At 40.0% G+C, this 72,089-nt stretch overlaps 2 protein-coding genes across 2 annotated transcripts in view; both read left to right on the forward strand.

Moving 5' to 3' along the window:
- The first annotated feature begins 1,461 nt into the window (after window positions 1-1,461).
- On the forward strand, window positions 1,462-29,574 carry pgm1 (phosphoglucomutase 1). Its single transcript, XM_061883693.1, has 11 exons — window positions 1,462-1,816; window positions 18,389-18,551; window positions 18,664-18,807; window positions 18,945-19,070; window positions 19,251-19,441; window positions 21,224-21,378; window positions 21,469-21,584; window positions 21,684-21,819; window positions 25,542-25,725; window positions 25,892-26,026; window positions 29,072-29,574. The coding sequence occupies exons 1-11, from the start codon at window positions 1,571-1,573 to the stop codon at window positions 29,159-29,161; spliced, it is 1,686 nt and encodes a 561-aa protein (XP_061739677.1). The 5' UTR covers window positions 1,462-1,570; the 3' UTR covers window positions 29,162-29,574.
- Window positions 29,575-62,045: 32,471 nt separating this feature from the next.
- ror1 (receptor tyrosine kinase-like orphan receptor 1) overlaps window positions 62,046-72,089 on the forward strand; it is a 358,626-nt gene continuing 348,582 nt past the window's right edge. Inside the window, exon 1 of the mRNA XM_061883694.1 lies at window positions 62,046-62,407. Within this exon, the coding sequence (XP_061739678.1) occupies window positions 62,311-62,407 (97 nt within the window). The 5' untranslated portion in view covers window positions 62,046-62,310. The remainder of the gene's footprint in view (window positions 62,408-72,089) is intronic.

Genomic DNA, 72,089 nt, shown 5'->3' on the forward strand with positions numbered 1-72,089 from the left:
ATAATCTTTGTCTCTTAAAAGTGTTCAAGATGTTCATCTATTGTTCTGTGTACTTTGTGAATACCTATAGTTTGAACAGTCCCTTAAACTGAATCATATTGCTGCTCTGTTTGATTTCTTTGCTTAATCAATTCCATTATTTAATTCCACATCCTGATTTACTGAAGGTCTTAAGTGTTGTACGTGCGCGCAAATGTTTTGAATACATTTTTTCGCTAAGATTATATTTCTCCTCTTTTGTTGAGAAGAAATTTACAATATTGGGTAGCAGGTTATAGTTTGCTTTGTGTATAATTTTAGCTGTTTGCAAATGTACTATGTCGTGGAATTTCAGTATTTTTGTATTTAATAAATAAAGGGTTTGAATCAAACCCTGTGTTTTTGCATTTTTATGTTGTTACATTAATCGCATCATTGTGAAGCCATGGTTATTATTACATATGATACAGAATCAACAAACATAATTAAACTGGAAATATCATTTGAACAGAAATTTGATAAAATTGCTATGGTATGAAAAGGGGTAGGATTAAATAAGCTCTGCTTCTTCCTACTCCTTTTCGGACGTGCTGTAATGAAACAACTGGAATTGTGAGATGCACTACATCAGGGGTAGGGAACCTATGGCTTTCGAGCCAGATGTGGCTCTTTTAATGACTGCATCTGGCTCTCAGATAAATCTTATCTGACATTGCTTAACACCATAAGTAATGATTCCGTTGGTAATTACGGTGTTAAAAATAAAGTTCAAAATATATGATTTTTTTCACCCCGAGGTGCTTGGCTATTGTAGATTCACTCTTCCCAGTCTGGTGCAGGTCTACAATTCTTTTCCTGGTGTCCTTCGACAGCTCTTTGGTCTTGGCCATAGTGGAGTTTGGAGTCTGACTGTTAATGGACAGGTGTCTTTCATACAGATAACTGAGTTCAAACAAGTGCCATTTATACAGGTAATGAGTGGAGGACGGAAGAGCTTCTTAAAGAAAAAGTTACAGGTCTGTGAGAGCCAGAGATCTTTCTTGTTTGAAGTGACCAAATACTTATTTTCCACCATAATTTATAAATAAATTCTTTAAAATTCCTACAATGTGAATTGCTGGATTTTTTTTTCACATTCTGCCTCTCACAGTTGAAGTGTACCTATGATGAAAATTACAGACCTCTATCATAATTTTAAGAGAGAGAACTTGCACAATCGGTGGCTGACTAAATACTTTTTTTCCCCACTGGACATCGTATCGTATGCATGTTCGAAATAAACTGACACTGAACTGAACTGAATATTAACAAGTGTCGTCTTGTATCAGGATGAGTATGGTATTTTTGACATGTAATTTGTTTTTAAAAACAAATCAGTATTATTAAAATCCTGACTGAACATGACAAATATGGGAGTACTAATTGCGCAGAGCAGGCTTTAACGTGCCCTTTAAACCGAGGAGGTGGGTCCGCCAGGGGGGCGTCGTCGTCCAATCTAGTCCTCGGCTGGCAGCCCTGCTCCCCGCACTGCAGACCCGTCCACGCCGCGGATACACACAGGACTTTTACTGTCGTGCTATTTTTGTCAAACATGGTGAAAGTAACGACGGTGAAGACCCAGGCCTACCCGGACCAGAAGCCCGGAACAAGCGGCCTGAGGAAGAGGGTTACCGTGTTCCAGCAGAAGCAGCACTACACGGAGAACTTCATCCAGAGCATAATCGCCGTCATCCCGCCTGCCGAGCGCCAGGCAGCCTCTCTGGTGGTGGGAGGTGACGGCAGGTTCTTCATGAGCGACGCCATTCAGCTCATTGTTCAAATCGCCGCCGCCAACGGGGTCAGTATTGAACACACAAGCACTTTGTTTCCCCCTTTTTGGAGAAGCTAATGTTAGCTTCCGGCTATCGATCTTAGCTAGCACTCATTTGGCGCCTGTTTTCAATCAATTATTTCACCTGTCATTGCGTAGTACCCGGATGTACCGCAGGTATCCCATGGCAATTCAGTATACCGTATTTCCTTGAATTGCCGCCCGGGGCGCTAATTAATTTAAAACCTCTTCTCACTCCTGCACTTACCAAAGGCATGCTGTAAAAGTAAGCATGTGCTAACTATTTTAAAACCTCCTCTCACTCCGGCACCCGAAACCCACTACTACCGACCACGCAGTCTGATAGTTTATATATCAATGATGAAATATTAACATTGCAACACATGCCAATACGGCCTTTTTAGTACTAAATTGCAATTTAAAATTTCCCGGGAGTTTTTTCTTGAAAACGTCGCGTAATGATGACGTGTACGCTTGACGTCACGGACTGTTAGGAAGTATGAGCGCTGAAGACACACACACAACTAAAAGTCGTCTGCTTTAACAGCATAATTACACAATATTTTGGAGATCTGTGTTGCTGAATATTTTGCAATTTGTTCAATTAATATTGGAGAAGTCAAAGTAGAAAGATGGAGTTGGGAAGCTTTAGCCTTTAGCCACACAAACACACGGTGATTCCTTGTTTAAAATTCCCGGAGGTGAAAATTTACTATGGATCAGAGCGCGGTCAAGCGAACATGGATCCAGACCAAATGTAAAAGTAAGCATGTGCTAATTATTTTAAAACCTCCTCTCACTCCGGCACCCGAAACCCACTACTACCCACAACGCAGTCTAATAGTTTATAAATCAATGATGAAATATTAACATTGCAACACATGCCAATACGGCCTTTTTAGTTGACTAAATTGCAATTTTAAATATCTCGGGAGTTTTTCTTGAAAACGTCGCGTAATGATGACGTGTACGCTTGACGCCACGGACTGTTAGGAAGTATGAGCGCTGAAGACACACACACAACTAAAAGTCGTCTGCTTTAACAGCATAATTACACAATATTTTGGAGATCTGTGTTGCTGAATATTTTGCAATTTGTTCAATTAATATTGGAGAAGTCAAAGTAGAAAGATGGAGTTGGGAAGCTTTAGCCTTTAGCCACACAAACACACGGTGATTCCTTGTTTAAAATTCCCGGAGGTGAAAATTTACTATGGATCAGAGCGCGGTCAAGCGAACATGGATCCAGACCAAATGTAAAAGTAAGCATGTGCTAATTATTTTAAAACCTCCTCTCACTCCGGCACCCGAAACCCACTACTACCCACAACGCAGTCTAATAGTTTATAAATCAATGATGAAATATTAACATTGCAACACATGCCAATACGGCCTTTTTAGTTGACTAAATTGCAATTTTAAATATCTCGGGAGTTTTTCTTGAAAACGTCGCGTAATGATGACGTGTACGCTTGACGCCACGGACTGTTAGGAAGTATGAGCGCTGAAGACACACACAGAGCTAAAAGTCGTCTGCTTTAACAGCATAATTACACAATATTTTGGAGATCTGTGTTGCTGAATATTTTGCAATTTGTTCAATTAATATTGGAGAAGTCAAAGTAGAAAGATGGAGTTGGGAAGCTTTAGCCTTTAGCCACACAAACACACGGTGATTCCTTGTTTAAAATTCCCGGAGGTGAAAATTTACTATGGATCAGAGCGCGGTCAAGCGAACATGGATCCAGACCAAATGTCAACCAGCAGGTTTCGGTGAGAAAATTGTGGTTAAAAAGTCGCTTCTTACCGGAGATCAGCTGAGCTTGTGCCGTCCATGAAGCTGCCGTTGACTTCCCTGAGATGTTTTTAGACACATTTACTAGGATAATTCTGGGAAATCCCTTATCTTTCTATTGTGTTGCTAGTGTTTTGGTGAGATTAAATAGTACCTGATAGTCGGAGGTGTGTCTTGAGGCCAGTGTCTCAGGGGGAGTTGACGGCAGCTATGGACGGCACAAGCTCAGCTGATCTCCGGTAAGAATCGACTTTTTACCACAATTTTTTCACCGAAACCTGCTGGTTGACATCCCATCGTGATTCATGTTCGCTTGACCGCGCTCTGATCCATAGTAAAGTTTCACCTCCAGGAATTTTAAACAAGGAATCACGGTGTGTTTGTGTGGCTAAAGGCTAAAGCTTCCCAACTCCATCTTTCTACTTTGACTTCTCCAATATTAATTGAACAAATTGCAAAAGATTCAGCAACACAGATCTCCAAAATACTGTGTAATTATGCAATTAAAGCAGACGACTTTGAGCTGTGTGTGTGCGCATCGATCATATTTCCTTTAGCTGTGTGTGTGTCTTCAGCGCTCATACTTCCTAACTGTCTGTGACGTCAAGCGTACACATCATCATTACACGATGTTTTCAAGACGAAACACCCGGGAGATCTAAAATTGCAATTTAGTAAACTAAAAAGGCCGTATTGGCATGTGTTGCAATGTTAATATTTCATCATTGATATATAAACTATTAGACTGCGTGGTCAGTAGTAGTGGGTTTCAGTAGGCCTTTAAATCCTACTGAATAGCTCTTAATCTTCTTCCCTTTATGTGTTTTCAAATTACCGGTATTGAAATCAGCCTCCTCCATTTTGAAAATGATGACAGGGGAAGTGTCACTCGTGACGTCCCGAGTTTGACCAGGCGGTAATACTAAGCATGCGCTAATTATTTTGGGAAGCGAGTTTGACCCGGCAGTAATTCAAGGCAGGCGCATACTATATGCCCTGCGGCAATTCAAGGAAATACGGTAAATACTCGTAAGCCACTTACACCAGGGGTGTCCAAGATGCGGCCCGGGGGCCATTTGCGGCCCGCGGGTTATTTTTTACCAGTCCCACTGCACATTTTAAGAATACAATTGAAAAAAAATGAAAAACATAAAAAGTGGTATAAAAGAGCAAACAGGTGAAATGTAACAAGAAATTGTTGCAATGCTTACTCTTATAACACAAACCTGCCGTGCAGGCTGTTTCTTTCTTTATAAAATAATAATGAATCAAAATCAATGTCATTTTGAATTATTGACCTATTCAAGGCTCCGATTACGTCACATTAAATATTTCACTTTGAAATATTTTGGGGGGAAAATATTGCATATTTTGTGTTTTGCCATATAAAAAAGTGAGCTGTTTTTTTAAAAGAAGGGCCCAAAACATCCATCCGTCTTCTGCTTATCCGAGGTCGGTTCGCGGGGGCAGCAGCATAAGTAGGGAAGCCAAGACTTCCCTCTCCCCAGCCACTTCGTCTAGCTCTTCCCGGGGGATCCCGAGGCGTTCCCAGGCCAGCCGGGAGACGTAGTCTTCCCAACGTGTCCTGGGTCTTCCCCGTGGCCTCCTACCGGTTGGACGTGCCTGAAACACCTCCCTAGGGAGGCGTTTGGGTGGTATCCTCACCACATGCCCGAACCACCTCATCTGGCTCCTCTCCATGTGGAGGAGCAGCGGCTTTACTTTGAGTTCCTCCCGGATGACAGAGCTTCTCACCCTATCTCTAAGGGAGAGCCCCGCCACCCGGCGGAGGAAACTCATTTCGGCCACTTCTACCCGTGATCCTGTCCTTTCAGTCTTGAACCAAAGCTCATGACTATAGGTGAGGATGAGAACATAGATCGACCGGTAAATTGAGAGCTTTGCCTTCCGGCTCAGCTCCTTCTTCACCACAACGGATCGGTACAACGTCCTCATTACTGAAGACGCCGCACCGATCCGCCTGTCGATCTCACGATCCTAAAACAAACAAACAAAACATAAACAACAATAAAACTCAAAATTGACGGATATATCTGAAGTTGATCTCGAGATTATTGTGCTAAAAGTAAACAGTAAAAAAAATGTATTTATTTTTTAACACTTCAATGAGCAGGACAATTTTGGATCCCCAATTATTTTAGTGTGATTTGTTTGTGTCATTGCTCAAAAAAATAACAATGAATCAAAATCCAAAATTAAGGCTGCAATTATTATATAATCTCAAATATTCCACCTAAAAACGTTATTGGGTGAAAATATTACATATTTTGTGTTTAAAAAAAAAAAAATCCCTAATGTTGATTTAGAGATTTAAAACTTGAATAATAATAAAAATAATAATACTGAATAATGACACATTTATAATATTTTTTTTGACCAAAACCCTTTGGGGTTCCCGGGATCATAACTGAGTGGAGGCCAAAATGTATATTTTTTTTATACATATATTGTATTGGTTTTTAAAATAAAAATTATGAAAATGGCCCCTGCTAGCTTTGATTTTTCAGTGTGCGGCTCTCAGTGGAAAAAGTTTGGACACCCCTGACCTACACTCATTCACTAAAAACCTTTATTAACCTATTAAATTCATAATCCAAGGAGTCTCTGTGTGAATGTGAATAGGTCTAGAAAATGTGTGGAAGTTTGTTCAAAGATGGCCATTGCAGCCTAAATGGCCTCTGGTGACCTCGTGTTACACCGCTGGACCTTTGACCTTTACACATTTATCATCCTCATCATTTTTGTTTATTCCTTTCATGAAAATGCATATATACAAGCCACGTACAGTTCACACTTTCATAGTTTTTTTGTTTCTTCTACATTTCCATGATAAAATAGAATAGAATGGACCTTATTGTCATTATATTTGCATACAACAAGCATGGTGGGACAGGGGTTAGTGCGTCTGCCTCACAATACAAAGGTCCTGAGTAGTCCTGGGTTCAATACCGGGCTCGGGATCTTTCTGTGTGGACTCTGCATGTTCTCCCCGTGACTGCGTGGGTCGCCTCCGGGTACTCCGGCTTCCTCCTATCTCCAAAGACATGCACCTGGGGATAGGTTGATTGGAAACACTAAAATTGGCCCTAATGTTTGAAAGTGAGTGTGAATGTTGTCTGTCTATCTGTGTTGGCCCTGCGATGAGGTGGCGACTTGTCCAAGGTGTACCCCGCCTTCCGCCTGATTGTAGCTGAGATAGGCACCAGCATCCCCCGCCACCCCGAAAGGGAGAAGTGGTAGAAAATGGATGGATGGATTGACTTTATTGTCATTATATTTGCATATAACAAGATTAAGGACTCCAACTTAAGGTGCGGTATTGGGAACAAATAAGTGATAAAAATAAATGACACAAGAAGTAATAAAGATAAAACTGAGAATTGAAATAAATAGACTGCTATCCAATAAAAATAATAAGCAATCCTATACAATATACAAAATACTGTGATGAGGTGGCGACTTGTCCAGGGTGTACGCCGCTTTCTACCTGAATGCAGCTGAGATAGGCCACGAGTGCCCCCCGTTACCCCAAAGGGAATAAGCGGTAGAAAATGGATGGACTATACAAAATACTGTACAATATACAGAAAAAGACAAGAGTACCGGAGTGATAACAATCAGTGTCAGATGTATTGCACTCGAAGGGTAATATTGCAAAGTATGGTATTAGGGTAGGGTATTAGAGATGTCCGATAATATCGGACTGCCGATAAGATTGGCTGATAAATGCTTTAAAATGTAAATCAGAAATAATCGGTTTCATAATTATCGTCGTCGGTTCCAAAAAGTAAAATTTGTGACTATTTAAAAAGCCGCCGTGTACACAGACGTAGAGAGAAGTACTGAGTGGCAATGAACTTTAAAGAATCTTCCTTTGCATGCCGGCCCTATCATATCCACGGCTTTTCACTTTCACAAATTAATGCATGCATACTTGGTCAACAGCCATACAGGTCACAGTGAGGGTGGCCGTATAAACAACTTTAACACTGTTACAAATATGCGCCACACTGTGAACCCACACCAACCAAAATGACAAACGCATTTCGGGAGAACATCCGTACCATAACACAACAGAAAAAATACCCAGAATCCCTTGCAGCGCTAACTCGTCCGAGACTACAATATACACCCTTCAACCCCTCCACTAACCCCGCCCACCTCAACTTCCTCATAGTCTCTCTCAGGGAGAACATGTCCCAAATTCCAAGCTGCTGTTTTGAGGCATGTTAAAAAAATAAATGCACTTTGTGACTTCAATAATAAATATGGCAGTGCCATGTTGGCATGTTTTTCCATAACTTGAGTTGATTTATTTTGGAAAACCTTGTTACATTGTGTAATGCATCCAGCCGGGGCATCACAACAAAATTAGGCATAATACTGTCTTAATTCCACGACTGTTCATATATCGGTACCTGTTGATATCGTATCGGTAATTAAGAGTTGGACAATATCGGATATTGCTAAAAAATCCATTATCGGACATCCAGGATATTGTATAGGGGTGAATTATTTATTATAAGTTTGAGTCCAAGATGGTGACAGCTCTGGGAAAGAAGTTGTCTCTGAGCCTGTTTGTTCTGGCTCCGATGCACCTGTATCGCCTGCCCGATGGTAGCAGGTTGAACAGGTGGAAGCCAGGGTGTGTGCTGTCCTTGGTGATGATCAGAAAGGAGCAGATGGAAGAATAATATTCTTATATTTATCTGCCCCCTTTTTTTAAGACAAATTATTTTAGATTACTTTGTCATTGTTCCCGCCAACAACACCTGAACTTCAACATACTTTTTAATTTTCTTTTAAGCATTTTCACGATGACACGTCCAATCCAAATCAAAAAACAGTTTGATATAATGCCAGTCATCTCTTTTTGTAACTCTTTTTAAATTCAAAAATAATCTTGCAACTTTTTAAGTCTTTCTTTAGAGAATTCCATGTTTTCACACCAGCAACAGACAAGCACATTTCAGATTTGTTTGCGCTCTTGAATGTTTAAAGTCATACGGCCTCCTGTGATTCTCATCTTCTGACGCGAACACAAATAACTTTTGTAAGTTCTTTGGAAGAACTTTATTTCTAGCTTTGAACATCACTGATAGAGTATGCAATTCTACAATGTCTTTTAGATTTAATAATCCTGACTTAATGAAGAGTGGATTTGTGTGGTCTCTATATCCATCCATCCATCCATTTCCTGCCGCTTGTCCCTTTCGGAGTCGCGGGGGGTGCTGGAGCCTATCTCCGCTGCATTCGGGCGGAAGGCGGGTTACACCCTGGACAAGTTGCCACTTCATTGCAGGGCCAACACAGATAGACAAACAACATTCATACTCACATTAACACTAGGAAAATAATACAAATTGCTCTTTTCTGTAAAAGAAATAAAAGTAGTATGTTGCTGTATTATGTATTTCCCCATATTTTTGCACAATAATTGAAATAGGTGCAATGGTTGAGCATTATGACATTCTCATTGTATCATACGGGTAATGGTATTTAACCTTGTTCAAAATAAATACGCTTTTGGATACATTATTTTCACATCCAATATATGAGGTTTCCTTGTCAACTTTTCATCTAAGATGACTCCAAAAAATCTGACATCCGACGACACCTCAATTTCCACCTTGTTCATGGATTAACTAACTTCTACCTTTCTTTTATTACTGAATACCATACATTTAACATTTTCCGAATTTAAAGATCATTTATTTACATGCCAGACCATCAATACGTTTTGCTATGTGTTCCTCAACAAGTTCAGTCTGCTTGTTTTTTGTTTTTTTTATGTTTTGCGAGCCAGTAAAAACAAGTTAAGGGTGGTTATATAAAGCTTTTTTGGCAACATACAAGAGCCAGGGTGCAGGGACAGTTGTTGGCCAGCAGGGGGCATAGTGCAGGACGTGCCTTTAGTCACGTTCCCCTGTTGTGTGCTGCAATTTGAGAGATGCCACCAAATAATAAAGAATCCTACAGTTTGGGTTGCTTGGCGCTTCCAATAAACAATCTCTAAGGTAAATAGTTGTTCATATATATTTATCAATTTAGTTATGTCATTTATATGTCTATAGTTGCAGTTGTTCTCATTGTAACTTAACAATATGGCTATGCCCCCAAAAAAGTGAATAAGATTGTCATTGTGCAATCATCCATCCATTTTCCGCTTGCCCCTTACGGCAGTGGTCCCCAACCTTTTTTGCACCACGGACCGGTTTAATGTATTCATTATTTTCAAGGCCCGGCTTTCCATTCGTGTCAGTTAAACTACAGCAAAAATAAGTGCATGAAAAATACAACTCCCTATAACGCTGAATTAGTGGGAGCCCTCGGCTTGTTTCTTTTCAATGAGATGCAGATGGAAATCAGCTTTTGGCTACAATCCGTCACATTTATACTTGCTATGTTCATTGATGTGCATTGTATCATGTCACAAAATTATAATGAATGGCAACTTCCTATCATGATTTTTATTGTACATCTATAAACAAGCTTATTAGTGTGTTTAGTGGGACAGGTGAAAGTTAAGTTGGAGAAAATGCATAAAACAGACAACATTCACACTCACATTGACACACTAGGGCCAATTTAGTGCGCAGCAGCATTTTTAAGGTGCTTAAAAGTAAAAAAAAAAAAAAAAAGATAAAATGCTAACCTACAGTATTAGACAACTTTTTTAAAAGCGTCAAAACAATCCAGGTGCAGGTGAACCAATCCTGCATGGAGGAATAGTCGTATAAGCCTGCTTATTGTTGGAGTACACACGAGTAGAACATTCTATACACAGTATTGTATTAATTTGGATCATTTGTACTTTAAGCAAGCTTTTGTAAAGTCCCCAACAAAAACACAGTGTGTATTCTCTTGTCAGAGAGGAAGGTGAGATGGCAGCATTAGCAGTAAGTAGTATGTGATAATAAGTGGGCAAAGTTGCACAAATGAATATTGCAAGCCCACTGTTGACACTGGTGATATTTAGAAATAAGTGAGTAGGGAAATTGCATAGATTTACACCTGCAAAACGACTCTAAAAGCGTCCACCACTGGACACACACTTCTTTAGGTACATCACTACACGTGGTCCTGTGGTTCAGTGCTTCTCCTAGCTCGGTTGGTAGAGTGGCCGTGTCAGCAACTTGAGGGTTGCAGGTTCGATTCCCACTTGTGTCATCCTAGTTACTGCCGTTGTGTCCTTGGGCAAGACACTTTACCCACCTGCTCCCAGTGCCACCCACACTGGTTTAAATGTAACTTAGATATTGGGTGTCACTATGTAAAGTGCTTTGAGTCACTTGAGAAAAGCGCTATATAAATATAATTCACTTCACTTCTCAAATATTTTCTGTTAGGCCCCCCTAGGAAGAAGAAAATATTTAGCGCCCCCCATCCCCACTCTCCACCATGACTAAAAATAGTATATTTTGTCAATAAATTTGCTATGACAATACCTTTGCATAACATTGTACGATTATCAAAAATAAAGGAAACAACACACCAGTCTTTCCTCGTCCCCCAACGTGGTTACAGTGAAGCCAAGTGCAACAGTGAAGTGTAGGGCTGGGCGATATATCGATATATATCGCGGGTTTGTCTCTGTTAGATATAGAAAATGACTATATCATAATATTCGAGTATAAGTTCTCACGCAGTTGCTTTTGGCTGCTGGCATTACACTTCAGGCTCTTCTCACTCTTTCCTGTCTTTCCTTCTGACAGACAAGCATGGCACACATTCTTTCATGCGTCACATACATGTCCGCCCTCGCAGAGCAGAGAGATAGCATACTGGGCTACGTTGACTGCTAACGTAGCCGTACGAGAGAAAAATGGTTCGGATCTGGTAACAAATAAAGGAAGACTTAATTCCCAATGAAAACAGCAGGGGGTCCATCGTCTGTCGGTGGTTTGGCTTCAAGTGGGAATATGTCGAACAGACAACCGTAATAAGTCAAGCATGCAGTACAAGCGTTGCTATAAAAAGTAGTATTACTGCTAATATGTAGCATCATTTGAAAAGTCACTCGCTAGAGAATGAAGAGAATTTCATAACTGTAGTAACCTACCACATAGTGAAGGACAAATACTATTTTATTTCCTATTATGCAGCTCATTTTTGTTTGACACTTAAAATGTCTGACAATCTTGCACTTTATGTTTTGGAAATGACTTGAATGTTTGTGCCACTGCTTAATAACTTTAATAAATACGCTTTTGGTCAATTGACTTAGTTATGATTTCCTTCTCTGCATGAAAGTTTAAAAGTAGCATATATTAATGCAGTATGAATAAGAATGTTTTAATGTAGTCACATAGAATCATCATACTGCTGTGGTTATATGCATCAAGTGTTCATTCAAGGCCGAGGCAAAATGTCGTAATATATATCGTATATCGCGATATGGCCTAAAAATATCGCGATATTAAAAAAAAAAAAGGCAATATCGCCCAGCTCTACAGTGAAGCCAAGACTACTCTGGTTGAAGTTTGCATTGGTGGAGACCTATATGTGTTTTGAATATTTTGGTTACCTCATCAAGCTCTCAGTATGATGTTAAGTTAAAAACTACTCTACTACAAACTGTATAAAAAATATTGAATTAAAACAATACCCCCATGAAGGCCTAAAAACTTTTTTTTTTGCGACATTTTTTAGTACAATGCTTGTATTGCATGTCATCAGATTGTGCAGATCAACCACTGATGAGTATTGGTCGATTTTCTTAAGAAAGTATGTGATTGCCGTTGCCAATTTAAGTCTTTTAATGCCGATCACAAACATTGCTCATCTCTGGCTGACTCTATTTTTAGTCCCCGGCCTGACAAGCAACTAGCAGCTCATTATGTTTCGCCATACACAGTGTGGAGACACTCCCCTAAGATAATAATAATCACCTCTATTGCGGCAAATAAACTCTTAGTATATTTCAGTATCATTATCACGTGAGGCTAAACATGTTAAAACCTAATCCAGGAGCAGTGATGCTAATACCTAAGCTAAACAACACCAAGAGATAAGTGCTTAGTAAAGTCTTAAGAAGTGGAGATGAAACCACGTTATTGCAGAAAGAAAGTTGATTTAAACAATAGAATAAAAAGTAGAGTAATAAGTGTCTAGTGAATATTTTGTGTAGTATAATAATAATATCCATCCATCCATTTCTACCGCTTATTCCCTTTTGGGCTCACGGGGGGCGCTGGCGCCTATTTCAGCTACAATCGGGCGGAAGGCGGGGTACACCCTGGACAAGTCGCCACCTCATCTCAAAGCGCTCTCAGAGAAGTGGGAATCCATCATTCATTCACTCCTGGTGGTGGTAAGCTACATCTGTAGCCACAGCTGCCCTGGGGTAGACTGACGGAAGCGTGGCTGCCAGTTTGCGCCTACGGCCCCTCCGACCACCACCTATCATTCATTCACCAGTGTGAGCGGCACCGGGGGCAAGGGTGAAGTGTCCTGCTCAAAGACACAACGGCAGCGATTTGGGTGTCAATAGGCGGGGAGCGAACCTGCAACCCTCAGGTTACTGGCAAACCCACTACGCCATACCGCCCCTGTCCATATACAACTTTATGTGATAAAAGAAAATTAAGTAGTTTAAATATTGTTTTTATTTAGTAAAACTGTCAAAACCACTCACCGTAAATACGTTGAAATATTTATAGTTAATACATGGGATTGGCGGCATATGGTCTAAAATCTATATCACAATAAAAAAAAATTGCAGCCTCCTTTGATAACTGTATATTACTTGGTATATAAATATTAATAGAACCATTTCAGATCGAATTACAAAAAATTTGGCTGAATTTATTACGTAATATCCGGTTTCATCATTTTTTCAAAACTTTTATTAATCTACTTGCTCATTTACTGTTAATAGTTGGTTACTTTCTGATGCACCATGGTTCTATCTACACTTCTGTTAAAATATACTAAATGCTTTATTTTGTTGTTTGGCTACTTTACATTAGTTTTGGCCGATACTACAAATGTGGGTATCGAGCCAATATCAAGTAGTTTAAGGGGCAGTATTGGCCATACCAATTCTGATATTGATACTTGAAATTGTTATTGTACATTTTTATTGCAATTATAATCAGACAAAAACACAGGATGGCGGTGTAGCAATATCAATTAAATAAAGTATTTAAGGTACCACTAGAGGGGAAAAACAAGTTGCTCCCATATTGACACTATTATCATATACTGTATACAGTATCTGATTTATGACACCAAAAGACTGCCAAAGTTTGCGAATAAATAAACACGTTTAAAATAGCACCAATCTCACAAGATTCCCGATCCACTTTGAGGGTTAATGAAGAAGCCAGTCACGTGATCAGTGACGTAGCGTTGAGAACCACAGATCCCTTCCCCATAGGGTTGACAACTCCCTGAAAACAGAATGAGTCACCTTTCAGGGTGGGTCGGCCTAATTTTTTTTTAGCCTATTTTTTTTTTTATGTGTGAAAGGAGTCTTTGAGATCTTTCTGTGTGGAGTTTGCATGTTCTCCCCATGACTGCATGGGTTCCCTCCGGGTACTCATGACTCCAAAGACATGCACCTGCGGATAGGTTAATTGGCAACATTAAATTGGCCCTAGTTTGTGAAAGTTTTCTGTCTTTCTGTGTTGGCCCTGCGATGAAGTGGCAACTTGTCCAGGGGGTACCCCGCCTTCCGCCTGAATGTAGCTGCGATAGGCTACAGCGACCCTGAAAGAGACAAGCGGTAGAAATGGATGGATGGAGCCTTCTACTATCCACAATGACTAATTGGAGACAACTGGACTCTTCTTGCTTAAAATGCTTCAGAGTTGCTTCCATTCAACCTTTGTGGATTATATGACTGACAATTCACACATATATTTTTATGCTATTTTACTCCAACCAGAATTTTACTGGATGCACATGTTTTGGATTAATACGAATACATTGGAAACAAACTGTATAATAATAATTGTATCGTGAAAATAGCTAAATTAGCAAAATAATGTTTTTTGACTGAAATATAATTATTTCCTGCTTAACTTAAAGGCCTACTGAAATGAGATTTTCTTATTTAAACGGGGATAGCAGGTCCATTCTATGTGTCATACTTGATCATTTCGCGATATTTCCATATTTTTGCTGAAAGGATTTAGTAGAGAACATCCACAATAAAGTTTGCAACTTTTGGTTGCTAACAGAAAAGCCCTGCCTCTACCGAAAGTCGCAGACGATGACGTCACCCGTTGATGGCTCCTCACATATTCACATTGTTTTTAATGGGAGCCTCCAACAAAAAGAGCTATTCGGACAGAGAAAACGACAATTTCCCCATTAGTTTGAGCAAGGATGAAAGATTCGTGTTTGAGGATATTGATAGCGACGGACTAGAAAAAAAAAAACGCGATTGCATTGGGACAGATTCAGATGTTTTTAGACACATTTACTAGGATAATTCCGGGAAATCACTTATCTTTCTATTGTGTTGCTAGTGTTTTAGTGAGTTTAACAGTACCTGATAGTCGAAGGTGTGTGTCCACGGGTGTGTTGACGCCAGTGTCTCAGGGAAGTCGACGGCAGCTTTATGGACGGCGCAAGCTCAGCTGATCTCCGGTAAGAAGCAACTTTTTACAACAATTTTTTCACCAAAAACCTGCTGGTTGACATTCGGTCGGGATCCATGTTCGCTTGACCGCTGTGATCCATAGTAATGTTTCACCTCTGAGAATTTTAAACAAGGAATCACCGTGTGTTTGTGTGGCTAAAGGCTAAAGCTTCCCAACTCCATCTTTCTACTTTGACTTCTCCAATATTAATTGAACAAATTGAAAAGATTCAGCAACACAGGTCTTCAAAATACTGTGTAATTATGCGGTTAAAGCGACGACTTTTAGCTGTGTGTGTGTGCAGCGCTCATATTTCCTAACAGTCCGTGACGTCACACGTACACGTCATCATTACGCAATGTTTTCAAGAAGAAACTCCCGGGAAATTAAAAATTTCAATTTAGTAAACTAAAAGGCTGTATTGGCATGTGTTGCAATGTTAATATTTCATCATTGATATATCAGACTGCGTGGTGGGTAGTAGTGGGTTTCAGTAGGCCTTTAACAGAATACAAACACATTTTTTAACAGAAGTGTGTCCATCTTAAATTAAAACAGAATAGATTGAGTGTGCAATTTTATATAGAGCAGATCTCCTACTTTCATCACTATGAGAACCACTCTGACAAAAGAACTAGAATAGAATAGAATGGACTTTATTGTCATTATATTTGCATATAACGAGATTAAGGACTCTAATTTAAGGTGCGGTAGTAGGAACAAATATGGGATAAAAATAAATTACACAAGAGGTAATAAAGATAAAACTAAAAATTGAAAGGTGAGATATTTGTGTTATAGTGATGACTGGCAACATTTCAATATTGTTTTATTGTTGAAGGATTCTCCACTCGGTGTGGCTAATGTCTTTATGCTGTGTTGTGTAATTTGTCATTAAATAAAAGCATCACACACACACTCGTAGCTCATTAAAGTGGAATAAATGACACGACACTAAGAGTTTAAGCCACATACCTCTCTTTGCCTACCGAAGGGTACAAACTGAATGTGTAATGTCCTCATTGCTCTATTGCTCTATCACTGAGGGGGAGAGTGCTAAACGGATGCAGCTTTATTGTTACACTGCAGCATCAGCAGCATTCCTAGGTGCTGCACATACAAACTAGCCATCATACAAAATAATAAAACAAACAATTACTGTACAATTTTCACTCTCATGGATGCTGATTAATGGGACGTTCACATAATTCCGTTTAGATGAAGATTCAATTGCAATCCTCACGAAGGGTTAAAAGAAAGTCGCCGCAATTCTTTCTTGTTTTGCCATCTCGGGGATACCAGCCAACCAGCCTCTCGGTCCATGGTCACATTAGTCTACTTACCAGGTGAGAGACACATGAAATGTAGTCTAGCATTATCTTTTAGCAAGTGTGAGACAGAGCAAAAGGACCTGCCGGTGTGTCAACAATAGCATCTTAAACCAGCATTATGTCATTGCTATCAATGAGCTGCTAAAATAGGCCGTCTGTGTTAGCACTTATAATAACTATCGCTCATATTTGGTCAATTTTCAAGTCGCAGCATGTATGTGGAGTATAGTGGGCGGGTTCTTGAGGTTCTTAGAGAGTATAACGACCACAACAGAGGACCCTTGATCCATTGTTAAATATTTATTTAAGATTTCGAATTCATTAGAAAAAGCCAAACATATGTGTTCTTGACTTACTTAAGGATTGTGAATGATAAACACATCTTTTTTCAATTTTTACAAATTTCCAGTATAATATGGTCAGACTGCAGCAATGTAGAATCTATGGAAATTGTCAAAGATAATCCGAGTGGAATATTTAAAATGGCTGACTGAATTTGTGTCATTTTGTGATGTTTAGATGTATTTTCACATACTTTGCAGATTGTAAATACAATTGGATATGGTTTATTGGGTATGAAACACAATTAAGCATATAAAGTCAGCTTGTTTTTCCACTTGACCTGTACTTTTAAATAATTTCCAACTATTGGCTTTGGTTTTTGCTTTTAAGGCAGAGCATTTCATTTTTGATAACAAAAGACATTGATCCAACCATTGTATTATCAAATATATATTCATATTATATTTGGTATTGTTACTGTCAGTATTTGTATTGATCTACCCACCTTTTTTTACATGCAAGCTCACTTATCTTTCTACAGTGTGAGGTGTAGGATGTTTTAACTATTCCTTGTCCTCCAAGTATGATAGTACAAACTTAGTTTATTTGCTACCTTGGAGTCATGGATTGCTGACTGAGAAGCAGCTTTGGAAAATGGTAAATGGTCTGTACTTATATAACGCTTTACTATACCTGGAATGATACCCAAAGCGCTTTACATGATACGTCACATTCAACCATTCACACACTGATGGCGGAAGCTGCCATGCAAGGCGCTAACCACGACCCATCAGAAGCAAGGGTTCCGTGTCTTGCCCAAGGACTCAGCAGCCGTACCTAGGATGGCAGAAGCTGGGATCGAACCTGGAACCCTGGAGTTGCTATTTGAGCCACGCGTCCCGCAACCCTTGCACTGTGGCAATAGCTAGAACGTGTCTTCAACATGCATTATCATGATATACCTACTCAGTGGTTTAGTGGTTAGTGTCCGCCCTGAGATCGGTAGGTTGTGAGTTCAAACCCCGGCCGAGTCATACCAAAGACTATTAAAAAAATGGGACCCATTGCCAATTCCACATCAAGGGTTGGAATTGGGGGTTAAATCACCATAAATGATTAAAGGGCGCGGCACCGCTGCTGCCCACTGCTCCCCTCACCTCCCGGGGGTGATCAAGGGGACAGAGGATGCAGAGGACAAATTTCGCCACACCTAGTGTGTGTGTGACAATCATTGGTACTTTAACTTTTTAATATAACGACAGTATTGAAGGCTCGATTGTTAGCCAATTTTATTTATAATTTATACCGTATTTCGTCTATATCGCGCAACCTTATGCGATCTGTCTTTGTATCGGCCGATCTTACTCATGGATGATTGGAATTGGCAACATAAAACCCATCTATTTGCAGTAAATAACTATTACTTATGTTTATAATCAATGATTAAGTAGATTACTTAATCAAATACTATTTGTTTTTCATTTTTAAATACACCAATTTTATTTATATGTTTTAAATTAAATTATTTTGTGGTATTCTGATGTGACTCCTCCTACAGATCGGTCACCTGGTGATTGGCCACAATGGCATCATGTCCACCCCAGCTGTGTCCTGTGTGATCCGCAAGATAAAGGCAGTGGGCGGGATCATCCTCACAGCCAGCCACAACCCGGGTGGTCCTAATGGGGACTTTGGCATCAAGTACAACATCTCCAGTGGAGGTGAATAAAGCGCTCGCAGCACTGTGACCTCCGCTGTACTAGCCCACGTCATGTTGTGCAAATGTTCCCTTTTACTGTAAAAGACTTTGCTAAACTGCTACACTGTCTTTAGGACCTGCTCCAGAGGGCATTACAAACAAAATATATGAGATCAGCAAAGGGCTACAGGAGTATCACATCTGCCCCGAACTCAAAGTGGACGTATCAAAGATTGGCAAGCAGACCTTTGATGTGGACAACTTCAAGCCTTTTACGGGTATGTTGAAGGGTGCCATTGGAAGGGCTCGGTGGACCACAAAAATACGATATAGGAGACTGTGAACTTCTAAGCTGCATTATGGTCCTAATTGTCTTTAAAGCCATATTTTATGTTTCCCTCATGATTTGTCACAGTGGAGGTCGTAGGATCGGTAGATGCCTACGCTGAAATGCTGAGGAGTATCTTTGACTTCCCTGCTCTGAAGGAGCTTCTCTCTGGAGCCAATCACATCAACATCCGTCTGGACGCAATGCATGGAGGTACAACACAGCGCAGATGTTTTAATTAAATGTTTTTACTCAGCTCTTGATTGAGCAGATGTTGACCAGCGTACATTTTATTTTCACACAATACATTTAAAAGCATTACTTAAGTGGGTTTTAGTCTTTGCACGGCCCCTCTACCACCCCTTTTCTAATGGCAACCTCTCTATTTTTCAGTGGTTGGTCCATATGTGAAGAAGATTGTGTGTGAGGAGCTCGGTTCTCCCGCCAACTCCGCAGCCAACTGTGTCCCGAAGGAGGACTTCGGCGGGCACCACCCTGACCCAAACCTGACTTACGCTGCCGACCTGGTGAACGCCATGAAAAGTGGAGAGTATGACTTTGGTGCCGCCTTTGATGGCGATGGTGTAAGTTGATGTTTTTGTTAATAGCTGGAACATAAGACCCTAGATACTGTAGAACAGTTTTGAAAGAAGAAATAATTATTTGCATGTAAGACCTTCACCCATAAATGGTGAATGGTGGGAAAAAGAGAGCCGTCATACACCATGAAGGAACGTGCAATTATCGCGTCAACTGCTGCCCAAGAAACAAATGCGAACCATCAAAACTCACGAGCTCCTGCACTGCAAGATAGCTGAGGAAATAATCTGTAGGTGCCATAGTGCACACGGGAAACACAGTGGGGAAAATGTCCTCCTTTTAAAAAGTTCCTCAAGGTCAAAAACACATGTATGTCTCAACACCCTAATAGAGGTGCAGCATCAAGCTTCAGCGAAAATACTTCAACACGAAAACTATATTGGAAAAAGGGAAAACAGCCATCGCAACTGGTGGTCTGGCTCGAGCTGAGGAGAATACATGGTAATTTAAAGGGGTCGTATTATGATTTTTTTTTTCTACATTTAAAACCCTTCCTTTTGGTCTACATAACATGTAATGGTGGTTCTTTGGTCAAAATGTTGCATAGATTATGTTGTACAGACCATCTTCAAAGCTGCTTTCTGACCCTCTTTTCAAGATGCGCCGTTTTGTGGAAGTTCTTATTTAGGTGCCTGCATTTCAACAGCGTCTTCTCCTCGTCATCCATGCTGTAGTTTGTAGCGCTTCGTTATGGAGTCTACTGACAAGTTCGAACTATACACTACCAGTACTTTGTATTACAAATGGCAATAGCCGAGGATGCATGTGCATGTACGAGCCGATCTACCCCACAACAAGAGGATTTTAAAAAAAGAGAGAGCTTATTGCCCACAGCCATGGACTACAATGGCAGACTCGCGCTTAATACTTTGGGTAAAATTTCTACCAAATATGTAGATATTGGCTGGCATTACAATTAATGTTGGGGCAAATTCCAAAAGGCTTGTTTGGAGGAAGTTTGAAGGAAGGCACGATTGTTTTATAAATATCTGTGGTTTGATTTCAAATTTTCAGGACTTATGCAGATCCCAAATACACAAAAACAGGTACCAATAAGTAAGAAAAGTTGGTTTTGCATAATAGGTCCCCTTTAAATTGCATTATATAACCAATCAAGTAGGTTGTCAACACACCACAAAAAAAAATAGACTACAGTACGCTATTGTGTAAAATAGTAACTGGGACCTTACCTTTTATATGCAACTACTTTTGGCTCTTATTCTTCTTAAAGCAATTGTTAATCAGTGGCCATGTTTCTTGCAGCAGGTGCACATAGGACACACCTTGGCTGTACCAGTGTGACTCAAGTGTGACTGTACTACACTGCCACAGAGAGAAGGGTTTGTTAAAGCTCTCTTTGCAAAAGGTCCTAGGTTCAATTCTTGGACAAGCCTTAAATTATGTTACGGTTTTTGCTCCGGACTTACTTGTTCAGTGAAAAATTTTTTATTCAACACTTATTATATTGCACCAGATGTTTGTGCAAGTAAAGCGAGTCGTGGCAAAACAGTGATGGGTGTGGCGAGCAGCTGGGCTGGCGAGAATTCAGTGACAGATAAAGAGAGCGAGAGTTTCCGGCTCCTCCACCTGCAGGCTTTATCACCTGAGCCTCACTCTGCTGTCCAATCAGAGCCTATAACCAAAAATTGAAAGAATCCGTAGATAAAACACAGGCTAGGGCATATGCGTGGTGCACATAACAACTGTAAATACATTTTTACTATCAAAGGTTGTTAAACATTGCATGTCTATACCCTTTTTTCAAGGACCGGAACATGGTGCTCGGCAAACATGGCTTTTTTGTGAACCCTTCAGACTCAGTGGCTGTTATTGCTGCCAACATTTCAAGCACCCCATACTTCCAGAAAACCGGTGTGAAGGGTCTGGCCCGCAGTATGCCCACTAGTGGGGCCCTTGACAAGTAAAACTCACTATATTATTACTAATTGAGTTCACCAAAAAACAAGCTAACATCAGGATTTATGTCTATTGGTTGTTGTGTTTGTTCTAGTGTGGCTAAAGCCCTGAAGATGCCACTGTACGAGACACCCACAGGCTGGAAGTTCTTTGGGAATTTGATGGATGCAGGAAAACTGTCACTGTGCGGAGAGGAGAGCTTTGGCACTGGTGGGTTAAAAAAAGTATGCATTTTGCCACAGGATACCTGGAAGTAAAAACATTGAATTGACCCTAAAAGCTTCCCTCCTCTTCTTGTTGACCAACTAGGCTCGGATCATATCCGGGAGAAGGACGGCCTGTGGGCAGTACTTGCATGGTTGTCTATCTTAGCCAATCGTAAACAGAGCGTGGAAGATATCATGAAGGATCACTGGCAAAAGTTTGGGAGAAACTTCTTCACCAGGTACAGTAGATGCAAAAGTGACACTTGTGTTAACCAAGCTGTACAATTCAGTTTAGTACAGAACAACATTGATTCCACTGCCATTACAGTTTGTCACTCTTCTGTAGAGCCGCCAGATAGTTGTTACCTAAAGAGTCGCAATAGACACACTGCAGTCCCCTCCAAGGTTGAATGGTTCAATATTGATAGTAAAAATTCATCATTATAAATGATGAACAGGTACACTTTAAGAACAACATAAAATGCCAGATTTCCTTCATTGTTTGCTTACTTTGTCATAATTTTTTTAACATGATATTTCTACTTCGCTGTCACACAATTTTCACAACGTATGCAACTATCACCAGTTGGCCTCATTCTCCACATTGCAGAAACACAAGCCAGATTGTAATGTACCAATTTAAATTGTACTGTAGTATATGTTGTCTTTTTGAGGATGACTACTGATATCGATACTTTAATAGGTATGGACTGAGTTCAGTCAATTCATATAAATCAAACAGTCCTATATTTCAGTAGCTTTGTTGCATGTGACATCATGTCTGGTGTCAGACTCGGCTCAGGCGCTTGGCAGGCAAACAGGCGTGTTCGTAGCGGACTGCCTACACCAGGGGTGCCCATTACGTCGATCGCGATCGACTGGTCGATCTCTGAGGGTGTGTCAGTCGATCTCAAGCCAGGCATTAAAAAATATACATAAAAATGAGCAATCATCAATCATACCAAGACTTCACTTTCGTCAGTTGTTTGACATTCTCGGCACCCGAGGATCTTGTGAGATGACGCTGGCTGCTGCGAGCTCATATTTAAGAAAAAAATCACTAACAGGGCGGACGCAGAGAAACACATTTTATTTCTAGAGACTCCGTACTTACTGTCAAAACTGCACAGTTCCTGTCTTCACCATAAAAGACCTGTTTCATCCTGCCTGTGCTAACAAAATAAGAGTCTCAGAAAGCTAGCGTGCACAAGCTAGCAAGCTACGGAGTTTGATGCCAATGTATTTCTCCCCCGCCCTCAGCGACCGCTTTCTCACTTGCTTGCCCACCCGCACACTCACTGACGTCACTCACCTGCTGCCAGACATTAAAGGGCCACACAAATATGCTACTCTCATAACAAAGTGTTTAAAAACGAGTATGCAAGTTGGACAAATGAGATGCCAAATCCAACCACTTTCATGTGGTATTGGACAGAAAGGAGGACTTTTTTTTTCCTCCATTTGAAAATGCGGACGTTATCAGCACCTCTGTCTAATTCCAATCAATGCAAGTCATCAGAATCAATTACACCAACTTATTTTCTTGTCTTCATGAAAGAAAGGAATCTATGTGTGTTAAACATGCTTGTATTATCATTAAACACCATTAACTTGTTAACAAAAATGTCTCTTTCATAAATAAATATAAATTATAAATAGGAATGAGGTAGATCTCCTCGACTTGGTCAATTGAAAAGTAGCTCGCCTGCAGAAAAAGTGTGAGCGCCCCTGGCCTACACTGTAGGTAATGTTGTAACTGTCAATGCTAAAAAGAGCGAGCATGCCTGATAAAAAGCACTCAAAAGTAATGCTCCACTTAATTTACAGTGGATATGCCATAATAATACTGCTTATTAGCATTAGTGATTTTTACATGGCGATTTCAACACCTTCAACTTTGGTAATCAAAACTAAAATGCATGTTATCGGTGTGTATAAGTGAAATATTTAAAGTATAAACACTTTTTAGGGCTCAACAAAAGACAAAACCGGCACATTCAACTAAAGACTACTTTCTGACTATGGCAACACATCTAAGACAAACTGAAATAAATACATACTAACAAATGAGACTGAGTTTTAGGAAAACAATATGCAATTTAAACAACTGGACAGAACAGTTGTCATTATTAGCTCACAGGTAAATATTAGATATTATTTTGTAGAATGTATTTTTAAACACATTAACATTCATTAACACATGAACACAAACAAAAGTACCTGGAATTTGTACCGTATCGTTCAAATGTGAAAAGTCAGAAGATACCTATCCATATGTTTTAATTGCTTTTTATATTTTGCTGTAATTATATTTTTGAAATTTTGATTTTAGGTTTATAGAGCGCACTCCCTCCATTTGAAAGGGGGCATGTCACGTGAGTATTTGCTCCGCGCCCAGGAAAGTCAGCAGCGCGTGTATAACAGGGGGAATCAGCTATGGAAATTTTCACCGGGGGGAAAAAGTCCTTGTGTTACTCCCAACATCCAGCTCGAAATTACTGACCCGATGGCAAGGAACCTTCGAGGTCACACGGCAGGTTGGGGATGTGGATTACAAGGTTCGGCGCTCGGACTGGGGCAGAGACACGCAAATTTACCATCTGAACCTACTGAAAGCATGGAAGGCGGAGCCTACTTCTATGGTAACAGCGGTGGAGGAACAGGAGGAGGTCGGCCGAGATTCCGCGCTTGGCCCCGCCCTCCTCCCTTCCCTGTGACAATCTGCTCACGTTAACGCAGAAAGCGGAAGTGGCTAAGCTGCAGCGGCGCTTTTCTGACGTGTTCTCCCTTCGGCCCGGCTGCACAAACCTCATCCAACATCATATAGAGACTAGCCCTGGGGTTACGGTGCGGTCTCGGCATACCGGCTCCCCGAACACAAGCGCATAGTAGTTCGGGAGGAATTAAAAACCATGCAGGAGTTGGGGGTAATAGAAGAATCCCACAGTGCGTGGCGCAGCCCCATCGTTCTGGTAGGGAAGAAGGATGGGTCTGTGCGGTTCTGTGCGGAATGCCGCAAGGTGAATGAAGTATCACGTTTTGACGCATACAAATTTGTAGACGAGCAAGGAGAGACGGAGAAGGAAGGAGCATGAGGACGCGAGAAAGAAAGAAAAAAAATTAAAAGAACACAATAATTTGATACCAAGCCTGATTGTTCCCGATCACGGTGAACCCTAGCAAAAGAGGTGTTGCCGGTCATTTACTCACTAATACCCTATTTTGTTCACATTGGACACAACAAATACAACATGTAAATTCACAAAAAAAAGCGAAAACATCAGTTTTTTTCTTTTTGTATTTTTTAAAAAAGTCTGTAGTTGTAGTTATGACAAAATCCAAATACACAAAAGCATATATGTTTTTATCTGTCAAATTAAATACCACATTTTTCTGTTACATGGTGTTAAAATAAGAGATTTTCATACCAATCCTCCCAGGTTTCGCTTTTATATGTTAAAGTACTCGTCTATCCATTTTCCGTTCGGGGTTGCGATGGAGGCTGGAGCCTATCCCATTGCACCCAGGTGGTAGGCTGGGTACATCCAGAAGCTTTGCGTCACGCGTTTAGTAGCGCGGCCGTGCCAGCAACTCGAGGGTTTCAGGTTCGATACCCACTTCCACCATTCTAGTCTCTGCCGTTGTGTACTTAGGCAAGACACTTTACCCACTTGCTCCCAGTCCCAGCCACACTGGTTTAATTGTAACTAAGATATTGGGTTTCACTATGTAAAGCGCTTTGAGTCACTGGAGAAAAGTGCTATATAAATATAATTCACTTCACTTTACTTTTCAGTAAGACATGCCACTTGTTTTGTAGTGTGTTACTCTACTCCCTCTAGTGGTCATACGGATAGCTGCAGAATATAAATATAATAGTGTTGTGAAGTTTTATGTGTTTTTGTATATAGTACGACAAAGAAAAATATCTGTACTTGAGTTTACATTAATCTTCATTCAGGTACGACTATGAAGAGGTCGACTCAGACGCTGCCAACAAAATGATCAAGGACCTGGAAACGACAATGTTCGAGCCATCCTTTGTGGGAAAGAAGTTTTCATCGGGGGCTAAGGCTTACGAGGTGGCAATCGCAGACAACTTCTCCTACACTGATCCTGTGGATGGAAGCGTTTCCAAAAACCAGGTCAGGAATCTGTCGTGTTTAAGATCACCGTGTTAGAACTATACAGACATTAACCTCAAAAATACACAAGTGCTCACGGACACTAAAATATATATATTTTTTTCAAATCATTCTTCAAGGTGTTTTCCATTTTGTATTTGTATTTTACTTTTTTTAATCCCCTCAGGGCCTCAGAATGATCTTCTCAGACGGTTCTAGGATCATTTTCCGTCTCAGCGGCACTGGCAGTGCCGGGGCGACCGTCAGGCTCTACATAGACAGCTATGAGAAGGACCCCCAGAAGATTTACCAGGACCCTCAGGTCAGAACTTACAGTAAATATTTCTTATTTATGGTTCGGATGATTTAAAACAATGACAGATTAAGGGTTACTCATGCGACATCCTTATTCCCTTTTATTACTGTACATACCAATTTAATACTAAAGTAAATGGTGTAAAATGATTAATCTGAATCAGAATCGAACCAAAGTAAACACTACTATTTGCTCTTTTTCCCTGAGTTTGTAAACAATAACTGTACTAAATAAATAAATAAAGTATATATACATAAATAAAATATGTACATAAATCAAATATACATCAAAATATCTAAATAAATAAAATAATAAAATAAAACAAAGTCAATAGTGTAAAATCATTAAACCGAAGTAAACACTACTATTTGCTCTTATTCCCTGAGTTTGTAAACAATAACTGTACTAAATAAATAAATAAAATATATATAAATGAATAAAATATGTACATAAATCAAATATATATATATAAATATCTAAATAAATAGAATAAAAATCATATAATAAAATAAAATAAAGTCAATAGTGTACAAATTATTAAACCAAAGTAAACACTACTATTTGCTCTTATTTCCTAAGTTTGTAAAAAATAACAAAATCACAAAATATTTTTTTAATTGTCCAAAATATCAAATTAATAATTTTAGTATAGACCATATACTGATTGTGTACTTGGTGTCGTTACTTTCCATATTTGTATCTATCCGCCACCTTTGTTTTCATTCAAAATCTCTAGCTTGGCTTTTTTTTGTTTCCTCCTACGATAGCATGTTTAGTTATTCCTTGTCCTCTAATCATGTGATAATGATACTTGTCAGAAAAACTTGTGTTTGCCGCCATGAAAGCAAGGATTAATGATATAAAAGTTCCACTGTGGAAGGACGCTGAGGAGGACATTACATTGCGTTGAGCATGCCTTCTCTCTAGAATGTTTCATCAACATGCATTATTATGCTATTATTTAATAGTATTAAAAGCTCTATCGTCAGTTAAATTTATAAAATTCATATTGTATGTCGTCTATATCAGTGATTTTCAACCTTTTTTGAGCCGCGGCACACTTTTTACATTTACAAACTCCTGCGGCACACCACCAACCAAAATGACACTAACACAGCATATAATACATATAGTTAATAATATAGTTTCTTAACGTTTTTATACTCACCTAGTGTGAAACTTGGGCCTGAGCATCTAATTTGCAATGGCTTTACAAGCTCGCAGTATTAATGTTTCTGCCACAGTGTGTGACTTTTTTTGATTTAGCTACAAGTTCAGCAACAAGGTAAATGATAAATAATGATAAATGGGTTGTACTTGTATAGCGCTTTTCTACCTTCAAGGTACTCAAAGCGCTTTCACACTACTTCCACATTCACCCATTCACACACACATTCACACACTGATGGAGGGAGCTGCCATGCAAGGCGCTAGCCAGCACCCCTGAGGAGCAACGGTGAAGTGTCTTGTTCAGGACACAACGGACATGACAAGGTTCGTACTAGGTGGGGATTGAACCAGGGATCCTCGGGTTGAGCACGGCCACTCTACCATTGCGCCACGCGGTAGCTAGCTTTGAGCTCTCTCGTTTACCTGTGTGGTTTTTCTCAGAAAAGTTGCCTGTTTCTCATTGTTTGTACATAAGTGTACAAAATAGTCCATTAGCTTGTTTTGAACGGAAGGGTGTTTCGTTTGGAGATGGCGTTTAAGCTTGCTGGGCAACATGGCGCTATTGAATAGCTTCTCACCACACACCAAGTACTGCGGGGTCGGTGCTGTCGCATCCCCGGTGAAAGTAAATCCTATTGAAAGATAGCTCTCGCTGTATTGCCTCAAGCTCATCGTCTTGTCTTTTTTATTTTGTCGACCACTCATACTAGGGCGGTGGATCTTAACATGGGTTCAATCGAACCCTAGGGGTTCGGTGAGTCGGCCTCAGGGGTTCGGCGGAGGTCAAAACATACCCGACTCATCATGTAAATAAAAACTTCTCCCTATCAGCTGACTGATTTGCAGGTGTGTCATTTATTGGGAATTTATGCACTGTGTTGGTTTTGTTGTTTGAACAAGGTGGTGTTCAGCCATGGTTGATTTTGTGCACCAGTAAAAACATGGTAACACTTTAGTATGGGCAACATATTCACCATTAATTAGTTGCTTATTAACATGCAAATTAGCAACATATTGGCTCTTAACTAGTCATTATTAAGTACTTATTAATGCCTTATTCGGCATGGCCTTATAATAACCTTAACCCTCTAACCCTGACCATAACCAAATAACTCTAAATTAAGTCTTTGTTACTTAGAATATGTTCCCCATACTAAAGTGTTACCAAAAACATACTACTTTGTCTTGAATTTGAAATAAAAAACATTTTATTTTTCACAAAAGAAGGGTTCGGTGAATGAGCATGTGAAACTGGTGGGGTTCGGTACCGCCGACAAGGTTAAGAACCACTGCACTAAGGCTTTCATCTGGGTCAGAATTTTGTCCAGGACCTTATTCGGCATTTGCAATTTTCCCTTCTCAAAAACGTCTCCATCACTGTTACTTGCTCGCCTCCTTTTGCTGCAATCCCAAACTGTCACTGTCACTTGTCTCACAGCGCTAACTCGATTTGTCTTTACAGGTATTTATCGGCCTCTGCTGCCACCTACTGAAATAGAAGAGTATTACATCGTCTGCCACACTGTATTATAGCACAGACACACGACAGCGGTTAATTAGGAGATATTAAATAATTTCCCACGGCACACAAGACTATCTCTCACGGCACACTGGTTGAAAATCACTAGTCTATATGACACAACCCTATACAGCAATACTTCCAATTGTTAGTAAAGTAATAGGTCAGAAGAAAACTGAAACGTACCAGGTGCCATCTTTGTACTTTGCGAGCACTTATTTCTTGAAACTTACACTCGCAATTTTTTAGGCCCCTAAGTGGTTTATTTTGTCGTGCTCGTAAAAATAGAAAGAGATTCTATGTTTGTGTAACCCAAAGGGGACATTGCATATTTAATAAGTGTGTTTTGTGGCTCCGTGCAGGTGATGCTGGCTCCTCTGGTAGACATCGCCTTGAAGGTTTCGCAGCTGCATGAGCGGACCGGACGCACTGGCCCCACTGTGATCACATGATTCCGGTTTCACACTGTTTGGCAACCACTCTCGGTAACGACAACACCTCTTCTCTCACAGATCAGTCTGCTGTATTTAACTTAGTTATTACTAAAGGGAACTGAACAGGAACCCGAGAATAGACATACACTGCCATTGTATGTTTGTGTGTGTCATTTTCACTAAAAGGGAAGCCTTGTTGTGCTATTTGACATTTCAACAGATAACGTCTAACATTTCAACAGTGCAAAGTGTACATAAGAGAATTTAGGTAGGGGTTGTTTCATTCTTTGTTGTTTTTCCTTCTTGTTGAACCTGGTGCCTTTCTCCTTAGTTCTTCCAAACCAACTGAAACCATGAAACCCCAAAGAAAGTAACTTAAAAAAAAAAGGAAGTATAATGCACTATTAATAAAATAATACATGCTGTCATAACATTTGTAGTCATGTGTTGTATTTATTAATCTTGCTTGTGGAGATAATTTTCCTGACTTAGAAATGAACTGACCACTTAACTGGGTGAACCTGCTCTATCTATAAGATCTAATACAAAAGCTGTACCTTAAATAAGAAATGATCCCATTTTGATTTATGAATTTCAGCTTTTAACTGCAGTAGTACATCAGTTTTTGTTAACAATCTGTTTCAAAAGGTCAGTCAAAAACTGAAAACTTCCCTTATTTTACGACATGATGCTGCTCAGTTTAAACTACAATAACAAAAACATTTGAAAACATTTATGAATACATAATTATACCTCTGGATTGGCAGACCGGGGTGGTGGTCCCTCTCTTTAAGAAGGGGTACCGGAGGGTGTGTTCCAACTATCGTGGGATCACACTCCTCAGCCTTCCCGGTAAGGTTTATTCAGGTGTACTGGAGAGGAGGCTACGCCGGATAGTCGAACCTCGGATTCAGGAGGAACAGTGTGGTTTTCGTCCTGGTCGTGGAACTGTGGACCAGCTCTATACTCTCGGCAGGGTTCTTGAGGGTGGATGGGAGTTTGCCCAACCAGTCTACATGTGCTTTGTAGACTTGGAGAAGGCATTCGACCGTGTCCCTCGGGAAGTCCTGTGGGGAGTGCTCAGAGAGTATGGGGTATCGGAATGTCTTATTGTGGCGGTCCGCTCCCTGTATGATCAGTGTCAGAGCTTGGTCCGCATTGCTGGCAGTAAGTCGGACACGTTTCCAGTGAGGGTTGGACTCCGCCAAGGCTGTCCTTTGTCACCGATTCTGTTCATAACTTTTATGGACAGAATTTCTAGGCGCAGCCAAGGCGTTGAGGGGTTCCGGTTTGGTGGCCGCGGGATTAGGTCTCTGCTTTTTGCAGATGATGTAGTCCTGATGGCTTCATCTGGCCGGGATCTTCAGCTCTCACTGGATCGGTTCGCAGCCGAGTGTGAAGCGACCGGAATGAGAATCAGCACCTCCAAGTCCGAGTCCATGGTTCTCGCCCGGAAAAGGGTGGAGTGCCATCTCCGGGTTGGGGAGGAGACCCTGCCCCAAGTGGAGGAGTTCAAGTACCTAGGAGTCTTGTTCACGAGTGGGGGAAGAGTGGATCGTGAGATCGACAGGCGGATCGGTGCGGCGTCTTCAGTAATGCGGACGTTGTATCGATCCGTTGTGGTGAAGAAGGAGCTGAGCCGGAAGGCAAAGCTCTCAATTTACCGGTCGATCTACGTTCCCATCCTCACCTATGGTCATGAGCTTTGGGTCATGACCGAAAGGATAAGATCACGGGTACAAGCGGCCGAAATGAGTTTCCTCCGCCGGGTGGCGGGGCTCTCCCTTAGAGATAGGGTGAGAAGCTCTGCCATCCGGGAGGAGCTCAACGTAAAGCCGCTGCTCCTCCACATCGAGAGGAGCCAGATGAGGTGGTTCGGGCATCTGGTCAGGATGCCACCCGAACGCCTCCCTAGGGATGTGTTTAGGGCACGTCCAGCTGGTAGGAGGCCACGGGGAAGACCCAGGACACGTTGGGAAGACTATGTCTCCCGGCTGGCCTGGGAACGCCTCGGGATCCCCCGGGAAGAGCTAGACGAAGTGGCTGGAGATAGGGAAGTCTGGGCTTCCCTGCTTAGGCTGCTGCCCCCGCAACCCGACCTCGGATAAGCGGAAGATGATGGATGGATGGATAATTATATATATATATTGTTACCTCCGCTAGGAGGTTATGTAATCACTGGGGGCTGTTTTAAGTCGTTAGTTAGTTAGTTAGTTAGTTACATTAAAGGGCTCCTCTAATACTGACAACTTTAGCACTTATTTCATAGTTCTGGACCTAAAAATGATGTCTATTCCACCAAAATAGACATGATAGTGATTTTAGGCTTCTTTTTAAATGGGTTTCAACACTTTTATGTAGTGGGCCTGCATCAGCCTGCTGACGTCACCTACAGAAGACAGGAAGCAATTTCATATTGTGTATTTTTAGTAGCTATTCATCCCAAATGATGATATTTTCATGCAGAATTTAAAAGGAATGATCAAATATGTCTGCCAGCTGCATTGTTGCAGGTTGTAGTGATACAACCAAAGAAGGAGTCAGCCTACATACATCTTAGAATGGGGAAAATATAGACTTCTCCTGTCAAATTGACCTACACCTGGGGATAGGTTGATTGCAACACTAAATTGGCTCTAGTGTGTGAATGTTGTCTGTCTATCTATTGGCCCTGTGATGAGGTGGCGACTTTTCCAGGGTGTACCTCGCCTTCCGCCCGAATGCAGCTGGGATAAACTCCAAGTGGTAGGTGATGGGCGGATGGAAAATGGGACAGACCAAGTGTAATTTGCAGCGATCATTTTAATGATTCTTACTTCGAAGAACGGTTTGTAGATGGAGAATGTAGAACACTCAAGCCAAATGCAATCCCAAAAATCTGGAGCAACATCGAGAGGAGAAAGACTCAGTCAGATCCTGCGGAAAAACAGAAGGGAAAATGAAGGTAAGGCGTTAGTATTCTATTCTGTGTCCTCTTCCACTGATGTTTTCTTCAAGATGCTTGAGGAAATGCTGAAGGACAACAGAGATCTGCAGCTACACCACGTGCAGCCTGGTCAGGCTCGACTTCAGGCTCAAAACTGTACGGTTGAACTATTATGTTAGATCCGCTATGGACTGGACTTTCACAATATTATGCTAGACCCAATCGACATCCATTGCATCCGGTCTCCCCTATAGGGGGGGGATCTGCGCTCCTCTCCAAGGTTGCTCATAGTCATTCATATTGACATCCCACTGGGTTGTGAGTTTGTCCTTGCCCTTTTGTGGGATCTGAACCGAGGATGTCGTTATGGGTTGTGCAGCCCTTTGAGACACTTGCGATTTTGGGCTATATCAGGGGTCGGGAACCTTTTTGGCTGAGAGAGCCATGAAAGCCTAATATTTTAAAATGTTTTTCTGTGAGAGCCACATAATATTTTTTTAACACTGAATACAACTAAATGCGGGCATTTTTAAGTCAAACCAACAGTTTTAGAGTATAATAAGTCTGTTGTTCTTTTTGATAACATTGTTATTCTGAAGTTAACTGATAATAAATAAAATACTTCTTACCATTAATGCGACTTCAAGAAAACTGATGGATGGATAAAAATACATGAGAATGTTTCACATTTTGAACGTTATTTTCAACACTGATTACCAGCGGAATTATTCATGACTCATTGTGTTAAGCAATGTCAGCTAAGATTTATCTGAGAGCCAGATGTAGTCATCAAAAGAGCCACATCTGGCTCGAGAGCCATAGGTTCCCTACCCCTGGGTTATATAAATAAACATTGATTGAAGTTTTATTCGGGCTAATTGGAATTCTGCTTCTTTTTCGCGAGAAATCTCCCATTTAGAACTTGAATCAGAGCGGTCTTGCAAAGAAGCCATGTTTATCCAAAATTCACTTACAAATCATATTTTAAGATTTCTGTTTTGCTTATAATGTTAACCATATCAGTTTTGAAGTAATCATGGACCAATGTGACAAAACCATGCAATTAGCCTAAGTGATCAAAACAATAGTTTTTACATGCATTTATCCACAAACTTACAGGAAATCTCAGAATTGGAAGATTGAGTGATTATATGTTGGCGGTGATCATTTCTGCTACGTTTACATTACGAGGTCGAACTACTGTGTTTTTGCTAGATGCCCTGCCTCCATCCACGGAGACAGAGAGTGGGTAACAGACAAGAGGGTTCACTATGTTTATTTAAGTTTTGCTATAAAAACAAAACAGGAACGGACAGATGAAGAAAACAAACAAATTTGGTAATTTTATTTATCCTTCAATTAATTGCTTCCGCCAACAGGTTAATTAGGGACTGCATGGCGCAGTGGAAGAGTGGCCGTGCGCAACCCGAGGGTCCCTGGTTCAAATCCCACCTAGTACCAACCTCGTCACGTCCGTTGTGTCCTGAGTAAGACACTTCACCCTTGCTCCTGATGGGTGCTGGTTGGCGCCTTGCATGGCAGCTCCCTCCATCAGTGTGTGAATGGGTAAATGTGGAAGTAGTGCCATGCAAAGCGTCAAAGCACCTTGAAGGTAGAAAAGCGCTATACAAGTACAACCCATTTAATTAATGCTGGGGCTTGTTGTCTGCCTGTCTGTTAATTGGCAACATAGCCAGGGCCACCTTAATTAAAGGTGGCTGAGGGGGTTTTGCCAGTCGTGTATAGAGAGAGTATGGAAAACTAAACAAGAGGCGCCATATTTGGTACCAAGGACGTGTGCGGCTGTGCCCGGAAGCGTGCAATTAAGTCGTTTTGACGTAAGTTTTCCTGACAAAATAAACCAAGTCTAAGTATAGTTCTAAATATTCTCCAGTTTACTTTAAAACAGTTCAGTTTATTTCGAACATGCATGCGATACAATGTAATGCATCACACAATTCCAGTTGTTTCATTACAGCACGTCCGAAAAGGAGTAGGAGGAAGCAGTTTATTTAATCCCACCCCTTTTCATACCATCGCAATTTTATCCAATGTTCCTGTTCTCTGTAACAGAACAGTGAACAAATCAATTATAAATAAACAATATACCATAGTAAGTAAACAAATATTAAATACTGGTACATAAATAATCTTTGTCTCAATAAAAAAAAGGGAAAAAAGTGTTCAAGATATTCATCATAGTTATTGTTCTGTGTACTTTGTGAACACTTGTAGTTTGAACAATCTCTTAAACTGAATCATGTTGGTGCTTTGTTTGATTTCTTTGGTTAATCAATTCCATTATTTTAATTCCACATACTAATATACTAGAGGTTTTAAGGGTTGTATATGCATACAAATGTTTTAAATTAGATTTTCCTCTAAGGTTATATTTCTCTTTTGTTGAGAAGAATTGTTGTACATTCTTGGGTAGCAGGTTATAGTTTGCTTTGTACATCATTTTTAGCTGTTTACAAATGCACCAAATTGTTGAATTTCAATAATTGTGATGTAATAAAGAGTTTGTATGTTCTCTATATCCAAACTATTTTATTTCGTCAAAGTAATATGTATATAATCATGATTTGGGGTCTATTTTGAATCCTCATTAGCTGCCGTTGAACCAACAACTGCAGGTAAATTATGGCTTTTGTGTAAAGTACAAACCCCGTTTTCATATGAGTTGGGAAATTGTGTTAGATGTAAATATAAACGGAATACAATGATTTGCAAATCCTTTTCCACCCATATTCATTTGAACACAAGATATTTGATGTTCAAACTCATCAACTTTTTTTTGTTTTGCAAATAATAATTAACTTAGAATTTCATGGCTGCAACACGTGCCAAAGTAGTTGGGAAAGGGCATGTTCACCACTGTGTTACATCACATTTTCTTTTAACAACACTCAAAAAACATTTGGGAACTGAGGAAACTAAATGTTGAAGCTTTGAAAGTGGAATTCTTTCTCATTCTTGTTTTATGTAGAGCTTTAGTCGTTCAACAGTCCGGGGTCTCCGCTGTCGTATTTTACCCTTCATAATGCACCACACATTTTTGATAAGAGACAGGTCTGGACTGCAGGCGGGCCAGGAAAGTACTCGCACTCTTTTACTACGAAACCACGCTGATGTAACACGTGGCTTGGCATTGTCTTGCTGAAATAAGCAGGGGTGTCCATGATAACGTTGCTTGGATGACAACATATGTTGCTCCAAAACCTGTATGGACCATTCAGCATTAATGGTGCCTTCACAGATGTGTAAGTTACCCATGCCTTGGGCACTAATACACCCCCATACCATCACAGATGCTGGCTTTTGAACTTTGCGCCTATAACAATCCGGATGGTTATTTTCCTCTTTGTTCCGGAAGACACCACATCCACAGTTTCCAAATATAATTTGAAATGTGGACTCGTCAGACCACAGAACACTTTTCCACTTTGCATCAGTCCATCTTAGATGAGCTCGGGCCCAGCGAAGCAGGCGGCGTTCCTTGGTGTTGTTGATAAATGGGTTTTGCTTAGCATATCAGAGTTTTAACTTGCACTTACAGATGTAATGACCAACTTTAGTTACTGACAGTGGTTTTATGAAGTGTTCCTGAGCGCATGTGGTGATATCCTTTACACACGGATGTCGGTTTTTGGTGCAGTACCGCCTGAGGAATCAAAGGTCCGTAATATCATCGCTTGCATGCAGTGATTTCTCTAGATTCTCTGAACCTTTTGATGATTTTACGGACCGTAAATGGTGAAATCCCTAAATTTCTTGCAATAGCTCGTTGAGAAATGTTCTAAAACTGTTCGACAATTTGCTTACAAATTGGTGACCCTCGCCCCATCCTTGTTTGTGAATTACTTAGCATTTCATGGAAGGTGCTTTTATACCCAATCACTGCACCCACCTGTTCCCAATTAGCCTGCACACCTGTGGGATGTTCCAAATAAGTGTTTGATGAGCATTCCTCAACTTTATCAGTATTTATTGCCACCTTTCCCAACTTCTTTGTCACGTGTTGCTGGCATCAAATTCTAAAGTTAATGATTACTTGCAAAAAAAAAAATGTTAATCAGTTTGAACATCAAATATGTTGTCTTTGTAGCATATTCAACTGAATATGGGTTGAAAATGATTTGCAAATCATTGTATTCCGTTTATATTTACATCTAACACAATTTCTCCACTGTGTTGTTGGTAACCACTGCACTGTATACTTTTGCTTTTTAGAGTCTTTTTCATGGCTTTCTGACTTCATTATTACCATGCGAGCATACTTTTGTGATTGGTGCATGCCCCAACACAAACACTCTTCAATCAAAAGAAAAGTATGATGAAGAAGCGCTGTGTCGCTTAGCTGTGTCTTCAAACTGGTACGCAACATGGCGCCCTGTAGTCACATGACTGCCTTTTGACCAATCATTGCTTTCTGTTTCGTTAAAGAACACACACAAGATAATACAAATAATAACAGAAGAAATGAACAAATTTAAAAAATGGTTTGACAAAAATAGACTATCTTTGAATCTCAGTGGAATTAAAATCTATTTGGTAACAGAAGTGAAGTGGATTATATTTATATAGCGCTTTTACTCTAGTGACTCAAAGCACTTTACATAGTGAAACCCAATATTTAAGTTACATTTAAACCAGTGTGGGTGGCACTGGGAGCAGGTGGGTAAAGTGTCTTGCCCAAGGACACAACGGCAGTGACTAGGATGGTGGAAGCGGGAATCGAACCTGGAACCCTCAAGCTGCTGGCACGGCCACTCTACCAACCGAGCTATGCCGCCCCAGTGAAAAAGAGCATCATGCACAAATACAAATAGACGGAGTAGACATTGAAAGGGCAAAATAAACCAGATTTTTGGGAGTATTAATAGATGATAAAATGAACTGGAAATCACATATACAACATAAGGAGGCAAACATTTTCGGGTCTCCCCATGTCTAGCATTAAAAGATTACAGTTGGTACAAAATGCGGCTGCTAGACTTTTGACAAGAACAAGAAAGTTTGAACACATTACGCCTGTACTGGCTCACCTGCACTGGCTTCCTGTGCACTTAAGATGTGACTTTAAGGTTTTACTACTTACGTATAAAATACTACACGGTCTATCTCCATCCTATCTTGCCGATTGTATTGTACCATATGTCCCGGCAAGAAATCTGCGTTCAAAAGACTCCGGCTTATTAGTGATTCCTAGAGCCCAAAAAAAGTCTGCGGGCTATAGAGCTTTTTCATTTCGGGCTCCAGTACTCTGGAATGCCCTCCCGGTAAAAGTTCGAGATGCCACCTCAGTAGAAGCATTTAAGTCTCACCTTAAAACTCATTTGTATACTCTAGCCTTTAAATAGACTCCCTTTTTAGACCAGTTGATCTGCCGTTTCTTTTCTTTTTCTTCTATGTCCCACTCTCCCTTGTGGAGGGGGTCCGGTCCGATCCGGTGGCCATGTACTGCTCGCCTGTGTATCGGCTGGGGACATCTCTGCGCTGCTGATCCGCCTCCGCTTGGGATGGTTTCCTGCTGGCTCCGCTGTGAACGGGACTCTCGCTGCTGTGTTGGATCCGCTTTGGACTGGACTCTCGCGACTGTGTTGGATCCATTATGGATTGAACTTTCACAGTATCATGTTAGACCCGCTCGACATCCATTGCTTTTCTCCTCTCCAAGGTTCTCATAGTCATCATTGTCACCGACGTCCCACTGGGTGTGAGTTTTCCTTGCCCTTATGTGGGCCTACCGAGGATGTCGTAGTGGTTTGTGCAGCCCTTTGAGACACTAGTGATTTAGGGCTATATAAGTAAACATTGATTGATTGATTGAAAAAAACATTTCAATAATGAATAAAGCAAAAAACGAACTGGCGACTTGTCCAGGGTGTACGCCGCCTTCTGCCCGATTGTGGCTGAGATAGGCTCCAGCGCCCCCAGTAACCCCAAAGGGAATAAGCGGTAGAAAATGGATGGATGGACGTCCTGGGCCAAAAATCACTTCATATTCTCGACTGAGTTGAGTTATTGTGCAGAAATATGGGGAATTAACTACAAATGTGCGCTACATTTGTTAACCGTGTTACAAAAAAGATCAATTAGACTGATACATCATGTTGGATATAGAGAACATACAAACACTTTATTGAGTCAAAAATACTAAAGTTTTGTTGATTTTGGTAAAATTGCAAACAGCTAAAATGATGTACAAAGCAAACTATTTGTATGCACGTAAAACACGTAAAACCTTTAGCATCTCAGTATGTGGAATTAAATTATGGAATGGATTAAGTAATGAAGTTAAACATTGTACTGATATGATCCAGTTTAAGAGGCTGTTTAAATTAATAGTGCTTACAAAGAAGAAGAATACTTTCAACCTTATTGAAAATAAAATATTCTGCATCTCAATATGTTTATAACGACTGAATTAATTGATTACATATTACAAAACTGTTGTGTATACTAATTTACGGATGTTATTTTATTATAAAAAGGTCAGTAAATGATTCTATGTATTTTTAAACGCTTTGAAGTGGAAAAGGGGTAGGATTAAATAAGCTTTGCTTCTTCTTACTCCTTTTCGGACATGATGTATATTATTAGGGAGGTGTTTAGGGCACGTCCAACCGGTAGGAGGCCACGGGGAAGACCCAGGACAAGTTGGGAAGACTATGTCTCCCGGCTGGCCTGGGAACGCCTCGGGATCCCCCGGGAAGAGCTAGACAAAGTGGCTGGGGAGAGGGAAGTCTGGGCTTCCCTGCTTAGGCTGCTGCCCCCGCGACCCGACTATGTCTCCCGGCTGGCCTGGGAACGCCTCGGGATCCCCCGGGAAGAGCTAGACTAAGTGGCTGGGGAGAGGGAAGTCTGGGCTTCCCTGCTTAGGCTACTGCCCCCGCGACCCGACTATGTCTCCCGGCTGGCCTGGGAACGGCTCGGGATCCCCCGGGAAGAGCTAGACTAAGTGGCTGGGGAGAGGGAAGTCTGGGCTTCCCTGCTTAGGCTACTGCCCCCGCGACCTGACTATGTCTCCCGGCTGGCCTGGGAACGGCTCGGGATCCCCCGGGAAGAGCTAGACTAAGTGGCTGGGGAGAGGGAAGTCTGGACTTCCCTGCTTAGGCTACTGCCCCCGCGACCCGACTATGTCTCCCGGCTGGCCTGGGAACGGCTCGGGATCCCCCGGGAAGAGCTAGACTAAGTGGCTGGGGAGAGGGAAGTCTGGGCTTCCCTGCTTAGGCTGCTGCCCCCGCGACCCGACCTCGGATAAGCGGAAGAAGATGGATGGATGGATATATATTATTAGGTATAGCTGGGTTCGCTAGAATGGCTGTGTCAGCAATTTGAGGGTTGCAGGTTCGACCCCCGCTTCCGACACTTCACCCACCTGCTCCCAGTGCCACACACACTGGTTAAAAAAATGTAAAAATTTGATATTGGGTTTCACTATGTAAAGCGCGTTGAGTCACTAGAGAAAAAGCGCTATGTAAATATGATTCACTAAAGAAAGAAGTATTTTTAAGGGATCTGAATCGTCGTCTCGATTCAGGATTTTTTTTTTCTTGACTCTTTGTCTTTACTTTTAGGAGAACGGGCCTCTCCGAGTACTTTTCTAGACTTATTTGTAATTTCTAGTGTTTGTTGGATCTCAGTATAAATGATGTGAGTAACTTTGCGACACAGGCTGAATGTATTTGTGACTCAAATTGGTGTCAACTCACACAAGCGCCATATCTGGAGTGAAATTGGCTGCAATTTGGTTAATAGGAGTGAGGGTTAAAACTCAGGTGCAGCAGGAACAGGCTGCATGTTTCTCTCTGAACATGACAGGCAAAATTGGCCTTAATCACAAATGGTGTACTTTAGGACAATTAATGTCATGCATGTCAGTGCCGTGCCTCCGACAATCAGGTCGCTAATCCCTCACCAAAGCGTGTGGTTAGTTAGGTTACGTTTCTTAAACTGGGATTTAGAAAATCAGGTTGGATTTTTTTTAAATTTTATTTCGGGGTGGAAGGCAGAACAATAAAATATATTTTACATTCATTGTGATTTGATTGTGTTTAAATACCATCATTTTTAAATGCATGCATAATGTGTTCCTCTTGTGCTAATGCTGCTAATGGCCCACAGGCTGTGTTTGGATTGGCTGTCATTATTACATCATGTAATCACAGAGAGGATTACATAAAGACGGTCTGGTCCGCAGCTATTAAAGGTCCGAATAGCGTTCTCCACAGTTGGCATGGGGCCATGTTTACACAGACACCCCTTCAATGTTCTCCGGAATAAATTGCGGCGCAGTGTGGTGGACAAAGACGTCGTTCTAAAACTACCAAGTAAGGGTAAAGAATACAAATGGTGTAGTCTGGGTAATGTAAATACCTTGTTGACAATATATTGGAATTTACTTGTTTGAGAAACTTCTTAATAGGATTTATCAATCAAATATTCAATGTCCTACAGCAGGTTTATTAGAAGGCAGCACGGAGGGGCATATTCAGCCCAGGAATGACACCATACACCGGGATCTTTCTGTGTGGAGTTTGCATGTCCTCCCCGTGAATGCGTGGGTTCCCTCCGGGTACTCCGGCTTCCTCCCACTTCCAAAAACATGCACCTGGGGATAGGTTGATTGGCAACACTAAATAGGCCCTAGTGTGTGAATGTGAGTGTGAATGTCGTCCGTCTATCTGTGTTGGCCCTGCGATGAGGTGGCGACTTGTCCAGGGTGTACACCACCTTCTGCCCGAATGCAGCTGAGATGGGCACCGGCAACCCCAGAGGGGACAAGCGGTGGGGAATGGATGGATGGATGGAATTTGCAGCCTTTTGTATTGCCCACACAGGTGAATAGAGCCTTAAATGTTGGGCAACAGTCGGGTTATCCATCCATCCATCCATTTTCTACCGCTTATTCCCTTTTGGGATCGCGGGGTGCGCTGGCACCCTTCTCAGCTACAATCGGGCGGAAGGCGGGGTACACCCTGGACAAGTCGCCACCTCATCACAGGGCCAACACAGATAGACAGACAACATTCACACTCACATTCACACACTAGGGCCAATTTAGTGTTGCCAATCAACCTATCCCCAGGTGCATGTCTTTGGAAGTGGGAGGAAGCCGGAGTACCCGGAGGGAACCCACGCATTCACGGGGAGAACATGCAAACTCCACACAGAAAGATCCCGAGCCTGGATTTGAACCCAGGACTGCAGGACCTTCGATACGATATATTAAGATATAATTTAAACTGTACTCTACCACTTTATATTGTAATCCACCAGTTGTTATTTCCCTGATTTTTATAGAGAACTAGTGAAAGAGGGATTGTCTTACTACACCAGTGGTTCTTAACCTTGTTGGAGGTACCGAAACCCACCGGTTTCATATGCACATTCATCAAACCGTACTTTAGTGAAAAATAAATGTTTATTTTTTTTCAAATTCAAGACAAAGTTCTGTTTTGTTTTTTACTGGTGCACAAAATGAGCCGTGCATGAACATCACCTTGTTCAACGAACAACACAAACACAGGGCATGAACTCACAACAAATTACACACTTGCAAATCAGATGGATAATTAAAGGAAAATTGTTTTTTTTTTAACAGGGGCCAGGAAACGCCAGCATATAACCCCAATTCTTCAGAGTTTGCACTGGCTCCCTGTTCATTTTAGAATTGATTTTAAAACATTGCTGTTTGTTTTTAAATTTTTACATGGACTGGCACCTCAGTATATCTCGGACCTCATCCAAATTTACACTCCTGCGTGCGCTCTGAGGTCCGAGAGCCAGCTCCAAAACTAGACTTAAAACCAGGGGATTGATTGATTGATTGATACTTTTATTAGTAGATTGCACAATACAGTACATATTCCGTACAATTGACCACTAAATGGTAACACCCGAATAAGTTTTTCAACTTGTTTAAGTCGGGGTCCACGTTAATCAATTCATGGGAGACAGGGCCTTCTCTGGGGTCGGCCCTAAGCTCCGGAACACTCTGCCCCTCCATGTTCAAACTGCTTCCACAGTGGAGTGTTTTAAGTCTTGTCTTAAGACCCACTTTTATTCTTTGGCTTTTAACACTATGTGAGTTGTGTGGTCCTTTGTTGTCCTCTTTGTTTTTATACTGTTTGATTTCTATTTTGCTGTTTTAATTGATTTTACCCTTTAAGATTGTTTTTAATCATACTTATTTTTATATTGGTTTTATATTTATTTATTTTTTGTTTTTATTCAGTCATTGGTGGAGCATAATATTGTTTTTTAATATTGTTTTTAACATGGCTGTGCAGCACTTTGGAAACGTTCTTGTTGTTCAAATGTGCTATATAAATAAAGTGGATTGGATTGGGTTGGATTGGTATCCATAATACGCCGATAGGGAGAAGGTTTTATTTACACGATGACTGGGGTGTGTCTTGACCTCAGCGGCGGAGGCACCGCTGAACCCCTAGGGTTCGATTGAACCCAGGTTAAGAACCGCTGCACCAGGGGTAGGGAACCTATGGCTCTAGAGCCAGATGTGGCTCTTTTGATGACTGCATCTGGCTCTCAGATAAATCTTGGCTGAAATTTGCTTAACATGATAAGTAACGAATAATTAATTTGGTAATCCATCCATTTTCTACCGCTTATTCCCTTTGGGGACCGCTGGTGCCTATCTCAGCATCAATTGGGGGGAAGGTGGTGTATACTCTGGATGAGTCGCCAACACAGATAGACAGACAACATTCACACACTAGGGCCAATTTAGTGTTGCCAATCAACCTATCCCCAGGTGCATGTCTTTGGAGGTGGGAGGAAGCCGGAGTACCCGGAGGGAACCCACGCAGTCACGGCCACGTTTCAACCAGACTACAAAGCCATCAGCAAAACCATGCAGCCTCAGGAGTCGCATTAATGGTTAGAAGCATTTTATTTATTATTGGTTATCTTAATAATAATGTTATTAAAAAGAATAAGAGACGTATTATACATAAAAAAATGTTGGTCTTTCTTAAAAATACACACATTTAGTTGTATTTAGTGTTAAAAAATATTATATGGCTCTCACGGAAATACATTTTAAAATATTTGGCTTTCATGGCTCTCTCAGCCAAAAAAGTTCCCGACCCCTGCCATACACCGAATTTGGAGTTCACTTTAAAACTTGGGAGACAAACATTATTTTCAGCATATTCGTAAAAATACTCGAGTGATCCTGTTCGGAAAGTATTCACAGAGCATTGCTTCATTCACATTTTGTTATGTTTTCTTTTTTTGTTTGTTTTTTTATTTCTAACATTTAATGCATTCATTTTTCTCCTCAAATTCTGCAGGCAATACCCAGTATTGACAATGTGAAAAGATTTTACAAGTTAATTAAAAATAAATAATCACATGTACATAGAGGTGTAACAATACGTGTATTCGTATTGAACCGTTTCGGTCCGGTTCGGAGGTGTATCGAACGAGTTTCCACACGGACATATTAAGTAGCGTACCACACGTTGTGTAAACAATGCACACTGAGGCACAGCACAGGGCATGCGAGCAACAACCAGGCTACAATAGACTGACCATACCTCCTTTTTTCACCGGATATGTCCTCTTTTGCAGGGCTGTCCGGGTGGAGTTTCTTAAATGCCTCAAGTGTTAGGCATTTTAAGTTATGGTTGCGTGTATTTTCAATGTACGTTCCGGGTAAAGAAGGGGTTAAAAACAAAACACATTGTGCACGCAGCAACATTCGTGAGGGAGGGACAGAGACAGAGCGCGAGAGAGTTATGATAAACGGGCATGCGTCGGCAGGCTCTGCTTTTTATCCATAGATTTATCAGATTTTATTTTTTATTATCTATAGCAGGGGTGCCCACAGCTAATGTTTTAAAGGACCATGGAACCTTCTAAAAATACTATTAAAATGAACAAAAACATAACAAAAGTGAAATAAAAAAGCTTAAAGGCCTACTGAAATGAGATTTCTTATTCAAACGGGGATAGCAGGTCCATTCTATGTGTCATACTTAATCATTTTGCGATATATTGCCATATTTTTGCTGAAAGGATTTAGTAGAGAACATTGACGATAAAGTTCGCAACTTTTGGTCGCTAATAAAAAAAGCGTTGCCTTTACCGGAAGTCGCAGACGATGACGTCACCGGTGTGAGGGCTCCTCACATCCTCACATTGTTTATAATGGGAGCCTCCAGCAGCAAGAGCTATCCGGACCGAGAAAACGAGAATTTCCCCATTAATTTGAGCGAGGATAAAAGATTTGTGGATGAGGATTTGATAGCGAAAGACTAGAAAAAAATATATAAATAAATAAAGTTAAAAAAAAAAAAAGCGATTGCATTGGGAGGGATTCAGATGTTTTTAGACACATTTACTAGGATAATTTTGGGAAATCCCTTATTTTTTATTGTGTTGCTAGTGTTTTAGTGCGTTAAATAGTACCTGATAGTCGGAGGGATGTGTCCACGGGTGTGTTGACGCCAGTGTCTGAGGACAGAAGCTCCGCAGATCTCCGGTAAGAGGCGACTTTTTACCACAATTTTCTCACCGAAACCTGCCGGTTGACATGTGGTCAGGATCCATGTTCGCTTGACCGCTCTGATCCATAGTAAAGCTTCACCTCTGGTACTTCTAAACACGGAATCACCGTGTGTTTGTGTGGCTAAAGGCTAAAGCTTCCCATCTCCATCTTTCTACTTTGACTTCTCCATTATTAATTGAACAAATTGCAAAAGATTCAGCAACACAGATGTCCAGAATACTGTTTAATTGAGCGATGAAAAGAGACGACTTTTAGCCGCAAATGGTGCTGCGCTAATATGTCCCCTGCAACCTGAGAAGTCACGCGCAGGCGTCATCAGACGCGTCATCATTCCGCGACGTTTTCAACGGGAAACTCCGCGGGAACTTTAAAATTGTAATTTAGTAAACTAAAAAGGCCGTATTGGCATGTGTTGTAATGTTAATATTTCATCATTGATATATAAACTATCAGACTGCGTGGTCAGTAGTATTGGGTTTCAGTAGGCCTTTAAAGGCCAAATGTAATTTAGAAAAAGTTGCAACGTTGACTGATAAAACAAAGCTGTTTTTTTTTTCTTTCAAACTGTCATTGCTCAAAATAGAAATATTGAATTGACCGATCCAAGGTTGTCATTACTTCACATCAAATATTCCACTAAAAAAAATATTTTTGGTGGAAGATTTTGCAAATTTGGTAAAGAAATAACCAAATAATGTATATTTTGTTGTTTTCTTACTGTACCGAAAATTAACCGAACCATGACCTCTAAACCAAGGTACGTACCGAACCAAAATATTTGTGTACTATTGCACCCCTACAAGTACGTAAGTAGTCAGACCCTTTGTTCAATACTTTGTTGATGCACCTTTGGCAGCAATGACAGCCTTAAGTTTTTTTGAACAGGATGCCACAAGCTTGGCACACCTGTCTCTGGGCAGATTCACCCATTCCTCTTTGCCGCACCTCTAAAGCTCCATCAGGTTGGATGGGAAGTGTTGATTTTAATCCAGGATGGAAGGTGCAATGAGTGATTTGTTTTTGTTGATACTGATGATTGTTTGATTAAATCACAAAGTGCTGTACTAAAACTGTTTTTCGGCTAACAAAAACTATACATTTTTGGACATATGGTACAAACCCTGTTTCCATATGAGTTGGGAAATTGTGTTAAATGTAAATATAAATGGAATACAATGATTTGCAAATCCTTTTCAACCCATATTCAGTTAAATGCACTACAAAGACAAGATATTTGATGTTCAAACTCATAAACTTTGTTTGTTTTTTTTGCAAATAATAATTAACTTAGAATTTCATGACTCACCACTGTGTTACATCACCTTTTCTTTTAACAACACTCAAAAAACGTTTGGGAACTGAGGAAACTAATTGTTGAAGCTTTGAAAGTGGAAATCTTTCCCATTCTTGTTTTATGTAGAGCTTCAGTCGTTCAACAGTCCGGGGTCTCTGCTGTCGTATTTTACGCTTCATAATGCACCACACATTTTCGATGGGAGACAGGTCTGGACTGCAGGCGGGCCAGGAAAGTACCCGCACTCTTTTTTTTACGAAGCCACGCTGTTGTAACACGTGCTGAATGTGGCTTGGCATTATATCGCTGAAATAAGCAGGGGCGTCCATGAAAAAGACGGCGCTTAGTTGGCAGCATATATTGTTCCAAAACCTGTATGTACTTTTCAGCATTAATGGTGCCTTCACAGATATGTAAGTTACCCATGCCTTGGGCACTAATACACCCCAATACCATCACCGATGCTGGCTTTTAAACTTTGGGTCGGTAACAGTCTGGATGGTTCGCTTCCCCTTTAATCCGGATGACACTGTCGAATATTTCTCCAAAAAATTTGAAATGTGGACTCGTCAGACCAAAGAACACTTTTCCACTTTGCATCAGTCCATCTTAGGTGATCTCGGGCCCAGAGAAGCCGGCGGCGTTTCTGGATGTTGTTGATAAATGGCTTTCACTTTGCATAGTAGAGCTTGAACTTACACTTACAGATGTAGCGACGAACTGTATTTAGTGACAGATGTTTTCTGAAGTGTTCCTGAGCCCATGTGGTGATATCCTTTAGAGATTGGTGTCGATTTTTATAAAGATACAGTTCATATGCCAGAAATTCCTCATTAAATGCTTGAATTATTTGATACACTTTGGAAAAAAATATTCCCATATTGCTGGTATTCTGACATGTGACTTCTTCCCGGAAGTGACACCCAGTGGTGGTCAACCAAGCAGCACGCAAACTGAGGTACAAAAAAGGCTTATATATTTCTGCAAAAAGAAGATAAGACAGAAAATGAAAGTATGTAATGGAATAGATCTCTACACGTCTAGGGTGTCAAACTCATTTTAGCTCAGGGGCCGCAAGTAGGAAAATCTATGGTAAAATCATGGCATAATACCTAAAAAATAAAAACAACTTCACGTTGTTTTCTTTGTTTTGCTTCGATCAAAAATAGAACAAGCACATTATGAAAATGTACATTTTACAAGTAATTGTCTCGGCAAAACACTTCAAAGTATTTGAAAATTCTGAGGAAAAGAATTGGTGCAGTTTAAAAAACAGTCTGTGTATTTCCAAAAGCATTAGACTTTAAGCACTTCCTGTTTATCGTTTTAATGTTAGCAGTTCACCATTAAAGACGTGTCAGGAAAAGAGAGTTTCCTCAAGCCGCCGCATTGGTGACACCCGCAACTGCCACAACACATTCATTTATCATCATGCAAATATTACAATTATAATATAAACAAAACAATTGTCGAAATGACGCCATAGCTGACATCAAGGTAACATAACTACAAACTAAAACATTGTGAACATGGTAGGTTTAAGCATAAAATAAAACAGAACAAACAACAAATGTAGAAACACTATGTGGAGGGGGTGTGGCCTGTGGGCCTGCAGCAAAGCGGGGTGTGCCAGGATCGGCCTCGAAGTCAGCGACAGGTGCGTAGAAGGCCCACCTGGGCCTTGTTGTCCAATCACCTGTCGCTCTGTATAAGCAGCAACCGGGAGGAGAGAGAGAGGGGGTTGGAGTGGGAGCCTGGATGTAGTACTGGTCCACGGGCTCCGTCAGGTGGATCACCTCGTAACGCTTCTTCAGCAGCCTCTTTATGATCAAAAAAAATATTTGGGAATGTCCGGCGGGCCGGATTGAAAAGCTCAACGAACCGCTTGTGGCCCCCGGGCCTTAATTTGCCCAAATCTGCCCTAATCAATCAATCAATGTTTATTTATATAGCCCCAAATCACAAATGTCTCAAAGGACTGCACAAATCATTACGACTACAACATCCTCGGAAGAACCCACAAAAGGGCAAGGAAAACTCACACCCAGTGGGCAGGGAGAATTCACATCCAGTGGGACGCCAGTGACAATGCTGACTATGAGAAACCTTGGAGAGGACCTCAGATGTGGGCAACCCCCCCCCCCCCCTCTAGGGGACCGAAAGCAATGGATGTCGAGCGGGTCTAACATGATACTGTGAAAGTTCAATCCAGAGTGGCTCCAACACAGCCGCGAGAGTTCAGTTCAAGCGGATCCAAGACAGCAGCGAGAGTCCCGTCCACAGGAAACCATCTCAAGCGGATCAGCAGCGTAGAGATGGTGGCACTTTAACTGTTAAACCTCTATCATATATTGGTCATGGGGAATTTTTATTTTTATTTTTAATTTCTTTTAAAAGATATGTTATCTTGTGTGCACAAGAATATGCAGAGATACTATGTGTCAATATCAAAATAGTACTTGGAAAAAATGTTTTGTCAGCAACAAAGTGGCCATTTGGGTAGATATTTGTTCTAAAAAGGGTATTTCAATAAGTAAACAGTAAAGTAGGTACTTGATTTTGATATATGTAATGCCCATAAGGGTATTCTAGTAAAATATGCAGAGATTAAATGTGTCAGTATCAAAATGTAATCAAAAGCATGTGTGCATGTTCTGGGAATATAGTTGGGCTCATATGGTTTGGTCTTCATTTAATGATTGCCAGCACTTTTACACATCAAAGTACAGAAAAAAAAAAACATAAAATGTGTGCTTTTTTAACTGTGATATTTTTTTAGGCAATTTTCTTATTTTCGAACTATTTTATTACCTAAGACATCCTCGCCATTTTTATTTTGCAGACAGCCTCTCTGTCCATGTGATGCGGCACACGCGCATGGTTGCAATTTAAAATCCTATTATCGGCCAGAACGGAGTCAGCGGACCTCAAGGGAATAAAGATCGAGGCTAATGTCAGAAATAATCTTGTGAGGTGATTGGATTATTAGCGAGGTCTTCGCCGTCTCATACTCCTCTGATGGTAATTCTTACAGAGCAAATCACCACTAAGTAAAAGAAATGACACTTAATGGTCATCGCCAATACGGTCCCTCCCGCTCTAATCAGTCATGCCCGCTTTCTTTCTGTGTGAACGGGTTCTGCGTTTGATATGAGAGTTGAACAAGAGCGCTCTGTTGCATGAATTGTAACAATATGTGACACACACACAAAAGCGGTTGTGCGTGCCTGCAGAGGATCCCAAACAGAACAGTTCCGATGGAGTTCTCGTAAATGTGGGCCGAGACTCCTAGGGAACAGGCCGATTGTGCCCCGGCCTCGATAAAATCTGTTCTTCCAGGGATGAAATCATTTCTTATACAACTTCCTGGGGTTGACCACAACCTTTGTTTGCTTGGTCTGCTGCCCACTATTTACTTTTTTGTCACCACCATTCATCATTCCACTATCATGGAGGTACAAATCAAATTAAATGCTGAATGAAACAATACAAGTGATTTATATAATCATTTGTATTTTTTCATTGAAAGTGATAGAGACATGACAGGTGGGGCAAAAGGAACGGGAGGACATTTCACTTAAAATTATTATTTTTTTTTTAATCCTCAGATTTTATTTTCTACCACCCCATTTTCTATACAAACTGTAAATCACTTTGTGATTCTGTGTGTGAAAGCCGCTATATAAATGAATGTGAATTACTTATTTTTCCTGTAGGCTTTAAATTTCTAGGTAGGAGCGAAAGTTTGACAGACGCAACAGTGACTAATGGGGGCGGGGCTGAGCGGAGCAAACTTTCGCGCGGATGGGTAGCAGGCTAATGTGTGGACCACAATTACACAAAATGGATACATTGGCGTCATGTAGAGTTGCATACAGAATTGCACAATGCAAAAAAAACACACACAATAGCTGAGCAGTTCATTCTCCCCGCCGCAATCGACATGGTGTCAGTCATGCTAGACGAGACAAGCGAGGCAAAATTAAAAGCTGTCCCACTGTCAAATGACACAGTTGCGAGACGTATATGCGACATTGCAAGTGCTCTTGAGGAACAAATCGTAGACAAATTAAAAGAAAGTCGTTTTGCTTTATAATTGGACAAAGGTACTGACAGCAATAAAGACTGCCTGTTCATCGCATACGTCCTCTTTGTGAATGGCGAGTCACTGTGCGAGGATTTGCTGTTTTGCAAATACATAAAAAATAGAGCCAGTGCTGATGGATAATGGATAATGGACAGTTTCCTCAAAGAACACAACCTTAAATTGAAAAACTGTGTGGGCTTTTGCTCTCATGGCGCACAGACCATGGCAGGGTCAAGAAAAGGGCTGCAGGCTCTAATAAAGAGGGTTGTGCCAAATGCGCATTGGACACACTGTCATTCACCGGGAAGCACTCGCGTCAAGGCAGCTCAACCCCGAACTCAATGAGGTTTTAACAGATGTGAGCGCGGTAAATTTTATCAAAACACGAAAAAGTGGCACTTTTAATTGATTTATTATTGAACTTGATGCAAGTTTTTTGATTTATTATTGAACTTGATGCAAGTTATTTGATTTGTCATTGAACTTGATGCAAGTTATAACACTTTTTTTGATTTATTATTGAACTTGATGCAAGTTATAACACTTTTGTTTTATTTATTATTTAACTTGATGCAAGTTATACCTCAGCTGCACAGTTATTGTATTTATTATTGAACTCGATGTTATTTTATGTTATTGAGTTTGAATGTATACAACTTTATGTTACTTGATGTTCAATACATTTGAAAATGTTAAGCTTGGCATTAGCGTTCTGTTGGGGCGATGGGGGCAGGTGGGGCTTGAAAACTCCTTGTCCAAAGTGGGGGATGACAAAAAAAAAGTTTATGAAACACTGCCTTACACTATCTAGAATCAACAGGAAGTGTGTACTCTGGTTAACGAGATCTCTCCAGGGATAACTGGCAGTTGCAAGGAAGCAAATGGAAACTGTTTGCCTCAGTTATGTGATGTCTATTATCTCCATATATGATAGAGGTTTAACAGTTAAAGTGCCACTGATAGTCACACACATGAGGTGTAGGGGAATAAACCTCTGCAGTTGACCTATACCCTTGTTCCACCTCCTGGGAGGTGAAGGGAGCAGTGAGCAGCAGCGGTGGTAACACTCGGGAATCATTTTTGGTGATTTAACCCCCCAATTCCAACCCTTGATGCTGAGTGCCAAGCAGGGAGGTAATGGGTCCCTTTTTTATAGTCTTTGGTATGACTCGGTCTGGGTTTGAACTCACAACCTACCGATCGCAGGGCGGACACTCTAGCCACAAGGCATCTGAGCAGGTTTGCCTGAAGAGCTCTGCCAACTGATCAACCTTCCCGATTTTCCCGGGAGACTCCCGAATTTCAGTGCCACTCCCAAAAATCTCCCGCGGCAATCATTCTCCCGAATTTCTCCCAATTTCCACCCGGACAACAATATTGGGGGCGTTCCTTAAAGGCACTGCCTTTAGCGTCGTCTCTCACCTGAAAAGGAGACTATTATATGTGTCCGTTATCCATAGGTTTATCTATAACTCATAAAGTAGGCAGGCACGGAGCTATTTCTCAGCGTGTGTTTATTCCAGCCGGCATATTAATACGCTGACACACAACATCCAGATTTCCATCATGCATTGCTTCAAAACTACGGCAAGTAGTAATGTCAAAAAACATACCAGAGACGAAGCAGAAAAACGAAGAACAGACATGGCGACGACGAGTAAGAAGAAGAGGTACGCTTGCAACTTCCAAAATGATTGGGAAAAAAAGTTGTAGTCCTGAGTTCAATTCCGGGCTCGGGATCTTTCTGTGTGGAGTTTGCATGTCCTCCCCGTGACTGCGTGGGTTCTCTCCGGATACTCCTGCTTCCTCCCACTTCAAAAGACGTGCACCTGGGGATAGGTTGATTGGCAACACTAAATTGGCCCTAGTGTGTGAATGTGAGTGTGAATGTTGTCTGTCTATCTGTGTTGGCCCTGCGATGAGGTGGCGACTTGTCCAGGGTGTACACCGCCTTCTGCCCGATTGTAGCTGGGATAGCGCCCCCCGCGACCCCAAAGGGAATAAGCGGTAGAAAATGGATGGATGGATATTAGAGATGTCCGATAATATCAGACTGCCGATATTATCGGACGATAAATGCTTTAAAATGTCATATCGGATATTATCGGTATCGGTTTCAAAAACTAAAATTAATGACTTTTTAAAACGCTGCTGTACGGAGCGGTACATATCTGGTAAAACACAGACGTAGGGAGAGGTATTCAGTAGCCTTTCCCCTCTCCCACACACAACACAGGAGTGGCAGCATGACTGCAGCATGAGAGGTTTACTGGCGACGCTTGATGACCTCATCAAACCGCCGTGAGCGGAGCATAATAACAACAAGAGTGTTGTTGCCGGTGCCGTAGCCGTGGCTAACAAGCCAGCTCACTCAATGACTGACAAATGACACCATGTCTATGGTTTGGGCCTATTTTAAAGTGTCTCTGACGGATAAAAAAACTGGTAATTTACAATGACTGCAAAAAGTTGGTTTTGCGAGGAGGAACCAAGATGTCTTCCTTTAATACGAGCAATTTGATGTCCCATCTTTTTAAGAATCATAAGGAGATACACAATGAATACAAGCGGAAGATGGATGAAAAGCAAACACCGAAAAAAAGTAGTACCACGCAGTTGTCGCTTGAAGACTCCGCCGAGAAAAAACAAAAATACAACAAAAACCACCCTAAGGTGAAAGCCCACGTTATGGTCAGGTGTCCTGTCTCAACGCAGTATTTCAGAAGCTCTGACTGACTGCTAGGCCACTTCAAGCACTCACCACTAGCTTGCAGCACATTTTTGTTACTCATACAAATACATTAGAGCAGGGCAGATTGAGCCCAGTTTATAATTTGGTGTTATACAGTATGCTAGGCAGTTTTGCACTAAAGGAGGACTATATTATTGTTTACTTTATTACTCTAGTATAGTCTGGACTGAAGCTGTGTGCCTTCATTGTTTTTGTAGCTGTTAATATGATATAATATTGCACTTTGTGAAAGTCAAAGTATAGTACTTCCCATAGTTGTAGTGAGTATCAGGATTATTTTAGGGAGCGCATGTCCCAAATTGCAAGCTGCTGTTTTGAGCCATGTTAAAAAAAAATATATTGCAATTTGTGACTTCATTAATAAATATGGCAGTGCCATGTTGGCACTTTTTTTCCATAACTTGAGTTGAAGTTGTTCTCTTATTTTGGAAAACCTTGTTACATTGTTTAATGCATCCAGCGGGGCATCACAACAAAATTAGGCATAATATTGTGTTAATTCCACGACTGTATATATCGGTATCTGATATCGGCAAAAAAAACATTATCAGCCATATATATATATATATATATATATATATATATATATATGTATGTGTATGTATATATATATGTATGTATGTGTATGTATATGTATATGTATATATATTTAATGTACTGTACTGAGCCCGATGATGTCACGTTATCGATAAGAAAATGCATTTTTAGACAATATGATTTGCCTGAGCGACTAGGAGAGACAGACTAACAAGCGGAAGAAAATGGTTTAGAAAGGACAGATTTTTGAAAAATCATAATTAAAAATATATATATATAAATGATAAATGGATTGTGCTTGTATAGCGCTTTTTTACCTTCAAGGTACTCAAAGCGCTTTGACACTACTTCCACATTCACCCATTCACACACACATTCCCACACTGATGGAGGGAGCTGCCATGCAAGGCGCTAACCAGCACCATCAGTAGTAGTTTGGGGACCACTGCATTAACATATTTAATTCCAGTTATAATAATGACACATTCAAGTATTCATGCAATACACATTTTAAATATTTCACTAAGTGCATATTTGTATGCATATTGAAATAAATAGTTTAGTTTAAGTTTATTTTAAATCAGTTCCCACCATGCACCTTGTTTCCCACCCTAAGGGTTTATTCCTATTCACTTTTCTCTTGAGGGTACATGCAAAGTTCCAATATAAAAGAGAGAGGATGACATTCACTTCTAATAAGAAGAGGTCGGTCTCATTATCGACAGTCCTGAGGCTTGGTACCAAATTGGTACCATTCTTTTCCTGTCCATTCTCCATGTGTGCCGAGTCTCAAGCAGTGACAAAGTATGTGCCAGAAATGGATCACATAAAATGAAACAAGGTGCAGACTTCCAGAGACAAGGGGTGTGTGTGTGTGTGTGTGTGTGTGTGTGTGTGTGTGTGTGTGTGTGTGTGTGTGTGTGTGTGTGTGTGTGTGTGTGTTTTTCTGACTGGCTGAAGAATTTCCTCTTTGATTTGTTTTGTCCTTTCGTTCATCTCTCTTTGTTCATGTCCAATCAGCAAAGTTCACAGGGTTGAATATTTGTGTATGGTTTTAATATGTCGGACCATTTTATCCCACATATGGCCATATCGTCCTAAGAACCTAAGAGCTAGAAATATTCTGGAAACTATTTGTCCTGTTATGCAAAACATAAATCACATAACATTTAAAAATACATTTGTAGTAGTTCTAAGTGGGTGTGGGTACCAAAAGTGAACTTAGTAGTTAAAAGGCAATAGTTCATTAGTAGTTGTGAATTAAAACCAGCATTATTGTAAAGGATTTAAAGGCCTACTGAAATTAGATGTTCTTATTTAAACGGGGATAGCAGGTCAATTCTATGTGTCATACTTGATCATTTCACGATATTGCCATATTTTTGCTGAAAGGATTTAGTAGAGAACATCGACGATAAAGTTCGCAAACTTTTGGTCGCTAATAAAAAGCCTTGCCTGTACCGGAAGTAGCAGACAATGTGTATGTGACGTCACGGGTTGTAGGGCTCCTCACATCCTCCCATTGTTTACAATCATGGCCACCAGCAGGTACAGCGATTCAAACCGAGAAAGCGACAATTTCCCCATTAAATTGAGCGAGGATGAAAGATTCGTGGATGCGGATAGTGAGAGTGAAGGACTGGAAAAAAAGAAAAAAAAGGCGAGGGCAGAGGGAGCGGTTCAGATGTTAATAGACATATTTACTAGGATAATTCTGGAAAATCCCTTATCTGCTTATTGTGTTACTAGTGTTTTAGTGAGATTATATGGTACCTGAAAGTTGGAGGGGTGTGGCCACGGGTGCGGTGACCGCCAGTGTCTCTGAGGGAAGCCACGCAGCTGCAGGATGACGCAAGCTCCGCTCATGTCTACGGTAAGAGCCGACTTATTACCACAATTTTTTTCACCGAAACCTACCGGTTGATATGTGGTCGGGAACCATGTTCGCTTGACCGCTCTGATCCATAGTTAAGCTTCGGGAATTTTAAACAAGGAAACACCGGCTGTGTTTGTGTTGTTAAAGGCTAAAGCTTCCCATCTCCATCTTTCTACTTTGATTTCTCCATTACTATTTGAACAAATTGCAAAAGATTCAGCAACACAGGTGTCCAGAATAGTGTGTAATTATGCGATTGAAGCAGACTATTTATAGCTTGGATCGGGCTGGAAAAAAATGTCCGCTACAACCGGTGCGTCATCATACGGCAGCGTTTTCCACAGGATACATCGCGCGATATTTAAAATTGCAATTTAGTAAACTAAAAAGGCCGTATTGGCATGTGTTGCAATGTTAATATTTCATCATTGATATATAAACTACCAGACTGCGTGGTCGGTAGTAGTGGGTTTCAGTAGGCCTTTAAATCAAATAAAAACACAAATGTTCCCACACTAAAACACACACATTGCAAATAGTGGAATAGTGCAAAATAAAACCAAGCCACAAAATAAAAGCACCAGATCCGGGGTCGGCAACCCAAAACGTTGAAAGAGCCATATCGGACCAGAAATACAAAAAACAAATTGGTCTGGAGCCACAAAAAATGAAGAGCCGTATATAAGTCATATAATGCAGACAACACATGACATAAGTGTCTATATTAGCTATAATAGCCTACTATCCAAATGACTGTGTCGCAGGCTGAAGCAATTTTTTGTTGACAGAAATGTTGAAATGTCTTATTTATTCTACACATTTTTACAACAATAGAAACCATTAGTAAATCAGAGGCTACTCAGAAGGTCAGATAACTCCTGGAAATTACTGGCTTTTAATATATTAATTATTATATTTGGCAAGCTAGGTCATGTTTGCAGTGGTCTGGAACAACATGGCACTCAAACAAATCTCTGACATGCAGCCAATAGCACATACAAATAATATGTCATGAGACATGCAAAACTAAATTATATACAAAGAGGATAAAAGTAAATGATATTACAGGAGCTCAAATGTAGCTACAAATGAGGCATAATGATGCAATATGTACATACAGCTAGCCTAAATAGCATGTTAGCATTGATTAGCTTGCAGTCATGCACTGACCAAATATGCCTGATTAGCACTACAACAAGTCAATAACATCAACAAATTTGACTTTTGTGCCTTCTCGCACAGCATAGAACGTCCATCCATCCATCCATCTTCTTCCGCTTATCTGAGGTCGGGTCTCGGGGGCAGCAGCCTAAGCAGGAAAGCCCAGACATTCCTCTCCCCAGCCACTTCATCCAGCGTTTCCCGGGGGATCCCAAGGCGTTCCCAGGCCAGCCAGAAGACATAGTCTCAGCATAGAACATTTAAATAAATAAATGATAAATAGGGTTGTACTTGTATAGCGCTTTTCTACCTTCAAGGTACTCAAAGCGTTTTGACACTACTTCCACATTTACCCATTCACACACACATTCACACACTGATGGAGGGAGCTGCCATGCAAGGCGCCAACCAGCACCCATCAGGAGCAAGGGTGAAGTGTCTTGCTCAGGACACAACGGACGTGACGAGGTTGGTACTAGGTGGTATTTGAACCCGGGACCCTCGGGTTGCGCACGGCCACTCCCCCACTGCACCACGCCGTCCCAAAATTTGGTGGACAAAATGAGACAAAGAAGGAGTGGAAGATTTTACATGTAAACAAACTGTATTATCACAGTCCACACTATGGTGAGTTCAAGAACCGCCGAAATTAGTAGGACAAAACGATGTTCACCAAAAACTCTCATCAGTGAAGCATACACACACATATTAATCAGTGGGCTTTTTACCAATTGGGAAGGTTTGTGTCATGTTTGTCCTCAAACAACAAACATACTAACACGAAAAAAATGTTTTCAACCTATCTTTTTCCATTTTCAATCCTTTTTTAAAAAATGCTCCAGGGAGCCACTAGGGCGGCAGTAAGGAGCCACATGGGGCTTGAGAGCTGCGGGTTGCTGACCCCCGCACAAGATGATAATTTAAACTACTGTCCAAACCCAGTAATAACATTTAAGTGCTAAGTGATTAAGTTAAAAATCTTATTAAACCATTAGATATTTAATAAATACAGCAGTTAAAATAGTGGGGAAAAAAAAAACATTGACAGGTTAAAATGGTGCACAGTAAACCAATCCTCGGCCAGTGTCCATTGTTCATCAACCTCTTCCCGAGAACGCCACAACATCCTTTTGTTTGCGTCAAAAATAGCTAAATGTTTGGGGTTTTAGCGTGCCATGCGCTCCATTCTAGCCGTGGTTTAAACCGGAAGCTGCCAGAGAGAGATTGTCTTCCCGCTCTGCCTTGATCAGCGATGCTCATCCTGAACCCTGACTTGCAGGTTCGTAGAGCCCTTCCTATTGCACATTTAAAGTGCCTTATTTGAAATTTAACTCGGCCTTTGGAGGGGTGGATCAAAATATAAATTAAAGCCGCAAGCAGTGATGGACGGGACCGACTTTTGCTGGTGTTTCCTGCCTTTACTCATTCAACATATCTTTGCCTTCACATTACCTACCTTCTCTGTATCCTGGAGTCAAACTGGTGGCTCCTTCTTTTACCCAGTCAACATATCTTTAACCGTACAGTACCTACCTTCTCTGCATTGTGTGGTCACGCTGGTGCTTCCTGCTTTTACGCAGCCATCTTGAGACGGCAGCAGCGCAGCAGCATCAGCGCAGGGTCGTAAAATCAAAACCGGAGAAGTTAGAAAAACTCTTTGCGCAACTTTTAATCAAAAGGGTTCAATCTCTTTCCTGTGCGAGTTTGCAGCCGACACAACAAACGCGCTCAGAGAAGATAATGTTTGAAAAAAGGTGACGGGGTTTTACAAAACTTTTTTTTTGAAGGGGTAATTGCCAACTTCCTGTTGATGTTTGCTGAAGCATGTCAATTAAAGAAATACAGGTCTAAGTGAGACCTACATAGAGGTTTTTGTTTCATGTCTCTACGACATTCCTACCGGAATTTAGAAGCAGTTTTGTCTGTGTTTTCTTCCTAGGAGCAGTTTTGTCTGTGTTTTATTCCAAAGTGGCGCTAAAGCGCAATTTTTTATTTTTTATTTATTATTTTTATTTATTTATTAAATCGCTATTTTCACCAGTCCTGATGTGTGTGTCCAGTTTGGTGAGCTTTGAAGCATTTTACTGGGGTCAAATTACAGCTCAAAGAGGCAAAAATGAAATTTTTTAGGAAACTTTTGTTTTAAAGGAATTTTTGCCAACTGCCTGTTGATTTTTGCTGAAGGAGGTCAGTGTATGAAATCTAGGTCTAAGTCACACCTACACATAACATCCAAAACATTTTGTATCGTAATATATGTTATGGCTGTGACCCAAAAATCGGAATGTCTCCAATTTGGAAATTATCTATGTAAGTTAAAGTTAAAGTACCACTGACAGTCACACAAACACAAGGTGTGGTGAAATTAACCTCTGCATTTGACCCATCCCCCTGTTCCATCCCCTGGGAGGTGAGGGGAGCAGTGAGCAGTAGCGGTGGCCACACTCGGGAGTCTCTGTACTAAGTGTCCTGCATACTGGTGTGATTGCATATTTAACAAAACAATTAAAACAATTATTTGATTGCTGGAAAAAAGCCTTTTTTGCCTGTCCCTGCTTCAAAAAACTTAAACATACTATAAAACATGATCACATAAATCCTTCAGAATTAGATTTTTTTTTTTTTAATCTGAGTTTTTATATAATTATTGTAATATTTTATGTGTTTAATCACATGAGTTAATGTGTTATATTTGACAATGGTAATCATTTTTATTTTAGTAAAAACAATAAATATATATATATATATACACTGAGATGAGGTGGTGACTTGTCCTGGGTGTACTCCGCCTTCCGCCCGATTGTAGCTGAGATACCCCGCCTTCCGCCCGATTGTAGCCGCCGCGACTCCAAAAGGAATAAGCGGTAGAAAAATGGATGGATGGATATAAATATATATATGTATATATATATATATACACACATATATATATATATATATATATATATATATACACATATATATATATATATATATATATATATATATACACATATATATATATATATATATATATATATATATACACATATATATATATATATATATATATATATATATATATATATACACATATATATATATATATATATATATATATATATATATATATATATATATATATATATATATATATATATATATAATATGTATGTGTGGGAAAAATCACAAGACTACTTCAGTAGTCTTGTGATTTTTCCCACACATACATATTGCGCTCTACCACGGCATCGAGCACTATTCTCTGGATAATCCAATCAGGATATTGATAGTGAAGGACTAGAAAAAAATACATAAATAAATAAAGTAAAAAAAAAAAAAAAAGGGCGATTACATTGTGAGTGATTCAGATGTTTTTAGACACATTTACTAGGATAATTCTGGGAAATCCCTTATTTTTCCATTGTGTTTCTAGTGTTTTAGTGAGATTAGACAGTACCTGATAGTCGGAGGGGTGTGTCCACGGGTGTTTTGACGCCAGTCTCTGAGGGAATTAGTCACGGCAGAAGCAGCACGACAGAAGTTTCGCTGATCTCCGGTAAGAGGCGACTTTTTACCACAATTTTCTCACCGAAACCTGCCGGTTGACAAGTGGTTGGGATCCATGTTCACTTGACCGCTCTGATCCATTATAAAGCTTCACCTCCGGTAATTTTAAACAAGGAAACACCGTGTGTTCGTGTGGCTAAAGGCTAAAGCTTCCTACCTCCATCTTTCTACTTTGACTTCTCCATTATTAATTGAACAAATTGCAAAAGATTCAGCAACACAGATGTCCAAAATACTGTGTAATTATGCGATGAGAAGAGACGACTTTTAGCCGCTAGTGGTGCTGCGCTAATATGTCCCCTCCAACTCGAAATGTCACGCGCACACGTCATCATTCCATGACGTTTTCAACAAGAAACTCCGCGGGAAATTTAAAATTGCAATTTAGTAAACTAAAAAGGCCGTATTGGCATGTGTTGCAATGTTAATATTTCATCATTGATATATAAACTATCAGACTGCGTGGTCGGTAGTAGTGGGTTTCAGTAGGCCTTTAATGTTGTCGGAACAAAAGAAGAAAACAAAAATGCAACCGTACATATGAAATATGAATATTTTTTTACTTACTATGGCTTATTATGTATTTATTTATTCACTGTTCTGTTACAGAATGATGAAAAGCGGTAGGATTAAATAAACTCTGCTTCTTCCTACTCCTTTTCGGACATGCTGTTCTGAAACAACTGAAGTTATGTGATGCATTACAGCAGGGGTCACCAACCTTTTTGAAACCAAGAGCTACTTCTTGGGTACGGATTAATGCAAAGGGCTACCAGTTTGATACACACTTAAATAAATTGCCAGATATAGCCAATTTGCTCAATGTACCTTTAATAAATAAATCTATGTATATATATATATATATATTACAAAATGGGTATTTCTGTCCTTCATTCCGTCATACATTATTTTTCCTTTTATGGAAGTTTTTTTGTAGAGAATAAATGATGAAAAAAACACTTAATTGAACGGCTTAAAAGAGGAGAAAACAGGAAAAAAATGAAAATTAAATTTTGAAACATAGTTTATCTTAAATTTCGACTCTTTAAAATTCAAAATTCAATCGAAAAAAGAAGAGAAAAACTAGCTAATTCAAATCTTTTTGAAAAAAAAAAAAGAATTAATGGAACATCATTAGTAATTTTTCCTGATTAAGATTAGATTTTGAATTTTGATGACATGTTTTAAATAGTTAATATCTAATATGCATTTTGTTAGAATATATAACAAATTGGACCAAGCTATATTTCTAACAAAGACAAATCATTATTTTTTCTACATTTTCCAGAACAGAAATTTTTAAATAAATTCAAAAGACTTTGAAATAAGATTTAAATTTCAATCAATCAATCAATGTTTACTTATATAGCCCTAAATCACTAGTGTCTCAAAGGGCTGCACAAACCACCACGACATCCTCGGTAGGCCCACATAAGGGCAAAATAAATAAATTTGATTCTAAAAATGTTCTGGATTTGCCAGGATATTTTTTTGGAATTTTAATCATAATGAATTTGAAGAAATATTTCACAAATATCCTTCATCAAAAAAACAGAAGCTAAAATGAAGAATTAAATTAAAATGTATTTATTATTCTTTACAATTAAAAAAAAAACAACATTTACTTGAACATCGATTTAAATTGTCAGGAAAGAAGAGGAAGGAATTTAAAAGGTAAAAAGGTATATGTGTTTAAAAATCCCAAAATCATTTTTAAGGTTGTATTTTTTCTCTAAAATTGTCTTTCTGAAAGTTATAGGAAGCAAAGTAAAAAAAATAAATAGTGAACACCGAGTCTTTAAAATATTTTCTTGGATTTTAAAATTCTATTTGAGTTTTGTCTCTCTTAGACTTAAAAATGTCGAGGAAAGTGAGACCTGCTTGCTAGTAAATAAATACAATTTAAAAAAATAGAGGCAGCTCACTGGTAAGTGCTGCTATTTAAGCTATTTTTAGAACAAGCCAGTGGACTACTCATCTGGATTAACGGGCTATGTTGGTGATCCCTGCATTACATTATACCGAATGCATGTTTGAAATAAACAGAAACTGAACTGAATATGCTGTGGTCAACAAAATGTCAAATGTCCCCCTTGTGGACACACCTATGTGGTCAAACTGACCAATGAAAAGAAGCATGTTTTAATAGCAGTACCTATGACGGCCAGCAGGTGGCACCACGGGTCCTGGAGGCAGCCATGTGCTGAGACCAGCGAGGTTAGTTGGTTAGTGGGCAGGATTGTGATCACTTCAGCAGACACAAGAGGAGAAAGTCAAGGAGGAAGAAGACACAAACTTATTGAAGCTCACATTTCCTTAAGACGCCCATAGTTCAGTTTTGGTACGTTCGGTAACTTTTAAGTGAAGTCGCCAACTTTGTGTTTGTGGAGGTGCTGGTGGATGTTTAAAGCGGACCAAGGTGTAAGGCTAAGCCCAGAGGAATGTATCCGAGTCGGACAGCGCCGAGCGGGGAGCTCCGGAGATGTCCGGGCTGGATGGCCCTGCTGCTCATCGGCATCTTGGACGTCGGTGCTGCCGGTGAGTTTCCAAACTTCTTCAACTTTTTTATTTTTTCATTTTTTATTTTTGTAAACCTCTTTTTCTTCCTGCTTTTGTAATGCAGTTGTCAGCGACTAAAAAGAAAAACTTTTTATTGATGCTGAGTTCATCACAAAGGTGCAAAAGGCTGGTGTCCAATGTGTGGCTCGGGGGCCTCTGGTGGAGCATACATGGTAGAGATGACATTCAACATTCAAAAAAAGTAACAAATGTATACATCAGGGGTCACCAACCTTTTTGAAACCAAGAGCTACTTCTTGTGTACTGATTAATGCGAAGGGCTACCAGTTTGATACACACTTAAATAAATTGCCAGAAATAGCCAATTTGCTCAATTTACCTTTAATATATATAAATATATATATATATATATATATATATATATATATATATATATATATATATATATAAATGGGTATTTCTGTCTGTCATTCCGTCGTACATTTTTTTTCCTTTTATGGAAGGTTTTTTGTAGAGAATAAATGATTAAAAAAAACACTTAATTGAACGGTTTTAAAAGAGGAGAAAACACAAAAAAAATTCAAATAAAATTTTCAAACATAGTTTATCTTCAATTTCGACTCTTTAAAATTAAAAATTCAACCCCAAAAAATGAAGTGAAAAACTAGCTAATTCAAATCTTTTTGAAAAAATTAAAAAAAGAATTTATGGAACATCATTTGTAATTTTTCCTGATAAAGATTAATTTTAGAATTTTGATGACATGTTTTAAATAGGTTAAAATCCACTTTGAAATAAGATTTAAATTTGATTCTACAGATTTTGTAGATTTGCCAGAATATTTTTTTTGAATTTTAATCATAATAAATTGGAAGAAATATTTCACAAATATTCTTTGTCGAAAACACAGAAGCTAAAATGAAGAATTAAATTAAAATGTATTTATTATTCTTTACAAAAAAAAAAAAAATACTTGAACATTGATTTGAATTGTCAGGAAAGAAGAGGAAGGAATTTAAAAGGTAAAAAGATACAGTATATGTGTTAAAAATCCTAAAATCATTTTTAAGGTTGTATTTTTTCTCTAAAGTTGTCTTTCTGAAAGTTATGAGAAGCAAAGTAAAAAAAAAAAATGAATTTATTTAAACAAGTGAAGACCAAGTCTTTAAAATATTTTCTGGGATTTTCAAATTCTATTTGAGTTTTGTCTCTCTTAGAATTAAAAATGTCGAGCAAAGCGACACCAGCTTGCTAGTAAATAAATAACATTTAAAAAATTGAGGCAGCTCACTGGTAAGTGCTGCTATTTGAGCTATTTTTAGAACAGGCCAGCGGGCGACTCATCTGGTCCTTACGGGCGACCTGGTGCCCGCGGGCACCGCGTTGGTGACCCCTGGTATATATATAAACATCAGATTCATCATACATATGAATTTGGATTAAGAGTTGACATATCATGAAATACTTATAGAAAAAATTCAATAATTGAGTCAACTTACTTTTTGCCTTTGGACTGCAAAGTATATGCATAATGCAACTTCCCGTGGACCATCTGACTTGTGGGATATTCCAACTTTTCCAGAGGGTCAGGGGATCTTTTGAGTGGGCATTTCAGTCAGGGGCCCTTGGATTTATTCCAAATCCCAATGATAGTTAGGGTAACAGGACTGAGTGAAAAAAACAACCTGGGACACAGTATACCAAAGCATGCCTTTTTTTCTTTGTCTTTAAGTAAACAAATATACACAATGTGGGGACTTATTTGGTATTTTTTACATTTTTCTTAGTTCAGTAAAAAAAAAAGAGAAAAAAAGTGTGTGTGTGTGTATATATATATACATATATATATATATATATATATATATATATATATATATACATACATACAGTGGGGCAAAAAAGTATTTAGTCAGCCACCGATTGTGTAAGTTCTCCCACTTAAAATGATGACAGAGGTCTGTAATTTTCATCATAGGTACACTTCAACTGTGAGAGACAGAATGTGAAAAAAAATCCAGGAATTCACATTGTAGGAATTTTAAAGAATTTATTTGTAAATTATGGTGGAAAATAACTATTTGGTCAACCATTCAAAGCTCTTACTGATGGAAGGAGGTTTTGGCTCAAAATCTCACGATTCATGGCCCCATTCATTCTTTCCTTAACATGGATCAATCAACCTGTCCCTTCAGCAGAGAAACAGCCCCAAAGCATGATGTTTCCACCCCCATGCTTCACAGTAGATATGGTGTTCTTGGGATGCAACTCAGTATTCTTCTTCCTCCAAACACGACGAGTTGAGTTTATACCAAAAAGTTCCATTTTGATTTCATCTGACCACATGACATTCTCCATATCCTCTGCAGTATCATCCATGTATCCATTTTGGTATAAACTCAAAATAACTGAAAATACAAAATAACTGAAAAGAAGAGCCAACATTTTGAAGACAAATGTAATTTCATTATTAAAAGTGTTTTCCTTGAAAGTACTACATTTATTTTCTCAAAACTTGCCAACAGTTTTATCTAAAGTCCAGTCAGAGTGTATTTTGGAGTGAAATTTGCCAGTCGGAGTCTATTCGCTCATCTTTGAACTGGTCACTGACCATATAACAGCCCTGTAATCCAAAGATGTTCATTAGGTCTTCAAAAAAAATGGTGTTATTCTTACAGCCAGACTCGTGTGTTTACTTTTGTACCTGACGGTTTCGGCCACAACTGTTGCTTTCTTTAGAGGTTGTCATGTGATGTGTGTGTGTGTGTGTGTGTGTGTGCGTGTGTGTGTGTATATATATATATATATATATATATATATATATATATATATATATATACATAGGGTGGTATTTATCAGTGGCGAGGATGTCTGGTAGCCAAGTAGGATGACTGCGACTAAGGTATTAAAATAATTAACGTAGATTAGAAGGTAGTTGCAGATTTGAGACACTAGATGGCAGTGGTGTATTATTATTAAGCACTTCAACTAGTAAGTAGCATGGGAAGCTACCCATTAAACCGACACATTGGAAATGTCAGAATGTTGCCGCACTGTTTCATTAAAACCAACAAAACTAAAGACAAGTTTCTGTTATTGAGCTCATATATCAAGATATTACAGTTTCTTTTCTCACTCCATGCGGAGGACTTGCAGCGAGACAGAAAGACCTTGTTTGTTGATACTGTTACGTGATTGGCTGTCAGCGTGTCCATCCCGTTGTTCAGTGATTACTGTTTCGTGATTGGCTGCTAGCGTGTCCCTCCCATTCCTCAGTGACACTTCCTGTTTCCTGTTTGCTGGAGCGAGTGACTTTATGAAACAAATCTCGTTTCATAATTTACATTTTTTTTCCGACAAATAAAATGAAAAATGTATACATAGAAAATTTTATCGAACGTATTTTATTTTTTATTGATTGTCTATCGCGATATATGGTGATATCGTATATGTATTTATGTGTAGATATATTAATATATATGTGTGTATATATATATATATATATATACATCTACATGCGTAAATGTGTATATATATATGTATATATATATATATGCATGTAGATATATGTATGTATAAATATATATGTATGTATATATATATATATATATATATATATACATACATACATATATCTACATGCAAATATATATATGTATATGTATATGCATATATATGTATACATGTGTGTGTATGTAGATACAGTATATATGTGTATGTAGATATTTATGTATATGTATAGTATGTAGGTATATATATATATATATATATATATATATATATATATATATATATATAGATATACATACATGTTTGGTCAGGAAAAAACAGAGGCTATTTCATCCCTACAAGCCTGTTTCGCAGGTTTCTCTGCTCTTCAGGGGATTTTATTTTATTTTATAAAATTCCCTGAAGAGCAGATAAACCTGAATTGATGCTGTCAATTTTGTTTTATAAAATCCCCTGAAGAGCAGAAAAACCTGCATTGAGCACTGTATAATGGATAAACCACAGAAACCTCGACTATATATATATATATATACTGTATGTATATATATATGCGTGTTTTATTAAATTAAAACATATATAAAAATACCAAAGAGGACCCCACATTGTACATATATTTTTCTTTATGCAGGTCAACAGTGGACAAAAGTGTGGATACCTCTGTAGGTGTAAAAGGTCGCCTGGGTCTTCCATCATTATAACCAATGAATGTCTTTGTTTCCCTCCTCTATTGGTTTTTGTTAGGCCGTGATAATCCCATACGTGTAATTTAAACAGTGCCCCATGCAAACAAAGCGGTCTCCCCTCTCATGTAAATGATCTTTGCTATTTAGATGATGGGCCCCATTGTCAGTGAGGAGCCACCACACACGGGGAAAGACTCGACTCCTCAGGGCCTCAATGTGAGCCTCTTAGGCGGGCAGCTGGAGAGCTATTGTGCCTCCTAACCCCCGTTACAGATAAGGAGGAGGCCATTGGGGTGAAGTTTTCAGGCGACAGTTGTGTCACTTGTTGGAAGCTGGATGTGGATGAAGAACTTTTTGAGATGAGTTCTATGGCAGGAAGCTGGTTCTCAGGAGTGTATTAAGCAATACACTTAGCAAATTGAGCTGCAAGTGTTTTATCAATTAGGATAAGTATCTTTCACGATTTGGTACCAATTCCCAGTACCTGGGTATGGATACAGGTACAAATTTTGGGTACATTTGTGTGTCTTAATAAATGTCAGTTATATAATAAGAAGTGATTTTTTTATGTAACATTTAAAAATGAGCCGATTATGATAAATGTGCTGTCAATGTGTTATATCTTGTTTTGTTATTGCATTTCTGAGGCTCATTTACAAGTATTATACAGTAGACTTTGCATGCAGTCACAATTCCAAGACATTACATTATGACAACATTTTACAATTACAGTAAGTGTTTTTATCCTAAACATTCATGCCACTTCAATTTACATACTAAGGCATTTTTAAGTCTCCCTTTTTGTTTTGGGACATATGCAACAATAAAATCATACAGTGGCCTTAATACCGTGATAATATCGTACTGTGAGAATTTGATATTGTTACATCCCTAATCACTACCATGTCTATTTTGGGAGGACTTTTATCTGTGGACATCATTTTTGGGCCAGAACTATTAAATAAGTGCCGATGTGGCCCTTTAACATTGTGTTCACATGCAGTGAAGACGCTTCTTCATGTTTGCAGATAAAGACTTTTTGTGGGTGTTGTTGACTTCTCTTTAATGAGAATGAATAGATAGAAGAAGAGAAAAATGTCATCTGCCGGGACGAGCGCAGCAGTCTGTGATCAGTGGCCGGTGGCTTTAACATTTGTTCTGTGGAAGTGACTGAGGACACATGACAGAAACTGAAAGGCGGGGCTTGTTTCCTTTTTAACTTTCTGCTGTCAAGCCTCCAGAGGTCACTGAAGTCAGTTCTCTCTAGCCAGTACTTCTCTGGTCAACACCAGCCTAGAACATTTTGTCGTGAGGTTTCCTGCATGGACAATGCAACAAAGTGCTATGGTCACAAGATCAGTTCGATAAAATGAAAACAAAGGAAGTTGACAGTAAAATGAACACGAGAAAACATGAATGCAATTGTGGGTTAGTGTGTTATGTGGAGTAAGTAGGCAGATGATAGAAACCATCTGCAGGAGGAGTAGGAATAGAATTGCAAAAATGAAAGTGATCGTTGTGCGCAGGCAAACGATGTAGCTCGACCAAATATGACGTAAAAGTCGCATTGTTATTTAGACTGCAGTCACATTTAAAAAGATCAGATTCAGATCAGATTCCAAACTGATCCTGACTAGCTCTTGATGTGGCCCAAATCTAATGTGGAAATATCAGATTTGATGCACTTTGGAGCATTTAGACTGGAAAAAAATATTTGATCTTTGTCACCTGAGGGCAAAAAAATCAGATTTGGTGTTGTATGCATGTAAACGGTGCCTCTGTGAGGAGTTTGTTGTGAGTATTCGCCCTGTGTTTGCTCGGGCTTTCTCTGAGTACATCCCTAAAACATGCATGTTATGATAACTGGAGATGCTAAATCGAGGGTCAGCAACCTGCGGCTCTAAAGCCGCATGCGGCTTTTTAGCGCCGCCTTATTGGGTTCCTGGAGCTCTTTCCGATGTGTGTGAAAATAGAAAAAGATGAAGAAAAAATATATACTTTTTCAAGAGACAGCTAACAATGCAGGTAATTGGCAGTTATCTATTTTGCCTAGAAAGCCCTTTAAAAAACAATGCTTTTTTTTCTCTTAAAATAACCCAAATACTGAAGATCACGGAAATCACAGCCAAACAAATCACTTGATTAAAGTACAGTGTTTTGTTTTTCTATATTCAAATACAGTGTTACTGTTCAAACTGTGTGTAATGTTACAATGGCCAAAAATATTAAACATACTTGTAATAGCTCTGCTTTGTTTTAATGAATATTTATGCCTACTACGCTACTGTATGGTGGTACTTAGTGAATCAATCAATCAATCAATGTTTATTTATATAGCCCCAAATCACAAATGTCTCAAAGGACTGGACAAATCATTACGACTACAACATCCTCGGAAGAACCCACAAAAGGGCAAGGAAAACTCACACCCAGTGGGCAGGGAGAATTCACATCCAGTGGGACGCCAGTGACAATGCTGACTATGAGAAACCTTGGAGAGGACCTCAGATGTGGGCAATCCCCCCCACCCCCCTCTAGGGGACCGAAAGCAATGGATGTCGAGTGGGTCTAACATGATACTGTGAAAGTTCAATCCATAGTGGCTCCAACACAGCCGCGAGAGTTCAGTTCAAGCGGATCCAAGACAGCAGCGAGAGTCCCGTCCACAGGAGACCATCTCAAGCGGAGGCGGATCAGCAGCGTAGAGATGTCCCCAACCGATACACAGGCGAGCGGTCCATCCTGGGTCCCGACGAGCGGTCCATCCTGGGTCTCGACTCTGGACAGCCAGTACTTCATCCATGGTCATCGGACCGGACCCCCTCCACAAGGGAGGGGGGGACATAGGAGAAAAAATAAAAGAAGCGGCAGATCAACTGGTCTAAAAAGGAGGTCTATTTAAAGGCTAGAGTATACAGATGAGTTTTAAGGTGAGACTTAAATGCTTTTACTGAGGTAGCATCTCAAACTGTTACCGGGAGGGCATTCCAGAGTACTGGAGCCCGAACGGAAAACGCTCTATAGCCCGCAGACTTTTTTTGGTCTCTAGGAATCACTAATAAGCCGGAGTCTTTTGAACGCAGATTTCTTGCCGGGACATATGGTACAATACAATCGGCAAGATAGGCTGGAGCTAGACCGTGTAGTATTTTATACGTAATTAGTAAAACCTTAAAGTCACATCTTAAGTGCACAGGAAGCCAGTGCAGGTGAGCCAGTACAGGCGTAATATGATCAAACTTTCTTGTTCTTGTCAAAAGTCTAGCAGGCGCATTTTGTACCAACTGTAATCTTTTAATGTTAGACATGGGGAGACCCGAAAATAATACGTTACAGTAATCGAGACAAGACGTAACAAACGCATGGATAATGATCTCGACGTCTTTAGTGGACAAAATGGAGCGAATTTTAGCGATATTACGGAGATGAAAGAAGGCCGTTTTAGTGAAAGAAGTTTGAGAACCCCTGCAGTAGAAATGAATTGTGATCATGAATGTCTCTGCACAGACGGAAGGAGAAACACGGCCATGTTAGGATGACTCGTTCCATATTTCCAGTGGTTAGCTCCGAGTTACGAAACGGCTTTATTACGAAGCTGGCTGTGGCACGTTCTTTTTGACGTCACTTCCTGTGTGGGGCACGGCATTTCTGGCGTCACCTCCTCTCGGAACTCAGTTTGTAAACGATCAATGAGTCCATACAAAGCGAAGAGCCGGAGATTCAAGAAATACACGGCACATTTACCTGTTTAGAAAATAATCCAAGGTGGGAACCTTAAAGGATGGTTTAGTGTGGCTGAAACGAGACTTAGGCTAAATAATTTTTCGTTTAAGGGGTTAAACGACTTAGTGTAGACATGGCCTTAATGTGTTATTTTTCCAACACTTCCTGTTCATGGGTGAGCTGGAGTGGTGCAGACAAACAAGCATTCACTCTCACATTCGCACCTATGGACAATCCACATCAAATTCACACCCAGGACCTCTGGGCTGTGAGGCAGACGTGCTCTCCACGCTTCCCCAGTGCTGCCTCTTGATTAACTTTTTCATGCATTTTTGGAAAAAAAAACATCTGGTGCAGGAATTGTGTAAGTGGAGACATCAGTTTGATATTGTGTCCTCCATATGGCGTTCAGAATCCTCACCCTCATTCCATCAATCGACCTGTGTGCCCTTAAGCGGCAAAGTAATAATCTGTGACAAGCCTATAAAAATAAATTGACGACAATGTTTTCCGTCTACGTAAATTGTGTACATGTTCCTGACGCGGGGGTATTTGTCTGAGAAGGTAAAAGGTCTTTTGCAGAGCACGAGACCCCATGTGAAATGTGTTTAGAATTGCATTTAGCTATTTAATAACACTCAGGGAGCCTATAGATCATGTAGGGCCCCGCTGTCACGCTACAGTCTGCAACACGGCGCAGTGTTGACACGAAAGGCACTTCACGTCGAGAGGAGGGGGGCAGTAATGTATTAGGGCTTGTTCTGCTCTCCTTGCTACCGAGATTTGTCTTGTGTGCTGCTCTCTGTCATCTGACATTTCCACCCACGTAATTTACACGCAGGTTAAAAAGACATGTTGACTGGGAGCTAACTAGTATAGATCAGCTCAAACAAGTGACTGGTAACTGGTAAATACTAATTATTGGTGGTCAATGGAGTTAGTGGCTTGCATATTGCTTTTTTAAATGTGTTTTAGGTTGTAAATACTTAGTTTTTATTGGTAATTTAAAGGCCTACTGAAATGAGATTTTCTTATTTAAACGGGGATAGCAGGTCCATTCTATGTGTCACACTTGATCATTTTGCGATATTGCCATATTTTTGCTGAAAGGATTTAGTAGAGAACATCGACGATAAAGTTCGCAACTTTTGGTCGCTAATAGAAAAGCTCTGCTTTTACCGGAAGTATGTGCGCGTGACGTCATGAGTTGCAGGGCTCCACACATATTCACATTGTTTATCATGGGAGCCACCAGCAGTAAGAGCAATTCGGACCGAGAAAGCAACAATTTCCCCATTAATTTGAGCAAGGATGAAAGATTTGTGAATTAGGATATTGATAGTGAAGGACTAGAAGAAGAAAAAAAAAGCGACGGCTCCGAGCGGCGGCAAAGTGAGCGTTTCAGATGTAATTAGACACATTTACTAGGATGATTCTGGTAGACCCCTTACCGGCTTATTGTTTTAATAGTGTTTTAGTGAGATTTTAAAGATTGTAAAGACATACGTCGAGGTCGGAGGGCTGCGGTGAACACGCAGTGTATCAGAGAGAAGCCGAGGAGCCAAGCTCACAGCTGCCTTTTTTGACAGCTGCTGCAGGACGACAAATAATCTATTGATGTCTCCGGTAAAATATGTATCACAATTTCCCCATACAAAAACATGCTAGTTGACGTAGAGAAACATGTTCGCTTGACCGCTCTGTGTTAAAGCTTCACAACAAACAAAGAAACACCGGCTGTGTTTCGGTTGCTAAAGGCAGCTGCAATCCACTGCTTTCCACCAACA

Source organism: Nerophis ophidion, linkage group LG22 (assembly GCF_033978795.1).
Source record: "Nerophis ophidion isolate RoL-2023_Sa linkage group LG22, RoL_Noph_v1.0, whole genome shotgun sequence".
Lineage (NCBI taxonomy): Eukaryota > Metazoa > Chordata > Actinopteri > Syngnathiformes > Syngnathidae > Nerophis > Nerophis ophidion.

What these genes read in the sequence shown, in the direction of transcription:
- pgm1 (XM_061883693.1), top strand. Translation starts at nt 1,571, where the DNA reads ATGGTGAAAGTAACGACGGTGAAGACCCAGGCCTACCCGGACCAGAAG. An exon ending in GTACAACATCTCCAGTGGAG is followed by an intron (nt 18,552 to 18,663) that starts GTGAATAAAGCG and finishes CACTGTCTTTAG; the next exon opens with GACCTGCTCCAGAGGGCATT. An exon ending in TCTGGACGCAATGCATGGAG is followed by an intron (nt 19,071 to 19,250) that starts GTACAACACAGC and finishes TCTATTTTTCAG; the next exon opens with TGGTTGGTCCATATGTGAAG.